General features: G+C 48.7%; 3 protein-coding genes across 3 annotated transcripts; 1 reads left to right on the top strand and 2 right to left on the bottom strand.

The window, feature by feature from the left end:
• Positions 1-14,220: 14,220 nt before the first annotated feature.
• Positions 14,221-18,768, top strand: LOC125545829 (aspartokinase 2, chloroplastic). Its single transcript, XM_048709867.2, has 13 exons — positions 14,221-14,711; positions 15,080-15,162; positions 15,245-15,285; positions 15,375-15,529; positions 15,971-16,120; positions 16,195-16,290; positions 16,461-16,577; positions 17,225-17,344; positions 17,435-17,527; positions 17,613-17,729; positions 17,970-18,086; positions 18,172-18,234; positions 18,352-18,768. The coding sequence occupies exons 1-13, from the start codon at positions 14,316-14,318 to the stop codon at positions 18,505-18,507; spliced, it is 1,704 nt and encodes a 567-aa protein (XP_048565824.2). The 5' UTR covers positions 14,221-14,315; the 3' UTR covers positions 18,508-18,768.
• A 2,492-nt stretch (positions 18,769-21,260) lies between these two features.
• On the bottom strand, positions 21,261-26,167 carry LOC125545828 (auxin response factor 4). The gene is made up of 15 exons (XM_087513875.1): positions 25,976-26,167; positions 25,774-25,880; positions 25,545-25,640; positions 25,351-25,407; positions 25,090-25,251; positions 24,919-25,003; positions 24,591-24,681; positions 24,353-24,517; positions 24,129-24,248; positions 23,952-24,024; positions 23,704-23,872; positions 22,744-23,615; positions 22,251-22,441; positions 21,989-22,159; positions 21,261-21,787 (listed from the first exon to the last, which is right to left on the bottom strand). Exons 1-14 carry the CDS (start codon positions 26,016-26,018, stop codon positions 21,997-21,999), a joined length of 2,394 nt encoding a protein of 797 aa, XP_087370001.1. The 5' UTR covers positions 26,019-26,167; the 3' UTR covers positions 21,261-21,787; positions 21,989-21,996.
• Positions 26,168-51,649: 25,482 nt separating this feature from the next.
• Positions 51,650-54,358, bottom strand: LOC147981183 (uncharacterized). Its single transcript, XM_087515888.1, has 2 exons — positions 53,273-54,358; positions 51,650-51,721 (listed from the first exon to the last, which is right to left on the bottom strand). The coding sequence occupies exons 1-2, from the start codon at positions 54,356-54,358 to the stop codon at positions 51,650-51,652; spliced, it is 1,158 nt and encodes a 385-aa protein (XP_087372014.1).
• Between the last annotated feature and the right edge of the window lie 17,118 nt (positions 54,359-71,476).

Below are 71,476 nucleotides of genomic sequence, written 5' to 3'. Positions count from 1 at the left end.
AGTTGCATAATCTCATAGTCATAGGAACATGTATAAGTCATGAAGAAAGCAATAGCAACAAACTAAACGATTATCGTGCTAAGCTAACGGATGGGTCAAGTCAATCACATCATTCTTTAATGATGTGATCCCATCAATCAAATGACAACTCATGCATATGGTTAGGAAACATAACCATCATTGATTCAACGACCTAGTCAAGTAGAGGCAAACTAGTGACACTCTGTTTGTCTATGTATTCACACATGTACTAAGTTTCCGATTAATACAATTCTAGCATGAATAATAAACATTTATCATGATATAAGGAAATATAAATAACAGCTTTATTATTGCCTCTAGGGCATATTTCCTTCAGTCTCCCACTTGCACTAGAGTCAATAATCTAGATTACACAGTAGTGATTCTAACACCCATGGAGTCTTGGTGTTGATCATGTTTTGCTCATGAGAGAGGCTTAGTCAACGGGTCTGCAACATTCAGATCCGTATGTATATTGCAAATCTCTATGTCTCCCTCCTTGACTTGATCGCGGATGGAATTGAAGCGTCTCTTGATGTGCTTGGTTCTTTTGTGAAATCTGGATTCCTTCGCCAAGGCAATTGCACCAGTATTGTCACAAAAGATTTTCATTGGACCCGATGCACTAGGTATGACACCTAGATCGGATATGAACTGCTTCATCCAGACTCCTTCATTTGCTGCTTCCGAAGCAGCTATGTACTCCGCTTCACACGTAGATCCCGCCACGACACTTTTCTTAGAACTGCACCAACTGACAGCTCCACCGTTCAATAAAAACATGTATCCGGTTTGTGACTTAGAGTCGTCTGGATCAGTTTCTAAGCTTGCATCGACGTAACCATTTATGACGAGCTCTTTGTCACCTCCATAAATAAGAAACATATCCTTAGTCCTTTTCAGGTATTTCAGGATGTTCTTGACCGCTGTCCAATGACCCACTCCTGGATTACTTTGGTACCTCCCTGCTAAACTAATAGCAAGGCACACATTAAGTCTGGTACACAACATTGCATACATGATAGAGCCTATGGCTGAAGCATAGGGAACACCTTTCATTTTCTCTCTATCTTCTGCAGTGGTCGGGCATTGAATCTGACTCAATTTCACACCTTGTAACACAGGCAAGAACCCTTTCTTTGCTTGATCCATTTTGAACTTCTTCAAAACTTTATCAAGGTATGTGCTTTGTGAAAGTCCAATTAGGCGTCTTGATCTATCTCTATAGATCTTGATGCCCAATATATAAGCAACTTCACCAAGGTCTTTCATTGAAAAACTCTTATTCAAGTATCCTTTTATGCTATCCAGAAATTATATGTCGTTTCCAATCAACAATATGTCATCCACATATAATATTAGAAATTCTACATAGCTCCCACTCACTTTCTTGTAAATACAGGCTTCTCCTAAAGTATGTATAAAACCATATGCTTTGATCACACTATCAAAGCGTTTATTCCAACTCCGAGATGCTTGCACCAGTCCATAGATGGATCGCTGGAGTTTGCACACTTTTTTAGCACCCTTTGGATCGATAAAACCTTTAGGTTGTATCATATACACCTCTTCTTCCAGAAATCCATTCAGGAATGCAGTCTTTACATCCATTGCCAAATTTCATAATCATAAAATGCGGCAATTGCTAACATGATTCGGAGGGACTTAAGCATCGCTACGGGTGAGAAGGTCTCATCGTAGTCAACTCCTTGAACTTATCTAAAACCTTTCGCAACAAGTCGAGCTTTATAGACAGTAACATTACCGTCAGCGTCAGTCTTCTTCTTGAAGATCCATTTATTCTCGATGGCTTGTCGATCATCGGGCAAGTCAACCAAAGTCCATACTTTGTTCTCATACATGGATCCCATCTCAGATTTCATGGCCTCGAGCCATTTTGCAGAATCTGGGCTCATCATCGCTTCCTCATAGTTCGTAGGTTCGTCATGGTCAAGTACAATGACTTCCAGAACAGGATTACCGTACCACTCTGGTGCGGATCTTACTCTGGTTGACCTACGAGGTTCGGTAGTAACTTGATCTGAAGTTACATGATCTTCATCATTAGCTTCCTCACTAATTGGTGTAGGAGTCACGGGAACAGATTTCTGTGATGAACTAATTTCCAATAAGGGAGCAGGTACAGTTACCTCATCAAGTTCTACTTTCCTCCCACTCACTTCTTTTGAGAGAAACTCCTTCTCTAGAAAGGATCCATTCTTAGTAACGAATGTCTTGCCTTCGGATCTGTGATAGAAGGTGTACCCAAAAGTCTCCTTTGGGTATCCTATGAAGACACATTTCTCTGATTTGGGTTCGATCTTATCAGGTTGAAGCTTTTTCACATAGCCATCGCAGCCCCAAACTTAAGAAATGACAATTTTTGTTTCTTGCCAAACCACAGTTCATAAGGTGTCGTCTCAATGGATTTAGATGGTGCCCTATTTAACGTGAATGCAGCCGTCTCTAAAGCATAACCCCAAAATGATAGCGGTAAATCAGTAAGAGACATCATAGATCGCACCATATCTAGTAAAGTACAATTATGACGTTCGGACACACCATTACGCTGTGGTGTTCCGGGTGGCGTGAGTTGCGAAACTATTCCGCATTGTTTCAAATGAAGACCAAACTCGTAACTCAAATATTCTCCTCCACAATCAGATCGTAGAAACTTTATTTTCTTGTTACGATGATTTTCCGCTTCACTCTGAAATTCTTTGAACTTTTCAAATGTTTCAGACTTATGTTTCATCAAGTAGATATACCCATATCTTCTCAAATCATCTGTGAAGGTGAGAAAATAACGATACCCGCCGCAAGCCTCAACATTCATCGGACCACACACATCAGTATGTATGATTTCCAACAAATCTGTTGCTCGCTCCATAGTTCCGGAGAACGACGTTTTAGTCATCTTGCCCATGAGGCATGGTTCGCAAGTACCAAGTGATTCATAATCAAGTGATTCCAAAAGTCCATAAGAATGGAGTTTCTTCATGCACTTCACACCAATATGACCTAAACGACAGTGCCACAAATAAGTTGCACTATCATTATCAACTCTGCATCTTTTAGCTTTAGTATTATGAATATGTGTATCACTACTATCGAGATTCATCAAAAATAGACCACTCTTCAAGGGTGCATGACCATAAAAGATATTACTCATATAAGTAGAACAACCATTATTCTCAGATTTAAATGAATAACCGTCTCACATCAAATAAGATCCATATATAATGTCCATGCTCAACGCTGGCACCAAATAACAATTATTCAGGTCTAAAATTAATCCAGAAGGTAAATGTAGAGGTAGCGTACCGACCGCGATCACATCGACTTTGGAACCATTTCCCATGCGCATCGTCACCTCGTCCTTAGCCAATCTTCGCTTAATTCGTAGCCCCTGTTTCGAGTTGCAAATATTAGCAACAGAACTAGTATCAAATACCCAGGTGCTACTGCGAGCATTAGTAAGGTACACATCAATAACATGTATATCACATATACCTTTGTTCACCTTGCCATCCTTCTTATCCGCCAAATACTTGGAGCAGTTCCACTTCCAGTGACCAGTCCCTTTGCAGTAGAAGCACTCAGTTTCAGGCTTAGGTTCAGACTTGGGCTTCTTCACTTGAGCAGCAACTGGCTTGTTGTTCTTCTTGAAGTTCCCCTTCTTCCCTTTACCCTTTTTCTTGAAACTGGTGGTCTTGTTGACCATCAACACTTGATGCTCTTTCTTGATTTCTACCTCGCAACCATTAGCATTGCGAAGAGCTCGGGAATCGTCTTATCCATCCCTTGCATATTATAGTTCATCACAAAGCTCTTGTAGCTTGGTGGCAGTGATTGAAGAACTCTGTCAATGACACTATCATCAGGAAGATTAACTCTCAGTTGAGTCAAGTGGTTGTGGTACCCAGACATTCTAAGTATATGTTCACTGACAGAACTATTCTCCTCCATCTTGGAGCTGTAGAACTTATTGGAGACTTCATATCTCTCAATCCGGGCATTTGCTTGAAATATTAACTTCAACTCCTGGAACATCTCATATGCTCCATGACGTTCAAAACGTCATTGAAGTCCCGGTTCTAAGCTGTAAAGCATGGCACACTGAACTATCGAGTAGTCATCAACACGCGACTGCCAGGCATTCACAATGTCTGCAGTTGCTGGCACGGGTGGTACACCTAGCGGTGCTTCCAGGACGTAATTCTTTTGTGTAGCAATGAGGATAATCCTCAAGTTACGGACCCGGTCCGTGTAATTGCTACCATCATCTTTCAACTTTGCTTTCTCAAGGAACGCATTAAAATTCAACGGAACAACAGCACGGGCCATCTATCTACAACAACATAGACATGCAAAATACTATCAGGTACTAAGTTCATGATAAATTAAAGTTCAATTAATCATATTACTTAAGAACTCCCACTTAGACAGATAGCCCTCTAATCATCTAAGTGATCACGTGATCCATATCAACTAAACCATGTCCAATCATCACATGAGATGGAGTAGCTTTCAATGGTGAACATCACTATGTTGATCATATCTACTATATGATTCACGCTCGACCTTTCGGTCTCAGTGTTCCGAGGCCATATCTTCATATGCTAGGCTCGTCAAGTTTAACCCGAGTATTCTGCGTGTGCAAAACCACACCCGATCATCACGTGGTGTCTCGGCACGACTAACTTTCGCAACGGTGCATACTCCGGGAGAACACTTATACCTTGAAATTTAGTGAGAGATCATCTTATAATGCTACTGTCGATCTAAGCAAAATAAGATGCATAAAAGATAAACATCACATGCAATCACTATAAGTGATATGATATGGTCATCATCATCTTGTGCCTGTGATCTCCATCTCCAAAGCACCGTCATGATCACCATCGTCACCGGCTTGACACCTTGATCTCCATCGAAACATCGTTGTCATCATGCCAACTATTGCCTCCACGACTATCGCTACCGCTTAGTGATAAAGTAAAGCAATTACATGGCGATTGCATTTCATACAATAAAGCGACAACCATATGGCTCCTGCCAGTTGCCGATAACTGTGTTACAAAACATGATCATCTCATACAATAAAATTTAGCATCATGTCTTGACCATATCACATCACAACATGCCTTGCAAAAACAAGTTAGACGTCCTCTACTTTGTTGTTGCAAGTTTTACGTGGCTGCTACGGGTTGAGCAAGAACCGTTCTTACCTACGCATCAAAAACCACAACGCGGTATAGTGATTGCTTTTTTATCTTCAAAAACAACCCTTTTCATTGAATTCGATTCAACTAAAGCTGGAGAAACAGACACCCACTAGCCACCTGTGTGCAAAGCACGTCGGTAGAACCAGTCTCACGTAAGCGTACGCGTAATGTCGGTCTAGACCGCTTCATCCAACAATGCCACTGAATCAAGAATCAACTAGTGACGGCAAGCAATATGTATATACCCACACCCACAACTCCTTTGTGTTCTACTCATGCATATAACATCTACGCATAAACCTAGCTCGGATGCCACTATTAGGGAACGTAGTAATTTCAAAAAAAATCTACGCACACGCAAGATCATGGTGATGCATAGCAACGAGAGGGGAGGGTGTCATCCACGTACCCTCGTAGATCGTAAGTGGAAGCGTTATGAGAACGCGGTTAATGTAGTCGTACGTATTCACGATCCAACCGATCTAAGTACCGAACGTACGGCACATCCGAGTTCAGCACACGTACAGCTCAGTGATGTCCCACGAACTCCGATCCAGCAGAGCTTAGAGGGAGAGTTCCGTAAGCACGATGGCGTGATGACGATGATGATGATGCTACCGACGCAGGGCTTCGCCTAAGCACAACTATGATAAGACCGAGGTGGATTATGGTGGAGGGGGCACCGCACACGACTAAAAGATCAACTGATCAATTTGTGTCTCTTGGGGTGCCCCCTGCCCCCGTATATAAAGGAGCAAGGGGGAGACCGGCCGGCCCTAGCAGGGCGCACCAGGAGGAGTCCTGCTCCCATCGGGAGTAGGATCCCCCCTTTCCTAGTTGAACTAGGAGAGAAGGAAGGGGGAGGGACGAAGGAAAGGGGGGCGCCGCCCCCCTCCTAGTCCAATTCGGACCAAAGGGAGAGGGGGCGTGTGGCCTGCCCTGGTCTCCTCTCTCTCTCTCCACTTGGCTCAATAAGGCCCATACATTTACCGAGGGGTTCCGGTAACCTCCCGATACTCCGGTAAAATCCCGATTTCATCCGAAACTATTCTGATGTCCAAATATAGGCTTCCAATATATCGATTTTTATGTCTCGGACATTTCGAGACTCCTCGTCATGTCGGTGATCATATCCGGGACTCTGAACTACCTTCGGTACATCAAAACACATAAACTCATATTACCAATCGTCACCGAACTTTAAGCGTGCGGGTCCTACGGGTTCGAGAATTATGTAGACATGACCGAGACTCATCTCCGGTCAATAACCAATAGCGTAACCTGGATGCTCATATTGGTTCCTACATATTCTATAAAGATATTTATCGGTCAAACCACATAACAACATACGTTCCCTTTGTCATCGGTATGTTACTTGCCCGAGATTCGATCGTCGGTATCCTTATACCTAGTGCAATCTCGTTACCGGCAAGTCTCTTTACTCATTCTGTAATGCATCATCCTGCAACTAACTCATTAGTCACAATGCTTGCAGGGCTTATAGTGATATGCATTACCGAGAGGGCCCAGAGATACCTCTCCGACAATCGGAGTGACAAATCCTAATCTCGATCTATGCCAACTCAACAAGCACCATCGGAGACACCTGTAGAGCACCTTTATAATCACCCAGTTACGTTGTGACGTTTGGTAGCACACAAAGTGTTCCTTCGGTACTCGCGAGTTGCATAATCTCATAGTCATAGGAACATGTATAAGTCATGAAGAAAGCAATAGCAACAAACTAAACGATCATCGTGCTAAGCTAATGGATGGGTCAAGTCAATCACATCATTCTCTAATGATGTGATCCCGTTAAGAAAATGACAACTCATGTCTATGGTTAGGAAACATAACCATCATTGATTCAACGAGCTAGTCAAGTAGAGGCAAACTAGTGACACTCTGTTTGTCTATGTATTCTCACATGTACTAAGTTTCCGGTTAATACAATTCTAGCATGAATAATAAACATTTATCATGATATAAGGAAATATAAATAACAGCTTTATTATTGCCTCTAGGGCATATTTCCTTCATCATGATGCTCCCTTCGTGTTTCAATTGCTATCTTTCATGTGAGCATCATTAAAATTATAGATGCCTAGCTAGGGGCGTTAAATGATAGCGCTTGTTGGGAGGCAAACCAATTTTATTTTTCTTCTTTGCTTTTTGTTACTGTTTAGCAATAAATAATTCATCTAGCTTATGTTATGATTGTGTTTTATGTTCTAATTAGTGTTTGTGCCAAGTAAAGCCTTTAGGATCTTCTTGGGTGATTGTTGTTTGATCTTGCTGATCAAAATAGAAAGTATGCGCTCACAAAAATAATTATCATTTTTTTACCAGAGAGCGATAAAATACCAATTCCAACTGCAATAGATCAATATGCTTTTTATCCTGGTCATCCTAATTTTTCAGAATTTTTGGTGTTATAAAAGTATTCGAAACCTGCAGATTGCTACAGACTGTTCTGTTTTTGACATATTCTATTTTTCGCGTGTTGTTTGCTTATTTTGATGAATCTATGAGTAGTATCAGGGGGTATGAACCATAGAGAAGTTGGAATACAGTAGGTTTAACACCAATATAAATAAAGAATGAGTTCATGGCAGTACCTTAAAGTGGTGGTTTATTTTCTTATACTAACGAGCTCATGAGATTTTCTGTTGAAGTTTTGTGTTGTGAAGTTTTCAAGTTTTTGGGTAAAGATTTGATGGATTTTGGAATAAGGAGTGGCAAGAGCCTAAGCTTGGGGATTCCCAAGGCACCCCAAGGTAAAGTTCAAGGACAACCAAAAGCCTAAGCTTGGGGATGCCTCGGAAGGCATCCCCTCTTTCGTCTTCGTCTATCGGTAACTTGTAGATTTTTGCAATAAGTATGTGAGTTCTTTATGACTAATGTTGAGTCCATGGATTATATGCACTCTCACCCTTCCACCGTTGCTAGCCTCTCTAGTACCGCGCAAATTTCATTTGTACCATAAACCCACCATTTACCTTCCTCAAAACAGCCACCATACCTACCTATTATGGCATTTCCATAGCCACTCCGAGATATATTGCCATGCAACTTTCCACCGTTCCATTTATTATGACACGCTCCATCATTGTCATATTGCTTTGCATGATCATGTAGTTGACATCGTATTTGTGGCAAATCCACCATTCATAATTTTTTTCATACATGTCACTCTTGATTCATTACACATCCCGGTACATCGCCGGAGGCATTCATATGGAGTCATATTTTGTTCTAAGTATCGAGCTGTAATCCTTGAGTTGTAAATAAATAGAAGTGTGATGATCATCATTATTAGAGCATTGTCCCGTGTGAGGAAATAAAGAAGAGAGGTCAAAGAAGCCAAACAAAAAAAGAGAAAAGGAGATAAGGGACAATGCTACTATCCTTTTTCCACACTTGTGCTTCAAAGTAGCACCATGATCTTCATGATAGAGAGTCTCTTATTTTGTCACTTTCATATACTAGTGGGAATTTTCGTTATAGAACTTGGCTTGTATATTCCAATAATGGGCTTCCTCAAAATGCCCTAGGTCTTCGTGAGCAAGCAAGTTGGATGCACACCCACTTAGCTTCTTTTGTTGAGCTTTCGTACATTTATAGCTCTAGTGCACCTGTTGCATGGCAATCCCTATTCACTCACATTGATATCTATTGATGGGCATCTCCATAGCCCATTAATACGCCTAGTTGATGTGAGACCATCTTCCTCCTTTTTGTCTTCTCCACAACCACCACTCTATTCCACCTATAGTGCTATGTCCATGGCTCACGCTCATGTATTGCGTGAAAGTTGAAAAAGTTTGAGAATACTAAAGTATGAAACAATTGCATGGCTTGTCATCGGGGTTGTGCATGAGCTGAATATTTTGTGTGACGAATATGGAACATAGCCAAACTATATGATTCTGAAGGGATGAACTTTCTTTGGCCATGTTATTTTGAGAAGATGTGATTACTTTGTTAGTATGCTCGAAGTATTATTATTTTTATGTCAATATTAATTTTTTGTCTTGAATCTTTCGGATCTGAACGTTCATGCCACAATAAAGATAATTATGTTAGGTAGCATTCCACATCAAAAATTCTGTTTTTATCATTTAACTACTCGAGGACGAGCAGGAATTAAGCTTGGGGTTGCTTGATACGTCTCCAACATATCTATAATTTTGATTGGTCCATGCTATTAGATTATCTGTTTTGTATGTTTAATGGGCTTTAATATGCTCTTTTATATTATTTTTGGGACTAACCTATTAACCGGAGGCCCAGTGCCAGTTTCTGTTTTTTTTCCTATTTTAGAGTTTCGCAGAAAAGAAATACCAAATGGAGTCCAAACGGAATGAAACCTTTGCGATGATCTTTCTTGGACCAAAAGCAATCCAGAAGACTTGGAGTTGAAGTCTGGAACTCCGTGAGGCGGCCACGCGGTAGGAGGGCGCGCCCCCCACCCTCGTGGGCCCCTCGTAGCTCCACCGACGTACTTCTTTCGCCTATATATACTCTTATACCCTAGATCGATCGCACAGAGCCACGAAACCACTTTTCCACCGCCGCAACCTTCTGTACTCGTGAGATCCCATCTTGGGGCCTCTTCCGGCGATCTGCCGTAGGGGGAATCGATCACGGAGGGCTTCTACATCAACACCATAGCCTCTCCGATAAAGCGTGACTAGTTTACCACAGACCTTCGGGTCCATAGTTATTAGCTAGATGACTTATTCTCTCTCTTTTCTCAATACAAAGTTCTCCTCGATGTTCTTGGAGATCTATTCGATGTAATACTCTTTTGCGGTGTGTTTTCCGAGATCCGATGGATTGTGGGTTTATGAACAAGATTATCTATGGATATTATTTGGTTCTTCTTTGAATTCTTATATGCATGATTTGATATCTTTGCAAGTCTCTTCGAATTATCGGTTTAGTTTGGCCTACTAGATTGATCTTTATTGCAATGGGAGAAGTTCTTAGCTTTGGGTTCAATCTTGCGGTGTCCTTTCCCAGTGACAGTAGGGGCAGCAAGGCATGTATTGTATTGTTGCCATCAAGGATAAAAAAGATGGGGTTTATATCATATTGTTTGAGTTCATCCCTCTACATCATGTCATCTTGCTTAAAGCGTTACTCTGTTCTTATGAACTTAATACTCTAGATGCATGCTGGATAGCGGTCGATGTGTGGAGTAATAGTAGTAGATGCAGAATCGTTTCGATCTACTTGACACGGACGTGATGCCTATATTCATGATCATTGCCTTAGATATCTTCATAACTATGCGCTTTTCTATCAATTGCTCGGCATTAATTTGTTCACCCACCGTAATACATGCTATCTTGAGAGAAGCCACTAGTGAAACCTATAGCCCCCGGGTCTCTTTCTTATTATATTGCATTTCTTTTATTTACATCGCATCTCGTTTACTATTTTACAATCTTTACTTTCCAATCTATACAACAAAAATACCAAAAATATTTACTTTACTATCTTTATCAGATCTCACTTTTGCGAGTGGCCGTGAAGGGATTGACAACCCCCTTATCGCATTGGTTGCGAGGTTCTTGATTGTTTGTGCAGGTACTAGGTGACTTTAGCGTTGTCTCCTACTGGATTGATACCTTGGTTCTCAAAATTGAGGAAAATGCTTACGCTACTTTGCTGCATCACCCTTTCCTCTTCAAGGGAAAACCAACGCATGCTCAAGAGGTAGCAGGCAGGCGCGCCCAGGTGGGTTGTGGCCACCTCGATGGCCTCCCGCACTGCCTCTTTGAAGGAAATATGCCCTAGAGGTAATAATAAAGTTGTTATTTAGATTTCCTTATATCATGATAAATGTTTATTATTCAATTCACGCTAGAATTGTATTAACCGGAAACTTGATACATGTGTGGATACATAGACAAAACAGAGTGTCCCTAGTATGCCTCTACTAGACTAGCTCGTTAATCAAAGATGGTTAAGTTTCCTAACCATAGACATGTGTTGTCATTTGATGAACGGGATCACATCATTAGAAGAATGATGTGATGGACAAGACCCATCTGTTAACTTAACATAATGATCTTTAAGTTTTATTGCTATTGCTTTCTTCATGACTTATACATATTCCTTTGACTATGAGATTATGCAACTCCTGAATACCGGGGGGATACCTTGTGTGCTATAAAACATCACAACGTAATTGGGTGATTATAAAGATGCTCTACAGGTATCTCTGAAGGTGTTTGTTGGGTTGGCATAGATCGAGATTAGGATTTGTCACTCCGAGTATCGGAGAGATATCTCTGGGCCCTCTCGGTAATGCACATCGTGATAAGCCTTGCAAGCAATGTGACTAATGAGTTAGTTGTGGGATGATGCATTACAGAACGAGTAAAGAGACTTGCCGGTAACAAGATTGAACTAGGTATGAAGATACCGACGATCGAATCTCGGGCAAGTAACATACCGGTGACAAAGGGAATGACGTATGTTGTCATTACAGTTTGACCAATAAAGATCTTTGTAGAATATGTGGGAACCAATATGAGCATCCAGGTTCCACTATTGGTTATTGACCGGAGAGGTGTCTCGGTCATGTCTACATAGTTCTCGAACCCGTAGGGCCCTAGGTCAAGTCCAAGACGTCTGCTCCTTGACCCTACCCGTAATAGGCAACCCCATCGCTTGTGATGATTTCAAATGGCTTTCTACTCCAACCATCTAATCAAACCCTTTGATATCTAATCCCCTCTTTCTTTCCACTTGATCATACTTATCCAAGTCCATAGCCAAATCTTGAGAGAGTTTGAGTGTTGAGGAGATTATCTTTTGAACACAAGAGCAAGGACTCATTGTTAATCAACTTCTATCGTGTTACTTTTGGAGGGTGTGTGCGCCTCTTAGATCGACTAGGTGTGCTTGGAAATCTTCAAGTTTGTGAAGAAGACATGAAATTTGTACGGGCTCAGAGATCGCCTACTTCATGAAGATCTACCCTAGTGAGGCTAGTTCTTTGTGGGAGTAAGCAATTGTGGAATAGGTTGGGTTGCTCCTTCGTGGACCATTCATGGGTGAGTGTCCTTTTATGGAGCGTTCCTCCGTGGAATCTCGCAACCAAGATCCTTATGATCTTAGATCCTTCATGGATTGAAACCTTCATCAACATGGATGTAAGATAGCTCCAAGTAACTGAACGACAGGAAAAATCTTCACTGGGCCAATTGTGGTTGTGATTATCTCAACTCCACCTACTTACTTTGCACTTGCATGTCTTTTCTTTCCACTTCCTATTACTTTAGACTTGCATGTGTAGGTGTGCTCTATAGATTGCTAGAAAATCTTAAAATATGCCAAAAATTGAAATGGTGGAAAAGAGTACATTATTGTGTTTAGTAGTCTATATATGCATCCCCTCCCACCTTTAGACATACTTATCAATCCTACAGTTGTACACGGGCTGACTTCAAATGGAGCTGATTTTTCTCGATCATCTGTCTGAGGCAATTAAGGTGCAGGGTCAAGAGCAGGAACTTCAACAGCTGGCAAATACTTCACATGCTCCATAGTAGAACAAAGACACCTCTTAGCATTCTTCATGATGAACTTCATCAACCAAGGAGTATAAGGCTTTTGCTCAATGAGTTGTTGGGAAACTATGAGCAATCTCCTAAAATATAAATCCTCCACATCAAAGCGTATGCAACTCATGATGGACACAAGAAAGTTTCTCATAACACCTTCAACTTCTCTGTGAGGACCTTTCTTGGGAGCCAATGTCTTCACCGTGATTCGCATGATGTGGTACATTGTCTTCACTTACAAAGATTGATCAAATTCTCAAGGATTGTTCGCTGGCTTCCAGAGCATATTCAATGGTTCAGACTTGACTAGGTCTTGAATATGATGCCTTCGCACTTCATTGCTTGCACACCTAATTGGCCAGAAAGGGTTGAATGACATAAGTTCTTCAACACTAGCTTGACAAAGAGTATGTTGAGTCATACATTGTAGTTTTCAGGTGCTAGTGTGTTCTACTTTCCCTAATATAAACAATGTAGAGCAGAACTAAAGACTATTTCTTCATTTATGTCTTGATGGAATGTTGCGAAGTTCTTAAGCCCAATCGGCTGAAGTGACTCAAGCCCCGCCTTAAATCATGCAAGCTATTACATCTCAATCATATCCAGATATTTGTGAGGAACCTACTCCTTGTGACACAGAGCACCGGCATAAAAATTCTGTTGTCCCATAGTCCATAACCTTGTAGCAGTTGAAGTTCTCTCACCAAGGTAAGGGTTTCGGCCCGTGAAGAATTCCTTGTCAATTTTGAACGCAATGGGATCAAAAGGTGGAATTTCATTAGTCTCACCAAATCGAGGGAGAAATGGCTTCGAGGACAAGTCAACAACTTCATCATCAGGGGTTTCATGTGATTCTGCTCTAATGGCTGCAAGTCTTCAATGAGCAGCGCTTCTGTTCCCTGAAGTGCGGTCGAGATATTCTTTGGAAACAGTGTCTTGAGCAACATCAAAGTTGCCCCACAAGATCCACCAACTGCTTCTCTTGATTGACACACTAGTTGTCAAGATCTGAAAAGATCCAACAAATCTGGCAACACCTACCCTCAAGGTCATCGTCAATGCCAAATCGAACGCCGTAGAGGTAGGACATGCTGAAAAGACCTTTATCCAACATGTAATCACGTCACCGCCTCGTCAATGTCGCTTGAGAAACAAAAACCTAAGAGAAACAAGAACCAAGAAAAAACGAAAGGACGAGTCTCCACTCCTTTGGTCATTAACGAATCACCGGACGAAAGAGAGGAGGGGGTGAGGCGGCTGCATGGAGGAGACTTTGTGGCGGCTAGGACCTAGGGTTAGAGAAAGGTAGGTTGAGAGGAAATGCTTCTTTACACCATGCATGTCCACAGCACTAGTTTCGTGTGTTTGAATGCTGTAAAATTACAATTACGCCTGAAGTGTCTCTATAGCGTAATATAGCAAAGCCGCCTTCGCTCGCCGTACAGTGAAGGAGTCCGCAGTCCAGTCCCCCCTGCTGCCGGAAGATATGGCGATCGCGCTCAGATTCGCCGCCACCCCGCCCCGCCTCGCCGCGCCGATACCTCCGACGAGTGCCCCTCGCGCACATGGAGGAGTTGCGCGCGTCGGCGCCCAGGGCGGGACTCGCCGTGGTAGGGGACTGGCAATGGCGGCCGCGGATTCCGCTCGCTGTCGGGCCAAGAGAGAGGGCGACGGCGACGGCGTCCTCGCGGGAGTCGCCGTCCACGGAGGAACCGGAGCGGAAGGGGAAGATCAGCTGAGCGTGGTGATGAAGTTCGGGGGTTCGTCCGTGTCGTCGGCGGCGAGGATGACGGAGGTGGCGGGGCTCATCCAAGCTTTCCCCGAGGAGCGCCCCGTCGTCGTCCTCTCCGCCATGGGGAAGACCACCAATCTACTCCTCCTCGTACGACTGCTCTCTGGTCATTCTTTAGACTTACAGCCAAAAAAGAGTTGTAAGGCTCACTGTTTCAGTACATCAAGAATCTTCAGTCACCGGAGTGTTAGCTAAAGTGAAGTTTGCATCTTTTGTCATAATTCAGCTGAAAATCATCAAGAATCTGTCAAGATTCAGCCAATGCTATAAACTATAGCTTTGTACATAATTGCAGAATTGCAGTAGGTCAACAATGGCTGTAAACAATACAAAGAGAATGTAACTGAAGACTAAACCTTGCCTTGGGATTCACTATATCATTATAGCCAACATGTTTGAGTCTCTGAGCACATGTGAACTTCTGCTAAAATGCATGGTGTGTTTGCTCTTATTTTTAGGCTGGAGAGAAGGCAGTGGGATGTGGAGTGACCCGCGTTTCCGAAATAGAAGAGTGGAACATGCTCAGAGATCTCCATATCAAGTACGTGTGCTTTTCAGTCAGTTTACTAGGGGAACGCGTTTCATACTTTCGGTTTACAGTGACTGCTTTACTGTCAATCCAGGACAGTTGATGAACTTGGACTGCCAAGATCTGTTATACATGGTAACCCCGCTAACTGACCTCTTGTGGATCTGCTTTCCAGTTTTCTTTTAAATTATAAGCTTACTGTTCCTAGTGAACAAAATTTGCAGCTAAGCTAGATGAACTGGAGCAGCTCTTGAAAGGTGTTGCCATGATGAAAGAGCTGACACTTCGCAGCACTGATTACCTTGTGTCATTTGGAGAATGCATGTCCACACGGGTTTTTGCGGCTTATTTAAACCAGATTGGCGTCAAAGCACGTCAGGTACTTCTTGATGTTGTTCTTGATTTTCACTGTGAACCACTATGCTTCACAGTTTATGACTTATAACAAGTTAGCAACATAAATGAATACACAGGAGTATAGTTACATCTATAATTTTGTTACAATAGCATATAAGTGTCCCTCCGCCATGGAAGATAGTCTCAAAAGTTTGATATCTTGTCCCTGAATTTCATATCATGATTCACTCCATGTTCTCAACACATGTGGTGTTAGTAGTATCACACCACTTCTCAGCATCATGCATTTCCATTTAGTTTCCACATTAGGTATGTGCTTCCTTCCCCTAAGGTCTCAGCCTGGCGCAAGGGCCCATGAAGTTAGCTAGTCTCTAAATTCCCAGCAGATTAAATTTCTGCTGCATTTTGTTTCATTATTCGATATCTTGTTGGTTCTAAATTGTCTTCATTAACGCCTTTGCAGTGTGACGCGTTTGATATTGGTTTCATAACGACAGACGATTTCGGTAATGCTGAGATATTGGAAGCAACTTATCCTGCTGTTGCAAAGAGATTACATGGGGACTGGATTCGGGATCCAGCGATACCTATTGTTACTGGGTTCCTTGGGAAGGTATTCTCACAGATGAATGAGCTTTTCGTTTGTGGAGCAACCTTTTAGTTCATTGCGGTTGCCATCATTTGCAGGGCTGGAAATCAGGTGCCGTTACTACTTTAGGCAGAGGTGGCAGTGACTTGACTGCTACAACCATTGGTAAAGCCTTGGGATTGAGAGAAATTCAGGTCCATGTGAAATCTGAAATAGATAATTAGCAAACCATACTATTGATTTCTGGAAAAAAAATACAGCCTAAAATTGACTGTTCCAGTTTGTTATCATGCCAATTTGTTTAGTAGCTGTATCCCTTGTTATTAGAAGTTTTGTCTCAAAGTTTACCTCTGCTTCACGATAGGTGTGGAAGGATGTTGATGGTGTACTTACTTGTGATCCAAATATCTACCCAAATGCAAGGACAGTCCCGTACTTAACATTTGATGAGGCTGCTGAACTTGCTTATTTTGGTGCCCAGGTATGCTGTTTTGTGTATATAAGAAGTTAAGAACAATATGTTCAAGAAGAAGATTATATACTGAACTGAATTTCTTTAGAACACACACACATGTGTGTGCCATTTGTATCAAGAGACAGCGTCGACATGATGCTGGAAAAACTGCACTGCAATGATATCTCAAAATGGAGATAATTCATGTTTCTTCGTTGCAGTTTCGTATCACTCAGAAAGTTAGAAAATGAATTGTGTGGTTTAAATCCTTGCATAAGGAATACATGTTTGATTATCTTTATTTTTCTAGGAGAACATTTGGTGTGCTAGTCAAAGATCAGAAGATCTTATGGGTTTCAGCTCTTGCCTACCCCAACTTGTTTGTGACTAAAGGCTTAGTTGTTGTTATTGTTGAAGTCAAAGATCAGAAGATATATTGTTCTTCAGAAATTAGAGTTTTATTGGAAATATTCGTTATTTAGAATTAAAGGTGTACAGGCGTACTTGCATCTATCCATATGCATTATCTCAGTTTCGGTTACCCTTCCTGGAGTGGTTATCAGGCTATGAGCCTTTCATGCAAGGATTTGCGTATTCTGAAAAAAGTTACTTCTACTGTTAAAAAGTTGTTTTTCTTTGGCTCATAGTCATTCATTGTTGTGCTTCTGCAACAGGTTTTACATCCACAATCGATGCGACCTGCTAGAGAAGGTGATATACCAGTTAGGGTTAAGAATTCATACAATCCTAAAGCTCCAGGCACCCTTATTGCCAAAGGAAGAGATATGGATAAGGTTTGTACGTAGTATATTAATTAGGTATGTTCTCACATCAGAACCGTTTACCTCTCAAGCAGCCATCAACTTTGTCTCCCCGCTACATAGGTCGTGCTTACAAGTATAGTTCTGAAGTCAAATGTCACTATGCTGGATATAGTGAGCACTCGGATGCTTGGTCAATTTGGTTTCCTGGCAAAGGTATGTTAAGCTGCCAAAACATTCAGTTTGGTTCGCGTTTGTTGATTCTGATCATTATCCACTATTTGTATACGCGCTTGAGCAGGTGTTTTCTATATTCGAAGATCTAGGCATATCTGTAGACTGTGTGGCGACTAGTGAGGTCAGCATTTCTGTGTCGCTCGACCCATCGAAGATCTGGAGCAGGGAACTTATTCAACAGGCAAGTTCATCCAGGTTCATGCTAAGTGTCAAGTAACTGTACCTGTGATTGATCTGTGTTCCTAATTCATTTGGAAAACTAGCACCATGGCTCTGTAAAATGAGCTGATGGTTTGTTTCTTGACCATTGTTTCGGAAAATGTAGTATGCTAGCTTTCTAATGGCTTGGTAGCATGAAGTAAGCTTCCTCCCTTACATACACCCTCGATTTCCTCTTCACTGGCCTTTGTAAATTTCGTAGGAGCTTGACCATGTGGTGGAAGAGCTGGAGAAAATCGCATTCGTCCATCTTCTGCAGCAAAGAGCGATAGTCTCGCTCATCGGGAATGTGCGAAAATCCTCTCTCATACTAGAGAAGGTACGGTAACCAACTTTACAGAAACATTTCCTGGGGGACGACAGTCGCAAACAAACATCAGACTAACCCATATTCTCATCTTAAGGCCTTCCATGTGCTGAGGAGAATTGGGGTCAATGTCCAGATGATCTCGCAAGGCGCATCAAAGGTAACCAACCAACACCCATTGCATCAAACTACTGCGTTATAAAGAGTACAAGAACATCTATCCACGGTGTCTGTTGAGTTAAAACATTTTCGGCATGGAATTTGCCACCATTGCCAGGTGAACATGTCCCTGATCGTGCACGACAGCGAGGCTAAGCTGTGCGTGGAAGCCCTCCACCAGGCCTTCTTCGAGGGAGAGGGCGATGGCGATGGCGATGGCGATGATCGCCTGATGGCAGAATTCGACGAGGAGAACCTGCGGCTTGAGCTGTGATGAGTATTCAGTAGTAGTAGTACTGTAGTAGTGTGTGTTTTCAGTCATGACGCCTGGAAAAACCGCTGCTGCAAAAGCAAAACAACGGCTAGGTGTGGACTTGTAGACTGTGATGTATCTCTACACGTGGAGTCGCGGACAATGCGTACGTGCGTGCACACACACATGTGCTGTACATGTGATGAATACTGAATAATCGAGTCAGATGACCGCCTGTGGTCGTCGTCTCGACCGCCTCGTACATGTAGACGTTGCACAACACCTGTACATGTGATTGAATAACCGAAGTCCCATGGCCGGGCCTGTGGTCGTCGTCTCGACCGCCTGCTCGCCCGCCGGCCGGTCGGTCGGTCGCCGGTGACAATGTGTCAACGATAACATGGTCTCGGGAGCTCGTGTAAACATACGGACGAGGTTTGTCAAAAAGGACGCTGCTGGTCTCCGATCTCGGTGCAGAACTGCAGACCACTGTGCATGCTGCCATGATCAGTCTCTCACGAGCCTCCCTCCCTCCGTTACGGCACGGCATGGATGATGGTTGATGGATGCATGCACCACACTGCTAACGGAGACGACCAACCCACCGAGCACCACGACGCGGCGGCCGGCCATGGACAGTGCATGCACGCACGCGAAGGCCCATGCCATTGCCATGCTACTGCGACCACACACGTATACGTGCTACTACAGTACTCAGCATGAGGAAAAGGAGGTCATGATGAGTGCCGACCAAGCCGACGGGCCGGCCGGCCGCCACGCCGGCGAACCAAACTGCGGCAGACGGGACGAGAGATCCGAGGCGAGCCGCAGGGCGGGCCCCCTTCCTTCCCCTTGGCGCCAGCGGCCCACGGGCACGCACGCGGCAGGGAGTGAGGGGTAGCGACCAGCGTAGCGAGCGAGTAGTAAAAGCGAGGCTTGTCGCGGCGCGCTTGGCATGGCTCGGATTCGATTCGCGGTGTCAGCCCGCGTCCGGCGCGGCGAGAGGAGTGGGCGTACGAGGGCCGGCCGGCCGGCCGCCCGGGAATCGACCGATCGATCTCCGGTGGCGGGCCCGCCCGCCCCGCCCCGTGCCTGCCTGCCTGCGCCACCCCACGCGCTCGCCTCTGCGCCTGCGACCACCCACGACCGCCACGGCGACCGGCTGCCGTGGAGCCGGGGTCATGTCACGTGCCCGCCCGCGCGCGCCAACAGTGCCGGCCCCGGGGCCCGCCTGTCGGTGCCGCGCCTGCCGGTCACGCAGGATTCCCCGTCCTCCTTCCCGGCCACGAGACGGACGGGCGGCGTTCGTCACCGCCGTCGTGGTCGGCGTCACGCTCCTCCGGTCGATTCATTCAGTCAAAGCCGGTCGCTGGTTAAGCGTGTAGTCAGTCAGATAAACTTACCGGTCGTGGTAACATGTTTTTTTCGAGTAATAATAACCCTGGTCGTGGCACTTGGGGGGCGCCCGTGGTCAAAGCTTTGCTCACTCGGTCCTGGCGGACCAGTATGCATGTACTCCTACGTGCGCGATCCCCGGCGGGTTGGTTGGTTGCACCCGCCGTGCCGCTCACTCCCTCCCCACTCCCGGTCACTCGTGACCACGGACGGCATCATCCATCCCCATCAGTCAACAGTCAACGCCCTCTCCCAGGCATGATTACCAGTGGTATATGCTAAACAGTGGATGGAATCACAGAAGAATCCACGCGCTTGATTAAAGAAAAACTTCCCACGAGGGCGGGCCGTTCATCGCAAAAAAAAAAAAGAGCGCTGATCTCTTGGCCCTTCTGTTGTTGTTTGCATGGTCCATACGATACGAACCTGTGGGCTGTGGCGCGTTGGTATCGACGCCCGTGCCGAGCCTATCGCCACCCCTCCGGCCGCCGGCGCTGGGACGAAACGAACGGGACTTGCTTGCACACAAGAGAGACCTAGCGCACGCCCCCCACGGCCGTTGCGGTTGCTTTACCAGCATTGCACTCCCACCCCTCTCTCTCTCTCTCTTTTCCCAGCGGCGTGGACCAGCAGCACGCGCGCCACAAGTCCGCCCACAAGTCCGCCCAGCCAGCCGAGACAGACACACACACACGCGCAGTAACACAGACAGGCATACAATACAGAGCACGAGGCCAAACCGGACACGTCCACCGTCGACCTCATCTCGGTCTCGCCGGCGGAGATGGCACGGCACCTAGTGGCAAAGAGATTGGCGCTTTCTCCCCGCGGAGAGGGACGGGCGAGCCAAGCTGGTTGGCCCGTGTTTGTTTTCCACGGGAACGGAAACAGGGCCGAGACAAGGGAGGCACGCGACGGCCACCCCCACCAAGTCCGCGGCGCCTTTCTTTGCCCCCTTCCTACCACTTTCACCTCCCTCGTACCAACCAACCCGGCGCCAACACCGCCACTGCGCCGTTCCTTTCGTGGACCGAACAGCAGCCCGATGCGTCCACACCAGCGGCCACCATTTGGCGCCGGCCAGTAGTCTAGTCTCCCACTCGGCCAACGACAGATGAGGCCAGGCAAGGGACCCACCGGAGCCTGCACTCAACCGGACGGGTGGATGGACGGACGGACACGCTTGCCTTCCACTGCTCCGTGGCATGTATCCATCCGACTGATAAATCAATCATGCCGCCTGCAGCGGATCAGTTGTGCGTGCGTGCGGGATTGCATTGCGCATACGGTGCCGGGCGCCCATCATGCGTCCCGGGATCGACACAGACAGCGACGCGCCACCGGACACCACCACCGGGTCTCGTCCCACTCACACTCTATAGCCATTAATAGTACATTAAACAGGATCAGACGTACATATACCATCGTCTTTGCCAGTGTTTCTTACTCCGGAACAGCTACTGCAGGTCGGTCGGTTAAATAATACAGGGTGCTTGCTTACTTACTCACTAACACTAGCTAGAGCAAGGTAGATAAATATTTACATCAGGGTGGCTGGGGGGAAAGAGGAGGGAGGGCTAAGGATCAAGCATGCATTCAAGCAGGGGGGCAACGATAATCATAAATCTTGGCCCTAAAAATCTTAACTGCCAAGAGCAAGCAAGCAAACCAGCGGATAAACAATCGCGCAGCGCAGCAAAGTCTCTCTCTACATTACCTAGCAAGTAAATAGCTAAATCCAAAGGGTTGGGTTGGGTTGTCGTTGCTGCATCACAAGGGGGAGGGGGCGATCACCAAAAGACATCAGGAGTTACTTCATTGGCTGGCTGGCTGGGACCCGAGCGAGGGCAGGACAAAGCTCCCCGTGCGATACCTCACCTCATGCCTCAAATCGGCTTAACGCAACCTGCACAAGCACCAAGGCCAACAACGACCCAAAGGTTAGTCGCTTTCGGTGATGCGAATCATATCATGGCGCAAACAATAATATCCTGTGACCATGCTTGCACGATCAGGAATCCACCGAGGGAGTTAAGGTCAAGGAGAACTTGATGCACTGGAACGACATCGGCTTAACCAATAGAAAGGATTCGGGAGGCACACATACCTAGTTGGCTAGTTATCTAAATGGCTTGACGTGGCGGGATGGGCCTTCTCGTTTGCGCCATCGGCATCCGCGGAACCTTCCTCCTTTCTCGGGGTAGATGACTTCGAGTTCATCTTCTGGACCTCCTCCTTGGTGTAGATGAAGATCTTGCGCACTATGTTGCAGAACTCCCTGCTCGCAACACAATGCAGTAAGTAACGGGAGGCGGATTTCTGCGGCATACGTATATCAAAGCAAGCACCAGGCTAGATAGAGGGCTTACTCCCATGGATCATCTCCCACCAGCATCATGTCACCCTCCGGATCAGTATACACAATCTGCCAATCCTTGTTTGAAGACATCAGTTCACCATCAAATTCAAACATCCTGTCTAGCTCAGCTGTGAGTTCGTCGTAGTCGCCAAACTTTGACAGATCCACTGATCTACCAAGTGCAACACCTTGCTTATGAACCTGCAAGAACATGGTGAGTGACATATAAGTAAGTGGTAAGACCAAACAAATAACGAAAGAATACATGATTAAGCAGACAGGACAGTGCAATTGAATTCAGCAACCATGTATACAGTATTTAAGAATGTGCGCAGACATAGTATCCTGCTGTATCTTGCTCATAACAACATAAACTAACAAAGAGATTCACACACAGTCAACAAATTTATGACAAAGTGCTCAAGTCTTGCTCAACTCAGGTTGTAAAATTGCAAGTATATTGACCAGCATATGGCATGAACATGAAGAAAGCACAACAATACCTTTGTGCAACTCCTTGTGGAAGCACCATGGGACTTGCTTTGGACGTCTTTCGAACTGTGAGGAGCTTGTTGAATGCTTTTCTCATTCTCAGTAGTCCCAGCAGTGCTTACGGACAGCTCAGGAATACAATCAGCGTGTGCATGCTGCAATTGAGTTAATGATGCGGATGCTTGGGTTTGTAGCACAGGCTCGTGGATTGCAGCCATTGTGGAGCTCAAATGGTTAGAAGGGGCGCTGGTAGTATCAACCTTAAACCCAAAAATCTTGAAACCACTGCCTTCTCTTGTTTTCTCCAAGTCAACAGGAGCTATTGATGCATGAGGCCGGATCACTCGGGGTTGTTCAACCGGGGAGAACTGCTGCTGCTGCCTTAACCAATTTGATGGGTGCTCTTCAAATCTGAAACCTTGTGACTGATCTCTTGGATTACCGTATACGGTGCTTTGGCTATTCCAGAAATGAAACTCATTGGCCTCTGTCTGCATCTTTGTGTACGGGTCTGAGAAGTGACGAGCAGAACTGTGATCCTGGAACTGGTTCTTGAATGAGCCATGACGGTTAGGAGCCTCATCAAAGGTCTGCATGAAGAAGCCTTGGGAATCACCAAAAGATTGAGCACCAGAACTAGCATCACATCTTCCCAGCTGCATCCAATTATCCATAGAGGGCCTCTGCTGAAACGCGGATGCATGGTTTTTTCCGATGTTGGGGGATGGAGACCACATCATAGGCTTCTGAACGGTAGCATCAGATTCATTGCTGGCAGTCAGGTTGTTGGTCCTCAAGGTCATGTGCTCTTGACCTTGCAAGACCATGTTATTTTGATTTCTTTGTTGTGCTTGAGCAGAATCCATATCAATCTTAGCTGCAACTGCAAATGGCAGCGACATTTCAAGAGCGTCACATTTGGAACTTATTTCATCAATCTTCTAGTAAGAGTAATGAGCTTATATTGTTACCTTCTTTTGTAAGAACAGATGATTCAGGAGAAACTGGAGGAACATTTGGTCTAGGTCTTTTGACCCGAGAAAGAGGAAGTGGGTTAACAGGAGGTGATGAAGCTGGCTCTATTTTCCAAGGAGAGACTCTATCCGGCCGCGGAATAGTTGACGGCTCATCCCAACGCACCTAAGTTTCAGAAGCAAACCTCCATGAACATGACATTCTTCAAGTTGTAACAAAATAAAAATTGCGATCAAACAGTTACCTTAAGAGATCTCCAGTTCGATTCAGGCCACAATTGGTCAAGATTTTCACTGCCAACTATAGTACCAGTAAACCTACATGACAAAGGAAACAACAGATTAGGAATGATCTACTGGGTGCTGTTGGGGGATCATGCACACAAAACTACACTTGTAGGGAAAGCAAATACAACAGTCACCTCTGCTCTGGCGCCTCTTCACCTTCAAACCTCATCCTGAATCTCATCCCGATTGAATAATTGTTTTTCACAGACTCCATATATTGATCATATGGTATAATGAACTCTGAAGGGCTCGTTCTAGAATCGACCAAAGATTGGACACAAGTGTAAGTACACAGAATGAGCCAATGGGAACGAATTACATATAGATAAGTATGATTCCCATAGACATGTTCATATACCTAGGTTTGTAGTAGACAGTGAACATGCTTTTCGTGTTGATGGCATGCCATGCAGTTGCAAGGACTCCAAGGTGCATGCTATGACTAGATATGACTGAAGAAGGCACGTTGGACAGCTGTCTCATAGCCCGCCTAACACCAACACGAAGCTCACCACTCTCTCCTCTGCATGGAGCAGAAACGCATTTAGCACCGGGTAAGAATTGTTATGCTGGTGAGTAAGGAAACAGCAACAAACCTGAGGAAAATGAAGGCATCCCCAGCTACAAGCCTTTTGGAACTGACAAACACACTCCAACCGCTCTGAAGGAGATGCCTCCTAGGTTGCCCTGTTGATTTGCACTCGGTTAACACAATTATCATCGCTGACATCAACATCATCAAGTACAATATAAACCCTTGCAATTTATAGACAGATTGGATGTTTTGATGTGTTGGGGTGTCACTGATTGCTAAGCTACAACCAAATGGTCTACTGAATTTATCAGCTTCAGATCACACACACTGGCATGCATGGCGATGTAAAAGAGCCACAGATCAGAGCAAGGCAAGGAACAAAAACTTACCACGGAAGATGTGGCGGAAGCGCCAGTCCATGCCATGCAGATCCTTTGCCACAAGCTCTTGTGTTGGAGGCGACTGGGTCATGTCCTGCCAAATAGATCAGGTCAGCAAATGCCGCAAAACCGAAGGCAACAAGCCCCATACGCATGATCCGGTGTAGAATCGACACATACCAGGGGAGGGAGGCACTCGTCAGCGTGGCGGCGCAGCACGGAGAAACCGCCATGCGTGCTGGTGTCGGATGCCGTCAGGGTCTTGCAGAAGGACCGTACTGCCGGCCTCGGAGGCGTGGCGCCCGTCGTTGAGGTCGACTTGTCCACCGCCATCTCGTTTTGCTGAGAAATTGCAGAGAGCGGAGGGAAATTAGCACCTCAGGCGGAAGAGGAAGAAAATCTCCCAAGTGTGAACCCAGCGAAATTCACGGTAGAGCTTACCTCCGGCTCCGGCATGAGCATGACTTGCGCGTAGACCTCGTCGGTGTCCGCCTCCGCCTGCCAAAACCCCCCAGACAAATCAGCTGACCGAATCGAATTTCCCAGCAAACGAACAAGTAGGAGACAATTTTCCGAAGGCGGAGCGGAATTGAGGACGAGAAACGGGCAAAACGGGGGAGGGGGTAAGCAGGCACCTTGAGCTCGACGTTGATGACCCGGCAGAGCAGCTTGGAGGGCAGATCGTAGAGGCGCATCTGGTTGCCGGCGACCTGGTTCATGGAGGCCTCCACCTGGAAAACCAAAAAAACGCCGCGAGAGCAAGCAAATTCAGCGCGCGAACCGAAGCAGAAGAGCCTCCCCGCGCCAAACCGCGAGGCGGGGGCAGAATTAAGCGAGGAAGGGAGGGAGGCGGGCTTGGCCGACCTGCTCGATGTGCCCCTGCGGGAAGTAGAAGACGAGGTCCCCGACGCGCGGGACGGTGACGAGCGGGCCGGCGCAGGCGTGCCAGAGCTCGTCGTAGAGCGGATCCCCTGCTCGGAAAACCAGCGCCAAAACGTCAGTAGCTAACGAGGAGGCAGAGGAGGAGGATTGCGGCCCTGCTGGCCAGATCCGGAAGGTGGCGTACCTGCGGAGGGGGCCTGCGGCGGCGCCATGGCGGCGGGCGGCATCTGCTGCTGCTGCTGGCCGGCGGCGTGGCGGGGGGAACCCTAGCGGCTGCGCGAGGCGGGGGGAGGGGGCGAGGGTGGGGTGGGAGATGGAGGAAAGGGGAAGCGAGACGAGTAGTAGCTGCAGTGGTAGAAAGAGGGGAGGGGATGGGAAGGAAATGTTTTGTGGGGAGGACGGGCGAGGGGAGGGAGGGGATATGGGGTAGGCGGATTTGGTGGTGGTCTCTTTGTAGGGGGTAGAGAGAGAAACACACTCACCCACGCACAAACACAAAGCGGAGGAGAGAGAGAGACGGACAGACGGGCGCCCGAGCCGGGTACACGGGTCGCGGGGGCGGACGCGAGCTGACCCGCCAAGCCGAGCCGATGGTGGTGGTGCTGGCGGTGCTGGACCGGTGGCGGTGACCGGACCGCGTGGACGGGGGGTCGGGTCGGGGTCCGGCGGGCTCGGTGGCGCGCGGTGGGGCCGGGGTCGCGGTCTGCGCTGCGCTGCGTTGCGTGTGCGGGGGCGGCCTGTCTGGTCCGGTCTGACCGGGGTGCAGCGAACGGGGTGGGTGGCCGCAGCACTGCCGCTGCCGCACCTACGGGACAGCTTTTTACGACCGAGCCCCATTCATTTCCCGCTGGGACGCGCCAGCCAGCCAGTCAGTGCCGCCCGCCCGGCCTCCACACGCGCGCCACGCTCCCTCTCCCCTCCCCTCCTCTCTCTCAAAATATTTTTTTTTGAACCATCGCCATTTTTTCCTAATAAATGAAATGAACGTGCTTCGGTTTCGTAGAGCGAAGTGAGTAAATTCCCGCCAGTTTCATGCAAGCGCCGGGCGTTGGCGATCCACTTAATTAAATTAACCACAAGCAAATTGAAAAGGATATAAATTAACAGCACATACTACTACTCCTACTTGTGTTCTACTCAATTATTCCTCTTCTTATTTTTGCGGGCTTTGATTTGTCAGGGGTTGGGGGGTTTGTATTCGCGTGTGTACGCGGGGTGGTAACAAACTCGCTGTTGGAGCAAAACGATGGATATTTCCTGGTGGGTTGATGTGGACGTGCGAGGTGCTTTGCGTTGCTTCCTTTCGCCCACTTGTTTGCATCGCCCGGTTTTCTGCGCAAACTCATCGATCCTACGGGCGACAAGGCCTTTCTTTCTTGGGCTCGGGCGGTAACGCGATAAGCACACATGACGGCAGCACATGCTTTTCCGTTTCCTCTTTTGCGGGTGGTACACACCGCGGTGTTGCAAACGGCTCAACGAGATGGGGTTACTGATTTTATCGCGGGGTAAACTCGACTGACCCAAACGAAAATCAGTGTGGAGCGATGTGGATGTCGGGGGTGTTATCCTTCTTCTTTTTTCGAGAGATGGGGAAATGGACGGTGATGATCAATGAGGCCATCCGCCCCTTCTTCTTCTTTTTCGGACCGAATTTAGGAGAATGATCCACTTAATTAAAGTAAGGCTTTGCGGTGTTTATTCGTTTGTGGCCAATTTTCGTTCTCGTGCCTGAGAAATTAGGAGAATGATCTGGAATTGTTATGTACTCTATCCATCCCTGGATAAGTGGCGTGATTTTGAATGATGAATCCTACGGCATGTGTCGTTGTCTTCTAAAACAATTTACGTTTCCAATTATACCCGCGTGCATCCGAGCGGTTTTAATTCGTGGTGTTATATGCGAGGGCACACATTTACTACCGCAAGACGGTAGAGCCGTGATCCCCGCGGCCTACAATCTCTCGTAGCCGTTGTCATCCACCCTCGCCCCCTTCGCCCAGTTGTTGAGACAAGTGGATGTAACAAGTATATATGAAGATAGAACTACACGGGGACACGCGCTTTGTTGCGCCATTTTTCATCGCTCCGGGACATTTTTTGTTTATCAATTTGTTGTTCTCATTTGTACATCTTCTGTGGGGGAAAGCAATTTATGCATGTGACATATGAATGCAATTTCCTTGCTTAATAATGAACTGAAATATTAGCTAATCAAAAAATTATCTGTCTACTTTGAATCTCTTATCTAGTATCAAACTTGTTTTATTTCATCACTGGTGTAGACCATATTTTGCATATTGCCCATTTTTCATCTTATAGGAATTCAGTTCTAATCATACTTGAGTTCATCTATATCCCCAAGAACTAGTACAGCTACTCAAACACGAAAAGAGAAACACATAGAAGGGAGGAATAAGAAATAAGCTGACACCGAGTCGGGGAAGGAGAAGGGCATGGAAATGGCACCGGCCCAAAGGCCGGTGCAAAGCGTCGACGGAGCCTCCTCTTCAATCCTCTTTTCTTGGCCCTTCTTCTATGCTAGAGATGAACTTGGTGCGGCAGGGGAGATGACGGAGATTGATAATCAATGATGGTCGGTGGCTAGTGTTGGAGGTGTTCATATAGGTGACCTCCTAAAGCCTCCTCCGTAGATATATCTTCTCTCGTTGATCCAGGGGCTTTAGATGTGACAAATCCTCACCCAGATCATCCCTTGATGGCCAAGAAAATTGTGGGAACAAAGGGGGACGAAATTTATGAAGAATCATGAAGTTTGGAGTTGTTTTCGCAAACAGCTCAACGAGATGAGGTTACTGATTAATGCAGGGTAACTCGACTGAAAGAAAAATTAGTGTGGAGCGATGTGGATGTCTGGGTCTTATCCTTCTTTTTGGGAGAGAGAAAAACGGACGATGGTCAATGAGGCCATGTGCCCCTTCTTCTTTTTTCAGACCGAATTATATTATGCTCTGCGGTGTCTATTTGTTTGTGGCCAATTTTTGTTGCCCGGCCTAAGAAATTAAGAGAATGATCTTGAACCATTGTGCACTCCCTCCATCCCTGGATAATTGGCATAATTCTGAACGACAATATCCTGCAATATGTGTTGTTGCCTTTTAAAACAATTTACATTTTCCAATTTTACTTGTGTGCGTCCGAGCGGTTTTAGTTCGTGGCGTTGTATGCGAGGACACATATTTACTATAGCAAGATAGTAGAGGTGATCCCCTCGGCCTACAATCTCTCGTGGCTGTTGTCATCCATCTCCACCCCCGTCGCCCAGTTACTGAGACAAGTGGATGTAACGAGTATATACGAAGATAGAACTACACGGGGACACGCGCTTTGTTGCGCCATTTTTCATCGTTGTGAAACATTTATTATCTCTCAATTTGTTGTTCTCATTTGTACATCTACGGTTGGGGAAAGCAATTATGCATGTGACATGAAGGCAACTTTCCTTGCATGATAATGAACTGGAATATCAGCTAATCAAAATAATCTGTCTAATTTGAACCTCTGATCTGGTATCAAACTTGTTTCATTTCATCACTAATGTAGATCATACTCTACATATTGCCCATTTTGCTTCTTATGGGAATTAAGTTCTAATCATACTAGAGTTCATCTATATCCCCAAGAATTAGTACAACTACCCAAACACGAAAAAAATCATAGAAGAGAAGAACAAGATACAAGACGAGGTCGAGTCGGGAAGGAGAAAGGTATGGAGATATCAGCGGAGATAGCACCGAACCAAAAACCAGTGCGGAGTATTGGCAGAGCCTCCTCTTCCTTCCTCTTTTCTTGGCCCTTCTTCTATGGTGGAGATGGTCATGGTGTAGCAGGGGAGATAGCGGAGATTGATAATCGATGATGGCCAGCGGCTAGGGTTGGAGGTGTTTATATAGGTAACCTCTCAAAGCCTCCTCCATAGATGTGTCTTCTCTACTTTGATCAAAGGGCTCTAGATGATATAAATACTCTCCTAGACCATCCCTTGATGGCCAAGAAAGTTGTGCAAACAAACAGGGACGAAATCCATGAAGAATCATGACGTATGGAGCCATTTTCACATCTTCCGACACCTGGTACGAGCAGTGTGGTCGTATGACATGTTGTCTTCTCCTCTTGACTGCATGTGACTAGTTTCGTATTTTGGTCGCCATTTCTTCATATGAGCCCAAATTTAGGCGTCACTGGGCTCATTGGATACCCCCTAGCTAGGAAAGCCTGATACACCACCATGGTTTTGGATCTTCAATTTATGCACATTGAAAAATGAAGAATTATCCAACTCTCCAATAGGCTCGAATTTGGTGCCTAGAAATCCTATGTATTGACCCCCAACCTAGATCCTTTCATCGTGCCAAGTCCACAGTTGCTTGAAAACACCTAAAAACAAAAACAAAGAAAACTAATAAAAATGAACAAAACTAAAATCATGCAATGTTCGCAATGAAAAGAATGCAAACCGGAAAACATGCATAATTGGCATGCAATTCGCCCAATGGAGCATTATATACGAAGTTAATATGCAACAAACGAATTCTTAAAATGGATCTAAAATGGAGCCATCAACCTATTGGAAGTATGCCCTAGAGGAAATAATTTTTGTATTATTATATTTCCATATTCATAATTATGAAGTTTATATTCTATGCTATAACTGTTATGATCCTGGAATATGCGATTTAGTGGAAAACTCATATGCACGTGTGGAATGATAAACGATTCCTAGTCTTGCCTCTGGGGCTAACTCAAGTGTTGTTGGTGATCACGTTTTCCGGATCTTAGGATATCGTTATGTGTAACGGTAGTCCTAAAATAACATTGAGATTATGACGTTAGAAGAACGATCATATTGAATCAACCCAATCATATCTGTTATGAATTAAGTTAATATCGTCTGTAATTAATTGTAACAACACGAAGTATCCTAGATACAGATCAACCAACTCTAATGTCACCTAGATACTCCAATGTCACCATGAGTATCCATGAGTTGACTACATGATATGTATCAAACAATCTCAGATTTATAATACTCAATCCAACAGAAAGAACCTCAGAGAATGTCCCAACATTTCTACCGGAGAAACAAGGACGAAAACGTGCACCAACACTGCAAAAAAATGCACTTCCGTGATGATACGTGTTTGTCACAGTAGGTCACGTTTTCTGTCATGCATGTATATCCATGACGACTTTATGACAGAATCAAGATAGTCATACCTGTGCTGTCGTAGAAGTGTTCCATGACATTACCAAAATTATCATCATGGAAGTGTCCACTTCCATGACGATAAATGACGCGTCATGGAAGTGTTTTCGTTAAGGGTAACCGACACATGACATCCACCATAACGGGTCGCCGTTAAGCTATCGGGTCCGGTTTTGGATCTGATAACCCGTTAACAGCCCGGACCAATGAGGATTTTCCACGTCTAAAATTCTCATTGGCCGGAGGAAACACATGTTGTCTCACCGTTGGGACAGATGTCATCGATTCATTGGACAGGAGGTGCCTATGGTACGTCGACACGTGGCACGACCCAACAGAGGCCCATTCCGGTGAAAAGGTCGGCCCGTTGGACTTGGTCAAAAGGTAACGGGCTGGCCCACAGAAAGCCTGTTAACGACCTGTTCGTATATAGCCCATTTACGACCCGCTAACTCACGACCCGTTACGGCCTATCGGAATTAAGCCCAGTAGCTTCATCTGGGCCGTCCAATATGATTCCAACCCGTTGTAACTTCCGGCCCATGTATGGCCCATGATGTCTTTCGGTCCATACGAGGCCGTTTGTAACTCTTGGCCCATTAACTGCCGGTGGTGAATCTGGCCCGCAATGAACATCATACCGTTTTATACCCATAAACGACCCATTATTCCATTGGGCCGTTTCCAGCCCATGTTATCTTTCGGCCTTCTCAGGGCCCATTTATTATTGGGCTCATTTCCAGCATTCGATTACTTACGACCCGTTACTAGCCTTTTATGCTTGTGGGCCAAATTCAGCTCGTGGTTACAATTGGCCCGTTTGCGGCCCGTTAATCCGTTGGGTCGTTTTCATAGCGTCATTAAATACGGCCGATTAACGACGGCCCGTTATGGTCGGCCCATGAACGAATGATTCCAAATGTAGCCCATTTACGACCCATAATGTGGTCTGTTATTGGCCCATGTTTGGCCGATCAATCATACGGCCCGTAGAAGGCCCATTGATGCTACGACCCATAGAAGGCCCATTGTTTCTACGGCCCTTAGAAGGCCGATTGTTTCTACGGCCCGTAGGAGGCCCATGGTAACTACAGTAAATATGTAGCACATGGTTATTGTGGCCTAGTTTTAATAAATAGGTTATTGCGGTCACTAGCAAACTGCGAAAAAAGAACTGCACTGACTACAATCAAACAAATAAACAAGACAACAAGGAAATAAATAAGCAAGCAACTTACGCTAGGCTATCACGGCTATTACACATATTACATCCACTGGGCATCAAAGTTTGCCACCAGTGCAAATATAGGGAACAAAGCAGCATATCATATACACTGGTTGTCAAAGTTGGCGACCAGTGCAAATAAACGCCGCAACAAAACAAGTCCAGAACTGAAACCACTTCAGAAGAGCTCAAGACACAATATCCTGGGTACCCATAATGCTGGCAAGATGCTTAGCAAGCTTATTAGCTTTCTCTTGTTTGGCGCTTAAATCCTCCAGCACTTGTTGTTGCACCAGAAAGTATGCATCTGAATTCTGCAGGGACTTCCTCAGTCCTTCGGCTTCCTGTCGCATAACATGTGATCAATGTCTTTCAACTAGAAGTTGAGACTCAAGAAGCCGAACTGATTCAGGTAGCGAGTTCGAAGAGTTGGTGCCAGCAGTAGTAGCCAGTAACTCGAACACTACATCAAGACAGGACTTTGGGGTTGTCTTAGTGTCTTCAATATAGTTTTTATCAGCATTCTTGGAGATCAATAGGGATGTCTCACTATCTTGAACATTATCTGCATTACTTCCTTTACCATTGCATAACGGGGTACTCTTCTCCAATATTTTATCCGCATTCTAAAAGAGAAACAAACAAACACATCACATGTTTACCATGTTGTATATGAAACTCATTTTGGTAAACTAGTTTAGTAGTACGGTGGACAGGGTAACAGCATGAAACAAACATATATCTATGTAGTACGGTCACTATATGGTCTATAACATTCTAGTTTATGTTGCCAAATCAAGATAGAGACAGTTAGAATCATATCTATTTAAGACAAAGCAGCATAGGCAGAATATAAGTGTGGGAAACTACACAACAATAACAACACTTGTAATGTGCATGGCATGAGAACATAATTTTTTATTCAATTGAAACTGAAATCAACATAAAGCAAGTTACAACAGCAAACATGTTAAAAAAACAGGTTTAAAACATATCTGTTGCGCCATTTAAGTTTCAATTGCATCCTTCAAATTTGAAATTAGTTGGTATGAGTAAATACAATGATGCAAGAGAAAAGTAGTATGAACCATAGCTACGGAACTTGACCTGAGAACAATTCTTCTTCTACTTTAAGCGTTGACTTGGGGTTTGGAGTGGTGGTCCTCGTGCTTTGGGCACTGTAGTTGCCTTACTAACTGCTCGTGTTTGGGTGCTCTATGGTGGAGACGGTGTTGTGTCAACTGGAACTGGGTTACTATCTGCTGGGGTTGGGGTTAGAAGGGGTGTAGCTGGTTCTCAACTGGGTAGGTGTACAATCTGCGTGAGTTTGGGTTATGTGTGGTGGGGCTGGTTCTTGGGCAAGTACAATCGTGGTTCTATCCGCATCGACAAGTAGCACGATCTTTTCTAAAGGCCGTGTTTTTACTCCCACAAATACTGCCATCACCCCCTCTAATTGAAATGGCTGATAAACAAGAAAATTAATTGAATATACAGACATTTGAAGATAGACAGGTGCAATGGATAGTAGGGAAGAAAAATGGCATGAAATAATTCACATTTATGTTGTGTAACGAAACAGAATAGCAGGACATAATTTCACATATATGATGGCTAATTAAACAGGATAGCATGACACAATTTCACATGTGTTATGGCTAACTAAACAGGATAGAATCACATACTTCAAAATATGATGACTATGTAAACATGATGACATGATATAACTATACGATGTGTCTATTAAATTGGTTGGCATGCCATAAATCACAAACATGCCGTCGATGGAAACACGACGGCATGATATAATTCACGGATAGAATGACATAATTCCAAATATGATGACTATGTAAACAAGATGAGATGATATAACTATATTATGTCTTTAAAAAATGGGTTGGCATGCCATAATTCAGATACATGATGTCTATGTAAACATCATGTCATGATATAATTTAAATATATGATTTATATACTAAGCAAGTGAGCAGAGGGCAATCGCATACATGATGTGTCAACTAAGGAGATGGCATTCAATATTGTGTATATGATGTAAAAACTAAGCATTGCAATACACCATATGCATGATATGAGTAATATAATACTGCCAAGTTTGAGCATACACCTCAGGGGGATAATAGGACTGGTCATCTGCCTCTGAATCCTCCTCTGAAGAGCTATCTGTAACCAACAAGATATCTGCTTCAGCAGGTAGCATTGTCTGCTTTGAAGACCTTGTTTCCACTCCAGATTTCTCCATCACCAATTCAAATGGCTGCTGCACAGGAAGAGCAGTTGAATATACAAACATTATCGACAAATGCAATGAGAAATACAAAAAAAGGATGACATGATATAATTCACATATATGACGCTTGGCTAAACACCATGGCATTGCATAATTCACATATATAATGCCTTGCAACAAGATAGCATTGCATAATTCACATATATAATGTCTTGCAACAAGATGGCATTGCATAATTCACATATATGGTAATTAGACACTAAACAGGTGGCATTCACACAAAGCATGTCTAAACAAAGCAAATGACATAGCAATGCAAGATACCATACGCACGATATGAGCAACATAACCCTGCCAAGTTAGAGCATGCACCTCGGGGGGGGGGGGGAATAAGGACTGGTCATCTGTCCCTGAATCATCCTCTCAGGAGCTATCCATAACCAGCAAGACATGTGCTTCGTCAGATAGCATTGTCTGCTCTGAAGACCTTATTTCCAGTCCAGATTTTTCCATGACCGTGCTGAATGGCTGATGCACAAAAAGAGTAATTGAATGTACTAAAATTGTTGACAAATTTAATATGTAATAAAAAATGATGGCATGATATAATTCACATATAAGATGACTGGCTAACCAGGGTCGCATTGCAAAATTCACATATATGATGCCTGGCTAAACAAGATGGCATTGCATGATTCACATATGCGATAAAGAAACTAAATAGATGGCATTCACACAAAGCATGTCTAAACTAAGCAGATGATACATTTGATGTATAAAGTAAGTAATGCAAGGCACCATATGCATGATATTACCAACATCAGCATGCCAAGTTAGAGCGAAGATCTCATGGGGTAAATAGGAGTGGTCTTCTCCTTCTGAATCCCCCTCAGAACAGTTATCTTCCTCTTGATTACAATCCAAAATGGGTGGAGGGGGGTTGCCTTTGCGCCCACCATGAAGCAACGTCTGCATGAAATTTTATTGACACGCAAGGCTCGTCTCTTTTGCTCTACATGTTCAGTTCCATTGTGTACAATAACTGACATGCATAGGAATAAAACATAGTGAGATTTTGTAAGGAGGGCACGCACAAATCCAGAGTGATGGTAGCAAACTGTGGACAGACCCAAAACCAATGATAGTAGGCAGATAATAGCTTTAGTTAAAAAATATAGATAATGGCTCCTTTAATGTTTGTTTACACTCTACATGAAACTCATAGTAGACACCTGAGATTAGCCAGATAGTAGACAGATAGTACTGATTGCTACCCCAATATGTACCCCACAACCATTTAAAAACTCAAGTTTCAACATTAGTTTGGACCTGACTCGGAGTCTAATAGGTGAACACGACGATAAAGTAGCATGTCATCATATAAAGCGATGCATAACGTAAGCAGACACGGAAGAGTGCGACCTCTCTTGCGGACCCGTGTAGTCATCAGGTCATCTGCTCAGTTGATGATGGTAATGCAGTTGTCGTGGCCGCCGACGGCGGGGAAGAAGATCTAAGGTGGCGAAAGACAGTCTGGAGAGCGGATCCCTGCTGTGGTGAACCCTTCCATCGTTGGAGCAGCTGATCTGGGGTGGAACACAATGCAGCAGGAGCGGGACAAACCACACAAGGTTTTCTTTGACACATATCTGTAACAGAAGTAATTGTGTAAGGGCTTGTTTGAATTTGAGGATTCTAACAATGCAGGGATAGGAAATACAAAGGAATAGCATAGGAATGCACATGCAAAACAGAGAATTTAAAAACATAGGATTTCTGCCAATCTGGGTGTTTGGTTCACACGAAATGGAAGATCATAGGATGCAAAGAAGCATGGTGAGATTAAGTCAAACCATGAGAAAATGTACGGTTATAATGCTATTATGCTACTATCTCTTAGTCTTGTGCTTCATGAATAGGAATATTAAAAGGAGGACAAGTGGGTATTAAAATTCCTACGGTTTTTCTTTCAAGGAGACACTAAAGGAACAAATCCTACAGTTTTCCTTTGCTCCATTCCTTTGAACCAAATGCATGAATAGTAGTACCATTGGAAACTTTCCAATTCCTATGTTTTTCCTTCACTTTCCTTTCAAGCACTGGCGATTCTAGTATGCAGGCTTGAGCAAGGAAAATCCTACACTCAAAAAATGTTTTTGTGCTACTTTTACTACTTTGGATCCAGGCCACTGCCCTACTAGCTCAACTCCCAGGCCCATCGACAAATGCACAACTCAAAGGCGTAGAGATAAATAATGATGGTGTTCAAGAGAGTCCAACACGGATAGCTAAGTTGCCTGGTACCTCACTGCTTGTCATATAGTAGGATAAAACAATCGTATTTCACGTTACTACGTGTGCTTAGTGGACAATATATATAACATGTAGAGTAAAAAAGAGATGCAACAAGTGTACAACCTCTTTGGCGAAGCCATGTCGATCTCAGCGTGATTGGGTTGGTCGGTGAGGATGCTCCGGCTGACTTGGATGTCGGAGGAGGGGAAGAAGATCTTAGGCGTCTGAAGATGGAGCCCGGGGTACTGCTCTGCTGTGATGGAGGGTTTCGTTGTTGGAGCAGCTCCGGTGAGTTGTACGACGCCAAGGCTGAAGCAGGACAAGAGAGACAACGTTAACCTGAGTGGAATTCTAATAACATCTCCAATAGATGATGTAAAATACATAACCACAAAGTGCTAGATGTAAAATACACCAGCCACTCATCTCTGAACTTAACTGTTGAAACTGAACTTAACTGTCAAAACTGAATTTTGCTGTCGAAACTGGATTTTAGTGTCGAAACTGAGCGCACTAGTAGCAGAAAAGCAGTAGCAGTAGCAGCACCGCCGAGAGCAGCTGGTCGTGTAGCAACATCAGGGTGAGGCTGCATGTCTGTGGACTGACTTTTTCATCTTTGGTCAGTCGATTTTCTAGTCGTTGGATACGAAATCAAGGGTCTGCAGTTCATCTTCTACCTCCACCCCCGAGCCGCCAGCCACCACCGGCCAAACCGCCGCCCCCGCCGCCCGTGGCCGGCGGTGCGCTGCCCCGCCCGCCCTGAAACCACTCCCCGCTGTCGGTCCGCCGCCGCCCCGGCCATCCCTCTAGCCCCCCACCCCGTGCCGAGCTTTTTCTCGAGTGATCCCCACGCCACCGCCCCACCACCGCCGGCGACCACCGCCCCCACCCTGAACCCTAAGATAGATAGTGGGGTACCTTTTCGGCGAGCCCCCCTCCCTGCTGCGGCTGGTTCTTCCTTAACTCCGGGGAGCCCCCCACCCCCTGAAAATCGACTGACCTAAAAGTAGATTCATTCGACTGAAGTGTCACTAAATCAGAGCAGCATTGCAAGCAAGAGAAAGAGAGAGAGCAGCAGTGCGAGCACGAGCAGACCAGGCAGGGGACCGAGAGCAAGAGCAGAGTAGCAATGCTAGTGAGAGCTAAACTAGCAGTAGCTCCTACTGATGTGGACGTCACCGCCGAGGGAGCGACGCCATGGAGGAAGTGTCCGGCGATGCCGCCGTGAATGGAGCCGTGCCATGCCGGCTCGGGACCAAGCATCGGCAGCACCGTGAGATTGAATCAAGAAGAAAATGCAGTGATTAGTGTACAACCTTTTTGGTGGCGCTGATTAGGCCTCAGCTTCATCCGAGGAAACGGTGATGATGCCGCTCTTCAGGTGGTGCAGGTGAAGACGGCAGTGTGGGAATGGAGGTGACGCGAAAGACGAGGGGAACATCGGGGCAGCTCCTTGGAGGTGGAGGAAGGGGTGGCTGAACCGGCGGGATGACGAGATCGACGGCGGATCCTCATCCGATATGGTGGATGAGGGACGCCGAGGTGTTGCTGTGGAGGACGTCATCGGGGAAGAGGCTCCGGCCGGGTGGCAGACGGAAGAGGGTGTGGGGCTTCACGGGTTTTCGTGGCCTCGGTGTATGAATGGGTGGGTGGATGGGATGGGAGTGGGGAACCATGGCTTAGGGACACGCTTGTTCGAAATGTGGGGTAAGTTACGAAAGTACCCCCACCGATTTGAGCTAGGTGGTTCTTTCGGTTCAGGAGTATCACGGACATTTTGCGTGTCGGGATTTCGCAGGAGGTGGGAGTTTTCGCGCGCGTTGGTATTTTGAGATAGCAAGGCGGGGGTTTAGATGGAGGGAGTTTTCGGAGCACAACGAGACAAAGATATATATTAAATATTTTGGGGTAATAAGGCACGGGTTGAAGAGGCGGGAGTTTCGCAGCACGATAGACAGATATGCTAGCTTGAAATTTCGGCATAACAAGGCATGGCTTGAAATTTCGGGAGAACATGCTTAACGTGTACCAAAAAAAGACAATTCACACCTGATCACTAGAGAGAGCCATGTCCCGTTTTACTATATTACTAGAAATGCATTCAAATACAACAACAAAATTTAAAAAATCGGGACAACAAACTTAGCGTGTACAGTACCAAAACAATTTGCACTTCCCTCAACAATAAAAAACAATGTGTGTTGTCTAGCATATGGACTAAATTTGAGCACATTTTCCCTGTTTGAATGGGATTGTACTCGGGTTGGTTATACAACCATCTAAATATTATCTTCACAACACATGACATGAATATAGGAGAAGTAAATTCCTATATAAATATGAACTACATGTACATATGATCTCAAATTCAAATATATGTATCCATTTTATGTTGGATTCAAATCATAGTACATGTATGCTCTAGCTAGATGTTCGGAATCTAAACCATGTATGATACCACGTACAATGTGTTTAACACGCACAACACACACACAAACACCATTTAGACTAGTAAGGTACACGTGCATTGCACGCATGAGATTTGGCAACCAAATTATGAATAAATACCACATTATAGCATGTAAGCTTTGAGTCATCACTACAAAAAAAGACACTTCTGTGATGATACGTGTTTGTCACAGTAGGTCATGTTTTCTGTCATGCATGTACATCCATGACGATTTTATGACATAATCTGTCAGATTTCGGGTTCTGGCAAAACCCTTGAGGTTCGAACACTGGGGTGGGCACAAAGATCTCTCCCCCTCTCTAGCTCGCACACTCTACGATCTCACGGCCTAGCTCGACGAACCCAAAGAACATGAGACACAAGATTTATACTGGTTTGGGCCACCGTTGTGGTGTAATACCCTACTCCAGTGTAGTGTGGTGGATTGCCTCTTGGGCTGATGATGAACAACTACAAGGGAAGAACAACCTCGCGAGGAGAGGTGTTCTTGTGCTTGGTGAACTTGCGTGGTTAGGGTGGAATGGACCTAGTCCAAGATGAGATGCCTCCCTATGGTGGTGGCTAGTCCTATTTATAGAGGCCCTGGTCCTCTTCCCAAATATTGAGCGGGAAGGGTTCCCACAACGGCCAAATTCGAAGGGAGACAACTAGTACAAGCTATCCTGACAAAAGTAGTCTTCGCCTGCCAAAGGCTTTGGTGGTGACGTCGTCCCGGGCTCCACGGTGACCTCCATCCTGCCGTCCTGCCGGTCTTGGTCTTGTTGCACTGATATGGAAACCTTTGCCTGATGCCTCGGGACGCCTCGCCTGCGCTTGCCCCTTTAGCACCAAAGAGGAAACCAGGACACTGCGCACGCTGGCGCCCGCCTGGCTCCAGTCGTCATGGCTTGCGTCACGGAAACCTCGCGAGGTGCCCCTCGCCTTGATCTCTCCGCCTCTCGTGAGCCAGCCTGGTGAGGCCGCCCCTGAGGAGGTCTTGCGTCGTTCGCCTCGCGAGGCTTGGCCCCTTGCGAGGGTCTTGAATGTTTGCTGGTGAAGATGGGCCGTGCAGGGCCGCTGGGGGAGCCACGCTGCGGGCCACATGCAGGCAAGTCTGGGGACCCCCATTCCCAGAACGCCGACAGTAGCCCCCGGGACCAAGGCGCGCTCGGGCTTGCCTTCGAGGCGAAGCCAAAGGGCAAGCGCGGAGCGCCGCAGGCCCCATCACCCTGCAGCCACGGTTGGCGCGTGGCGACTGATTGGACGTGGGCGTCTCCGCTTCCCCACGCTGCCTCGTAACTGCCTGACTTGACGGATCCTTGTTGCATGCAGAAAAAGGTCATTATTAACTTAGATCATGGAGGCCGGCGGTTGGCCTCCACTTGGCTATAAATGGGAAGTGGGGGGCGGAGCCCTCGTCACCCGTCTCTTCCTTGTTCCTCCCGCTTCTTCTTCTTCATTGCTCCACTACTCGCTGGTGCTGTCATGGCGCCGATACGGAGGTTCTCGGCCGCGGAGAAGGGCAAGACTCCCCTCAACGAGCCCGAGCTACTCCCGCCGAAGAAGAGGTGGTCCCATCGCCGCGATATGGTTGTGAGGCCGGTAGTGTCGCGGCCGTGGTACGAGAGGCCACCTCCTGGGTACCCGTTTCCCTTGTACGCTCACGCCGAGTGTTCCGGAGGGAGGAGCGATGAGCACCGCCGCCCGCGCCAGGGCTGTGGCCGCCGTGCCACAGAGACGCACGCCGTCGCCCCAGGGGTCCATGCCGCAGACTCCATGCGCGAGTTCGTGCTGTGGGTAGTGATGCTTCCGAGCACTTGGATTCGCCTCCTGCAGTTCTTCACCGCTGAGATGCCGCCGAGGGGCCCTCTCGAGCTTTGGCTGCAACACGCTGACTGCGACGCCCCGGCGACTAGAGCGGAGGTTGAAGATGTCGCCTCCGGGAGGATCTTCATGACCCGAGGCTGGGGTGAGGTCGCCCGAGTCTGCCGCGCGTACGGCGCCCTCGCCATCCACTTCGAGTATGATGGTGATACGTCTCCAACGTATCTATAATTTTTGATTGCTCCATGCTATATTATCTACAATTTTGGACATTATTGGGCTTTATTATCCACTTTTATATTATTTTTGGGACTAACCTATTAACCCTAGGCCCAGCCCAGAATTGTTGTTTTTGCCTATTTTAGGGTTTCGAAGAAAAGGAATATCAAACGGAGTCCAAACGGAATGAAACCTTCGGGGACGTGATTTTCTCACCGAACATGATCCATGAGACTTGGACCCTACATCAAGAAATAAAGGAGGAGGAAACGATGTAGGGGGCGCGCCTACCCCCCCAGGCGCGCCCTCCACCCTCGTGGGCCCCCTGTTGCTCCACCGACATACTCCTTCCTCCTATATATACCTACGTACCCCCAAACGATCAGATACGAAGCCAAAACCCTAATTCCACCGCCGTAACTTTCTGTATCCACGAGATCCCATCTTGGGGCCTGTTCCGGAGCTCCGCCGGAGGGGGCATCTATCACGGAGGGATTCTACATCAACACCATAGCCTCTCCGATGAAGTGTGAGTAGTTTACCTCAGACCTTCGGGTCCATAGTTATTAGCTAGATGACTTCTTCTCTCTTTTTGGATCTCAATACAATGTCCCCCCCTCTCTTGTGGAGATCTATTCAATGTAATCTTCTTTTTGCGGTGTGTTTATTGAGACTGATGAATTGTGGGTTTATGATCAAGATTATCTATGAACAATATTTGAATCTTCTCTGAATTCTTTTATGTATGATTGGTTATCTTTGCAAGTCTCTTCGAATTATCAGTTTGGTTTGGCCTACTAGATTGATCTTTCTTGCAATGGGAGAAGTGCTTAGCTTTGGGTTCAATCTTGCTGTGTCCTTTCCCAGTGACAGTAGGGGCAGCAAGGCACGTATTGTATTGTTGTCATCGAGGATAACAAGATGGTTTTTTTTTATCATATTGCATGAATTTATCCCTCTACATCATGTCATCTTGCTTAAGGCGTTACTCCGTTTTCATGAACTTAATACTCTAGATGCATGCTGGATAGTGGTCGATGAGTGGAGTAATAGTAGTAGATGCAGGCAGGAGTCGGTCTACTTGTCTCAGACGTGATGCATATATACATGAGCATACCTAGATATTCTCATAGCTATGCTCAATTCTGTCAATTGCTCAACAGTAATTCGTTCACCCATCGTAAAATACTTATGCTCTTGAGAGAAGCCACTAGTGAAACCTATGGCCCCCGGGTCTATCTTCATCATATTAATCTTCCAATACTTAGTTATTTCCTTTGCTTTTATTTTACTTTGCATCTTTATCATAAAAATACCAAAAATATTATCTTATCATATCTATCAGATCTCACTCTCGTAAGGGACCGTGAAGGGATTGACAACCCCTTATCGCATTGGTTGCGAGGAGTTATTTGCTTTGTGCAGGTACGAGGGACTCACGCGTAGCCTCCTACTGGACTGATACCTTGGTTCTCAAAAACTGAGGGAAATACTTACGCTACTTTGCTGCATCATCCTTTCCTTTTCAAGGAAATCCAACGCAGTGCTAAAGAGGTAGCAGATGGCGCCTCCACGCTGTTCTTCAAGGTCTTCGACGAGGAAGGCCACCGCTTGGAATGCTGCCCTGAAGGGGGTCGCCAGGACTGCCGTTGGCCTCGCCTGCAGCTCCTCCAGCGACAGCGGTGACTCCTGGTGGTCTAGCGACTCTCCTGAGCTCGCTGAGTCTCCGAAGACGAGCGACGACAGCTACGTGCCCCCAAGCTCTCGCCGAGCCCGGAGCAAGGCCGCCGCGTCCGGCCGCCGCCGTCGCTGATCTGGATGGGGCTGGCGCTGGCCTCCCGTGGCCCACTTTTGATGATGGCGTCGGCGACGTCCAGTGCGTGTAGATAGAGCTCCTAGGAATTCCCTTCCTTTTGTTCCCTGCGAGGAATCGAAACGGACCCCGCGGGTGTGTGTAAAGCGTCTGCAATGTCTTTTGTTGATATTATCCTTATTGTGAAAATTTGCGAGCACATGTCCTGCCGAGGCTCGATCTCCCCTTTCCAATCCCGCGGTAGCTTTGTGCTCTACGCTGATGTCTACTACACAACCTTCTTCTCGTAGACGTTGTTGGGCCTCCAAGTGCAGAGGTTTGTAGGACAGTAGCAAATTTCCCTCAAGTGGATGACCTAAGGTTTATCAATCCGTGGGAGGCATGGGATGAAGATGGTCTCTCTCAAGCAACCCTGCAACCAAATAACAAAGAGTCTCTTGTGTCCCCAACACACCCAATACAATGGTAAATTGTATATGTGCACTAGTTTGGCGAAGAGATGGTGATACAAGTGCAATATGGATAGTAGATAATGGTTTTTGTAATCTGGAAATATAAAAACAGCAAGGTAGCAAGTGGTAAAAGTGAGCACAAACGGTATTGCAATGCTGGGAAACAAGGCCTAGGGTTCATACTTTCACTAGTGCAAGTTCTCTCAACAATAATAACATAATTGGATCATATAACTATCCCTCAACATGCAACAAAGAGTCACTCCAAAGTCACTAATAGCGGAGAACAAACGAAGAGATTATTGTAGGGTACGAAACCACCTCAAAGTTATTCTTTCCGATCAATCCGTTGGGCTATTCCTATAAGTGTCACAAACAGCCCTAGAGTTCGTACTAAAATAACACCTTACGATGCAAATCAACCAAAACCCTAATGTCACCTAGATACTCCAATGTTACCTCAAGTATCCGTGGGTATGATTATACGATATGCATCACACAATCTCAGATTCATCTATTCAACCAACACAAAGAATTTCAAAGAGTGCCCCAAAGTTTCTACCGGAGAGTCAAGACGAAAACGTGGGCCAACCCCTATGCATAAGTTCACGAGGTCATGGAACTCGCAAGTTTATCACCAAAACATAGATCAAGTGGATCACGTGATATCCCACTGTCACCACAGATAAGCACATGCAAGACATACATCAAGTGTTCTCAAATCCTTAAAGACTCAGTCCGATAAGATAACTTCAAAGGGAAAACTCAATTCATCACAAGAGAGTAGAGGGGGAGAAACATCATAAGATCCAAATATAATAGCAAAGCTCGCGATACATCAAGATCGTGCCGACTCAAGAACACGAGAGAGAGAGAGAAAGATCAAACACATAGCTACTGGTACATACCCTCAGCCCCGAGGGCGAACTACTCCCTCCTCATCATGGAGAGTGCCGGAATGATGGAGATGGACACCAGAGAGGGATGCCCCCCTCCGGCAGGGTGCCGGAACGGGTCTAGATTGGTTTTTGGTGGCTACAGAGGCTTGCGGCGGCGGAACTCCCGATCTAGGTTTCTTTCTGGAAGTTTCTGTATATATAAGAGGTTTTGGTGTCGAGAACAAGTCAGGGGGGGTCTCCGGGCTGTCCACGAGGCAAGGAGGCGCGCCCAGGGGGGTGGTCCCGCCCCCACCCTCGTGGGCAGCCCATGACTCTTCTGGCCCAACTCTTTTACTCCATGTCCTTCTTATGGTCCAAAAATAAGCTCCGTCAAGTTTCAGGTCAATTGGACTCTGTTTGGTTTTCTCTTCTGCGATACTCAAAAACAAGGACAAATACAGAAACTGGCACTGGGCTCTAGGTTAATAGGTTAGTCCCAAAAATCATATAAAATAACATATAAATGCATATAAAACATCCTAGATGGATAATATAATAGCATGGAACAATAAAAAATTATAGGTACGTTGGAGACGTATCATACACTGACAGGTCCCAGTCCCCAGGCAGGCTGCAGCCGTCGCTGGTATGCGAGGTCGCGATGCCGTGGTCAAGGCCAGGAGGTGAGCGGCCCGAGGTCCAGTAAGAGCTCCTGAGGCGCGATGCTCAAGAGGTCCACTTTAGCGCGCAAGCAGCTACGTGAGGATGGGAAAGGGAGGAGACATTGCCGTAGTAGGGCAGCGACAAGGCGAGAATCTTATGCCGTAGCTCTAGGTCGATCCAGGTACAAGACTTATCTTTGGAGTTCCAGAGTCGGTTTCTTGTGCCGCCCCAGACTTGGGCGTCGGCCGCTGCTGGGTAGCTAGGTTAGGCCCATGCGGGCCTCCCCCTCTTCTCCATGCTCTTCCTGGTGCTCTACGTCCTCACGTCCCGGCCCTCGAGCGAGCTTAGTCATCGCTGGTATGCCAGGTCGCGAGGCCGTGGTCAAGGGTAGGGGGTGAGGGCTGGAGAGCCAGTAAGAGCTCCTGAGTCGCGATGCTCAGGAGCCCCCCTTTTAACGCGCAAGCGAATTGCATGGGAGAAGAGAGAGAGTCCACGGTACCGCCTGCTGTAGTCCTCAGGAAGTTCCTGCAGGTTAGCACGAGGAGGGGCGTAGATTGCCATGGTGATTGCTGGTCCATCACTGGCATGTGGGTGGGGACTCCCTACTGCGGAGAGTTCTACCTTTTGAGCACTGGTTGGTTTTCCCTTGAAGAGGAAAGGGTGATGCAGCAGAGTAGCGTAAGTATTTCCCTCAGTTTTTGAGAACCAAGGTATCAATCCAGTAGGAGGCCACGCAGGAGTCCCTCACACCTACACAAACAAATAAACTCCTCGCAACCAACGCGATAAAAGGGGTTGTCAATCCCTTCACGGTCACCTACGAGAGTGAGATCTGATAGATATGATAAGATAATATTTTTGGTATTTTTATGATAAGGAGAAATAAAGATGCAAGTAAAATAAATGGCAAAGGAAATAACTAAGTATTGGAAGATTAATATGATGGAAAATTGACCCGGGGGCCATAGGTTTCACTAGAGGCTTCTCTCGAGAGCATAAGTATTACAGTGGGTGAACAAATTACTGTTGAGAAATTTATAGAATTGAGCATAGTTATGAGAATATCTAGGTATGATCATGTATATAGGCATCACGTCCGAGACAAGTAGACCGACTCCTGCTTGCATCTACTACTATTACTCCACACATCGACCGCTATCCAGCATGCATCTAGAGTATTAAGTTCGAGAGAACAGAGTAACGCTTTAAGCAAGATGACATGATGTAGAGGGATAAAATCATGCAATATGATATAAACCCCATCTTGTTATCCTCGATGGCAACAATACAAGACGTGCCTTGCTGCCCCTACTGTCACTAGGAAAGGACACCGCAAGATTGAACCCAAAGCTAAGCACTTCTCCCATTGCAAGAAAGATCAATCTAGTAGGCCAAACCAAACTGATAATTCGAAGAGACTTGCAAAGATAACCAATCATACATAAAAGAATTCAGAAAAGATTCAAATATTGTTCATAGATAAACTTGATCATAAACCCACAATTCATTGGTCTCAACAAACACACCGCAAAAGAAGATTACATCGAATAGATCTCCACAAGAGAGGGGGAGAACTTTGTATTGAGATCCAAAAAGAGAAGAAACCATCTAGCTAATAACTATGGACCCATAGGTCTGAAGTAAACTACTCACACTTCATCGGAGAGGCTATGGTGTTGATGTAGAAGCCCTCCGTGATCGATACCCCCTCCGGCGGAGCTCCGGAAAAGGCCCCAAGATGGGATCTCGTGGATACAGAAAGTTACGGCGGTGGAATTAGGGTTTTGGCTCCGTATTTGGTAGTTTGGGGGTACGTAGGTATATATAGGAGGAGGGAGTACATCGGTGGAGCAACATGGCCCCCACGAGGGTGGAGGGCATGCTTGGGGGGTAGGCGCGCCCCCCTACCTCGTGCCTTCCTGGTTGATTGCTTGATGTAGGGTCCAAGTCCTCTGAATCATGTTCTCTCCGAAAATCACGTTCCCGAAGGTTTCATTCCGTTTGGACTCCGTTTGATATTCTTTTTCCGCGAAACTCTGAAATAGGCAAAAAACATCAATTCTGGTCTGGGCCTCCGGTTAATAGGTTAGTCCCAAAAATAATATAAAAGTGTATAATAAAGCCCAATAATGTCCAAAACAGGATATAATATAGCATGGAACAATGAAAAATTATAGATACGTTGGAGATGTATCAGAGAGCCCCCCGGGACGTGTATAGCCCCGCCCTGACACGTGGCTTGCACGGTAGGGCTAGGCGAGGTGTATCTGGGCACTCGTGAGCCAGCGCGGGACTCACGAGGCCCTACTGTCAGATGTGGGGTTCCAGCAAAACCCTCAAGGTTCGTACACTGGGGTGCGCGCGAAGATCTCCCCCTACGGATCCACGTCCTAACTTTGCTAAGATCTCAAGGGCTAACTCGACGAACTCGCAACACAAAGGACACAAGATTTATACTGGTTCGGGCCACCGTTGTGGTGTAATACCCTATTCCAGTGTGGTGCTTGGGCTCAGGATGAATAGTACAATGGAAAGAACAGCCTCCTGAGGCGAGGTGTTCTTGTGCTTGGTGGGTGTGAGGATGGGCTAGCTCCAATCCAAGATGAGGTCCGTTTCTATGGTGGTGGCTAGTCCTATTTATAGAGGCCCTGGTCCTCTCCCCAAATATTAAGCGGGAAGGGATCGAACAACGGCCAATTCGAATGGGGACAACTAGTACAGCTTGTCCTAACAAAAGCAGTCTTCGCCTGCAAAAGGCTCTGGTGGTGACGCCGCCTTGGGCTCCATGTTGACCTCCATCTGGCCATCCTGCTGTTCTTGATCTCGTTGCACCGATATGGAAACCTTTGCTTGACGCATCGGTACTCCGCGCCTGCGCTTGCTTCCTTAGCACCAAAGAGGAAACAAGGACACTGTGCGCGCTGGCGCCCACCTGGCCTTGGTCATCACGGCTCACGTCATTGGAACCTCGTGAGGTTTGCCTTGCCTTGAAATCCCCGCCCCTCGCGAGCCAGCCTGGTGAGACCGCTCCTGAGGAGGTCTTGTGTCGCCCGCCTCGCGAGACTTGGCCCGTCGTGAGGGTCTTGAATGCTTGTTGGTGAAGATGGGCCGTACGGGCCCGCTCGTAGAGCCACGCCGTGGGCCACAGGCAGGCATGTCTGGGGATCCCCGTTCCCAGAACGCCGACAGTAGCCCCCGGGCCCAAGGCGCGCTCGGGCTTGGCTTCGAGGCGAAGCCAAAGGGCAAGTGCGCAGCACTGCGGGCCCTAATAGCCTGCGGCCTTGGTTGACGCGTGACGGTTGATTGGACGTGGGCGTCTCCGTTTCCCCACGCTGCCTCGGCAACTACCCGACTTGACAAGTCCTTGCTGCATGTAGGAAAAAGATCATTATTACCTTAGATCGTGGAGGCCGGTGGTGTCGCGGCCGTGGTACGAAAGGCCGCCTCCTGGGTATCCGTTGCCCTCGTACTCTCATGCCGATGATTCCGGAGGGAGGAGCGGTGAGCGCCACCGCCCATGCCAGGACCGCGGCCGTCGTGCCGCGGAGGCGCACGCTGTCGCCCCAGGGGTCCATGCGACGGACTCCTCGCGCGAGTTCGTGTTGTGGGCGGTGATTCCCCTGAGCACTTGGATTTGCTTCCCTTCCTTCTTTTCTGTAGAAATGCTGCCAAGGGGACCCCTCGAGCTTTGGCTGCAACACGCCGAGTGCGACGCCCCGGCGACTGGAGCGGAAATTGAAGCCGTCGCCTCCGGGAGGGTCTTCATGACCCGAGGCTGGGGCGAGATTGGCCGAGTCTGCCGTGTGGATGGCACCCTCGCGATCCACTTCGAGTACGACAGCGCCTCCATGCTGCTCTTCAAGGTCTTCGACGAGGAAGGCCGCCGCCTGGAGTGCTGCCCTGAAGGAGGTCGTCAGGACGGTGCAGCGACGTGTGCAGGGCTTGCCGCAGGCCTCGCCTGCAGTTCCCTCAGCGACAACGACGACTCCTGGTGGTCCAGCGATTCTCCCGAGCTCGTGGAGTCTCCGGAGAAAAGCGACAACAGCTACGTGCCCCCGAGCTCCCGTCGTGCCCGGAGCAAGGCTGCGACGTCTGGTTGCCGTCGACGCTGATCTGGATGAGGTTGGCGCCGGCCTCTGGTGGCCCACTATTGATGATGGCGTCATCCACATGGGTACGTGTAGTTAGGATTCCCTAAGTTCCTGTCTTTTGTTCCCTGAGAGGAATCAAGAAATGCCCCGAGGGGGTGTGTAAAGGTTTAGTAATGTCTCTTGTCAATACTGTCCTTATTATGAACTTGCGCAAGCGCGGGTCCTGCTTTAGCTCGATCTCCCTTTCCAACCTCGCGATGACTTGGCGCTCTACGCTGACAGGTCCCGGTCCCCAGGCAGGCTGCAGCCGTCGCTGGTATGCCAGTTCGCATGCTGTGGTCAAGGCCAGGAGGTGAGCGGCCCGAGGTCCAGTAAGAGTTCCTGAGGTGCGATGCATAGGAGGTCCCCTTTAGCGCTCAAGCAGCTATTGAGAGGTAGGAGAGGGGGGTGAGGTTGCTGCAGCAGGGCTGCGGATAGTATGGTTCTTAGTCCTTAGTGGTTTAGTCAACCCGGGCTCGAGACTTATCTTGACGGTCTGGGGTCGATTCCTCATGATGTGCCAGATTCGCGCACAGGCGTCCGAAGCATAACTAGGCCGGGCCCATGCGAGCCTCTCCCCTTCTCCACGCTCTCCTTCAGGCTCTGGGTCCTCAGGTCTCGGCCCTCGAGCGAGCTCAGCCGCCGTTGGTATGCCAGGTCGCGTGCCGTGGTCAAGGCCATAGGGTGAGGGCTGGAGAGCCAATAGGAGCCCCTGAGTCGTGATGCTCAGGAGCCCCCCTTTTAACGCGCAAGCGGATTGCATGGGAGAAGAGGGAGCTCACGGTTCCGCATGCCGTCGTCTTCAAGAGATTCCTGCAAGCCAACACAAGGAGAGACACAGTTTGCCATTACGGTTGCCGGTTCGCCGCTAGTTGCTCCGTGAGGAGATGAAGGCACTGAGGGCCTGGTGAGGTGACATGCGCAGGGCATGCCGTGAGCCAGAGCTCGACCGCTCAGGTTTGTCGACGTTGCAGGGACGGACCCGAGCACAAGCGTCGTGCCAGCATGAGTAGCCCCCGTGGTGGGTGAGAATCAAGCAGGTGATGGTCATAGATAGATTAAGTGTGGAAGGCAAATTAGCTCAGGTAAGCTAAAGACATAAAAAGGGACACATGCCACAGGGACGGACCCACACGGCCTGGGAATGATGCAGCGCTGAGGGCGCTCCCAGCTAAATAAACTTGGAAAATGTCACCTGATTATGTTGATGAAGGAGAGTTGAGGCAGCTGAAGGCACGCGGTGAAGGGGTTGTCCCTCACGAGCCACCGGGGCCCTGAGCATCAGGAGGCTCTGGGGGTCCAGGCAGTTCCTTGAGGACCGTCACCATCTCCGCCAGGACTGCGTGGTGCCTGGCCTCCTGACCCACCATGACGCTCCGTAGGTTGCAATGGAAGGCAGCAATCACGCTCGGCAGGCCAAATGGCATACGAACGTAGCTGTGAGGTGGAACTTCGCAGCGCCCAACACGCGAAGGCCAGAAGTGCTCCTGAGATGCGGCCTAGTTGAGCCCTGGTATGTCGATGCAGACGCGCAGGTCACCACCCTCGCCTGGGTGGGGAGCAGCGCCAGGTGGGCGGCGGTCACCGCGTATTGCTCTTGCTTCCGTAAGCTCCTGAGATACCTCGGTGATGAACTCCTAAGCGCCGGGCGCTCCTTTGCCAATGTCCTCCTGAGGGAGACGTGCCGCGAAGCACGCCTCCAAGTGGCCCACTTTTGATGATGGCGTCATCCACATGGGTACGTGTAGTTAGGATTCGCTAAGTTCCTGTCTTTTGTTCCTTGTGAGGAATCAAGAAATGCCCCGAGGGGGTGTGTAAAGGTTTAGTAATGTCTCTTGTCAATACTGTCCTTATTATGAACTTGCGCGAGCGCGGGTCCTGCTTCAGCTCGATCTCCCTTTCCGACCTCGTGATGACTTGGCGCTCTACGCTGACAGGTCCCAGTCCCCAGGCAGGCTGCAGCAGTCGCTGGTATGCCAGGTCACGTGCTGTGGTCAAGGCTAGGAGGTGAGCGGCCCGAGGTCCAGTAAGAGTTCCTGAGGCACGATGCTTAGGAGGTCCCCTTTAGCGCTCAAGCAGCCATCGAGAGGTAGGAGAGGGGGGTGACGTTGCTGCAGTAGGGCTGCGGATAGTATGGTTCTTAGTCCTTCGTGGTTTAGTCAACCCGGTCTCGGGACTTATCTTGACGGTCTGGGGTCGATTCCTCATGATGCGCCAGATTCGCGCACAGGCGTCCGAAGCATAACTAGGCCGGGCCCATGCGAGCCTCTCCCCTTCTCTATGCTCTCCTTCGGGCTCTGGGCCCTCAGGTCCCGGCCCTCGAGCGAGCTCAGCCGCCGCTGGTATGCCAGGTCGCGTGCCGTGGTCAAGGCCAGGGGGTGAGGGCTGGAGAGCCAGTAGGAGACCCTGAGTCGCGATGCTCAGGAGCCCCCCTTTTAACGCGCAAGCGGATTGCGTGGGAGAAGAGGGAGCTCGCGGTTCTGCCTACCGTCGTCTTCAGGAGATTCCTGCAAGCCAACACAAGGAGAGACACAGTTTGCTATTATGGTTGCCGGTTCGCCGCTAGTTGCTTTGTGAGGAGATGAAGGCACTGAGGGCCTGGTGAGCTGACGTGCGTAGGGCATGCTGCGAGCCAGAGCTCGACCGCTCAGGCTTGTCGACGTTGCAGGGACGGACCCGAGCACAAGCGTCGTGCCAGCGTGAGTAGCCCCCGTGGCGGGTGAGAATCAAGCAGGTGATGGTCATAGATAGATTAAGCATGGAAGGCAAATTAGCTCAGGTAAATGCATGAACGATACGCGCCATTGGGTCCGGCCCGAGCGGCTTGGGGATGATGCAGCCCGAGGGGTGCCCCCAGCAAGGTAAGCTAAAGACATAAAAAGGGATACATGCCACAGTGACGGACCCATGCAACCTGGGAATGATGCAGCCCTGAGGGTGCTCCCAGCTAAATAAACTTGGAAAATGTCACATGATTCTGTTGATGAAGGAGAGTTGAGGCAACTGAAGGCACGCGGTGAAGGGGTTGCCCCTCACGGGCCACCGGGCCCCTGAGCCTCAGGAGGCTCTGGGGGTCCAGGCAGTTCCTTGAGGACCATCACCATCTCTGCCAGGACTGCGTGGTGCCTGGCCTCTTGACCCGCCATGACGCTCCGCAGGCTACGCTGGAAGGCAGCAGCCACGCTCGGCAGGCCGAACGGCATACGAACGTAGCTGTGAGGTGGACCTTCGCAGCGCCCAACACACGAAGGCCAGAAGCGCTCCTGAGATACAACCCGGTTGAGCCCTGGTATGTCGATGCAGACGCACAGCTCACCACCCTCGCCTGGGTGGGGAGCAGCGCCAGGTGGGTGGCGGTCTCCGCGTATTGCTCTTGCTTCCTGAAGCTCCTGAGATACCTCGGTGATGAACTCCTGAGCGCCGGGCGCTCCTTGCCCAGTGTCCTCCTGAGGGAGACGTGCCGCGAAACACGCCTCCAAGTGGTGCCCGAGCGCCTCCCTCGGGATGTTGGCAAGGTCCGAGGCCCTCTAGAAGAGAGCCCCCGAGCCCTGCCCGAGGAGGGAGCCGGGTGCGCCTTCCTATGTGATAGAGGGAGGCGCCCCAGGTGCGGGCGCTGATCCTGACGAGGTGCCACTTGTGGCGCTGCCCTCCTGAGGTTTGGCATGGAGTAGCTGCTTCTTCTTCTTGGGGATGACCTCAGGAGGGTACCGAGCTGCATTGTTGCCGGGGTCTTCGATTGATGCTGCTTGGAAGGAGTGCTCGAGGGAGCACACCACATCTCTTTCTTCGCAGGGGACTGTGATGATCCCGCCGCTTCCTGGTATCTTGAGGGCGTTGTAGCCGTGGTGCATCACTGCCATGAACTTGGCCAGGGCCAGATACCCGAGGATGGTATTGTATGGCAGACGGATGTGGGCGACGTCAAAGTCGATGAGCTCGGTGCGGTAGTTGTTGCGCTGTCCGAAGGTGACTGGGAGGCGGACCTGACCGATCGGAGTGGTGGAGCCGTCGGTCACGCCTGAGAAAGGCTTGGTGGGCTGAAACTGATCATATGGCACTTGGAGGTTGTCGAACGTGTCGATGGACATGATGTTGAGCCCTGTGCCGCCATCGATGAGAGTCTTGGTAACTGGCACATTGCTAATGACTGGTGAAAAGAGCATCGGGAGGACGCCGGCAGTAGCCGCGCACTTAAGCTGATCTGCCGAGCTGAACGTGATGGCGCACTGGGACCACCTGAGCGGGCACGTGGCCTCGAGGTTGGGGAGGACTACATTCACTTCGCGAGCAAACTGTTTGAAGATACGCTGTGAGGCTGGGGCTTGAGCTCCGCCCAAGATGCAGGCAATAGCACGCGGCAACTGAAAGCCCCCAACCCCACCGTCTTGGTGGTGGTCGTCATTCCTTCTTGGTGGTGGCGGTAGTGGAGGAAGATTGGCGTTGCCCTGAGGACGATCCTCACGAGGCTGATCCCTCCAGACGCCCTCGCAAGGCCGATCCTGCCAGCGGTCCTCACGAGGCCGGTCACGCCATTCCTGTCGCGGGCCACGGTCATCCCAATGTCCACCACCACGTCCTCCTCCTCGGCTGTAGCCCCGGTCGTTGCGCTCGGGGCGTCGACCGAAGCGTCCTTCTCGAATGGCTCTGAGCTCTTGACAGTCGTTGGTGTTGTGGCTATGCAGGTTATGGAAGGCCCAGAACGGTCGGCTGCTCTTGGATGACTCAGGCAGGTCCCTGCCGCGCTTTGTGTCCGGCTTCGCCACGAGCACGGCTGCTCCCTTGTGCTTCACGTCTTTGGCCTTGGCTTTCTTCTCCTCCGGGTCCGTAGCCGGGAGCTCGAGGAGGAAGAGGCGCCCCTCCTCAGCTCTTGCACACTTGGTCGCCAGGTTGAACAGCTCCAGAGTAGTGCACAACTCCTCGTGGATGGCGAGCTCCTCCTTCATCTTGATGCCGCGGACTCCATCGGAGAACGCAGAGATGATGGCCTCATCCGTCACCTTGGGGATCTTGAGGCGAACGTTGTTGAAGCGCTGGATGTACTTCTGGAGGGTCTCTCCTGGTTGTTGCTTGACACGGCGTAGGTCACCCGCAGCCGGTGGGCGGTCGCGAGTGCCCTGGAAGTTGGCAACGAAACGGTCGCGCATCTCGTTCCAGGAGGAGATCGAGCCTGGAGGCAGATTCAGGAGCCAGGAGTGGGCACCATCCTTGAGAGCCATGGGGAACTAGTTCGCGATAACTTTCTCGTCGCCATTGGCCGCCTCGATGCTCAACTCGTAGAGCTGCAGGAACTCCGCTGGGTCAGGGGTGCCGTCGTAGTGAGGAGGCAGATCCGGCTTGAACTTGCCCGACCAAGAGACGCTACGCAGCTCAGGGGTGAAGGCGCGGCAGCCTGCCGTGGTCACCGGGACTCTGCGCTGGTGGAGAACATGTCCTTGATGGGGTCCGTGCACCGCCGCCGCAGGCGGCCCGCGGTCTTTCCGTGGTGGCGCAGGGAGCGCAGGGGCATTTTCTCATGGCTGAGGGACTTTTTGGCAGCTTCTTTCTTCTTGTGCGGGCGCTGGACGCGGCAGGTCGCGCCGTGGGGCCGCGTGCCTGGGCACCAAGACTCCGTCTTGGGGCAGAGGTGGTGGAGGCACTCCATGGGCCACGCCGCCTGCGGCTGGCGGAGGGCGAAGCAGCGAGAGGGGCGGCGCAGGGGAGCCCCCTGCGGTGCTGTCGAGCTCGGCGATGCGATCGAGCCGGTCCTCGTAGAGGTTGTCGACGGGGCGGTAGTGCAGGAACTCACGCGCCATGCACAGAGGGGCATGCGCGTCCACGGGAGCGCGACGAGCGTGGGATGACGAATCAGCCAGGGTCAGTGATGGAGTGGCGGTGCGACTGCCCCGCCGCACTGAGGGGTGCAGTGAGGATGCTTGCTGCTCGTTCCCCACCGGGCCGGTGGTGGCGTTGGCGGCAGGCAACGAAGAACGACAGGGTGGCCTGTCGACGGGAGCCATCTGAGCGATGCAGGCGGCGAGGGCAGCCCGGCGCTCAGCGCGACCACGGCGAGCGTCTGCCATGGAGACGATGGAGCAGCGGGACACGGAGCGACGGAAGGTTAGCTTCGGCGCACCCTTACCGGACGTGCCAAATGTCAGATGTGGGGTTCCGGCAAAACCCTCAAGGTTCGAACACTGGGGTGCGTGTGAAGATCTCCCGCTACCGATCCACGTCCTAGCTTTGCTAAGATCTCAAGGGCTAACTCGACGAACTCGCAACACAAAGGACACAAAATTTATACTGGTTCGGGCCACTGTTGTGGTGTAATACCCTACTCCAGTGTGGTGTGGTGGATTGCCTCTTGGGCTCAGGATGAACAATACAATGGAAAGAACAGCCTCCTGAGGCGAGGTGTTCTTGTGCTTGGTGGGTGTGAGGATGGGCTAGCTCCAATCCAAGATGAGGCCCCTTTCTATGGTGGTGGCTAGTCCTATTTATAGAGGCCCTGGTCCTCTCCCCAAATATTGAGCGGGAAGGGAGCCAACAACGGCCAATTCGAAAGGGGACAACTAATACAGGTTATCCTGACAAAAGCAGTATTCACCTGCAGAAGGCTCTGGTGGTGACGCCGCCTTGGGTTCCATGGTGACCTCCGTATTGCTGTCCTGCTGGTCTTGGTCTCGTTGCACTTATATGGAAACCTTTGCTTGACGCCTCGGTACTCTCCGCCTGCACTGGCTTCCTTAGAACCAAAGAGGAAACAAGGACAGTGTGCGCGCTGGCGCACGCCTGGCCTTTGTCGTCATGGCTCACGTCATTGGAACCTCGCGAGGTTTGCCTTGCTTTGAACTCTCTGCCCCTCAGGAGCCAGCCTAGTGAGACCGCTCCTGAGGAGGTCTTGTGTCGTCCGCCTCGCGAGGCTTGGCCCCTCGCGAGGGTCTTGAATGCTTGTTCGTGAAGATGGGCCGTATGGGCCCGCTCGCAGAGCCACGCCGTGGGCCGCAGGCAGGCAAGTCTGGGGACCCTCGTTCCCAGAACGCCGACACCTACCTCAAGGCGGGTTATGCCTAGCCTTGGTTCTTGATGGCTGCGGCGTTCCTGCGAGATGTTTAGACAGCGTGCGCCGAATGGATTTCCTGAGCCTATCGCACGAGAAGGCCAAGCACCAACGACCCTAGGAGGTGACGTGAACGGGGCCGGCCCGCCAGACAAAGCTCAGCCATTGGATTTATCGATGCTGCAGGGACGGGCCCGAGCACGGACACCGTGCCTAGCCTTCTTATGCGAAGGATCCTGAAGAAAGACAATCGGCGCGCAGCTCCCTTGGTGGGTGACGATCAGGCAAGTGATATCCATGGATAGATTACGCATGAAAAGCAACTAGCTTAGGTAAATGCGAGAACGATACATGCCACTGGGTTGGACCCGAGCGGGCTGGGGTCGATGCAGCCCGAGGGGCGCTCCCAGTAGAGTGAACTAAAGATGCAAGCGGATACATGTTGCAGGGATGGGCCCATACGGCCAGGGGATGATGCGGCCCAAGGGGCACTCCCAGCTGAATGAACTTGGAAAAATGTCACCTGGTTTTGTTGCCAAACTAGTGTCGGGGTAGCTGAAGACACGTAGCGAAGAAGTCGCTTGTCATGAGCCGGCGAGACCATGAGCCCCAGGAGCCTCTAGAGGCTCAGGAGGCCTCTGGAGGACCGTCTCCGTCTCCGCTACGACCGCGTGGTGCCTGGCCTCCTGACCTGCGAGGATGCTCTGCAGATTGCGCTGGAAGGCGGCAACCACATTCGGCAGGCCGAACACTGGGAGCTAGCCCCCCTACCTGGCGCACCAAATGTCGGATTTCGGGTTCCGGCAAAACCCTTGAGGTTCGAACACTGGGGTGCGCACAAAGATCTCTCCCCCTGTCTAGCTCGCACACTCTACGATCTCACGGCCTAGCTCGACGAACCCAAAGAACATGAGACATAAGATTTATACTGGTTCAGGCCACTGTTGTGGTGTAATACCCTACTCCAGTGTGGTGTGGTGGATTGCCTCTTGGGCCGAGGATGAACAGCTACAAGGGAAGAACAACCTCGCGAGGAGAGGTGTTCTTGTGCTTGGTGAACTTGCGTGGTTAGGGTGGAATGGATCTAGTCCAAGATGAGATGCCTCCCTATGGTGGTGGCTAGTCCTATTTATAGAGGCCCTGGTCCTCTTCCCAAATATTGAGTAGGAAGGGTTCCCACAACGGCCAAATTTGAAGGGAGACAACTAGTACAAGCTATCCTGAGAAAAGTAGTCTTCGCCCGCCAAAGGCTCTGGTGGTGACGCCGTCTCGGGCTCCACGGTGACCCCCGTTCCCAGAACGACAATAGAATCAAGATAGTCACACTTGTGCTGTCATAGAAGTGTTCCATGACATTACCAAAATTATCATCACGGAAGTGTCCACTTCCATGACGATAAATGGCGTGTGATGGAAGTGATTTTGTCAAGGGTGGCCGACACGTGGATTCCACCGTAACGGGTCGTTGTTAAGCTATCGGGTCCAGTTTTGGATCCGATAACCCGCTAACAGCCTAGACAAATGAGTATTTTCCACGTGTAAAATTCTCATTGGCCGGAGGAAATACGTGTTGGCTCACCGTTGGGACAGATGTCATCCATTAATTGGACAGGAGGCGCCTATGATACGTCGACACGTGGCACGGCCCAACTGAGGCCCATTCCGGTGAAAAGTCCGGCCCGTTTGATTTGGTCAAAAGGTAACGGGCCGACCCACGGAAAGCCTATTAACGGCCTGTTTGTATATAGGCCATTTACGACCCGCTAACTCATGGACCGTAACGCCCTATAGGAATTAAGCCCAGTAGCTTCATCTGGGCCGTCCAATATGATTCCAGCCCGTTGTAACTTCGGGCCCATGTATGGCCCATGATGTCTTTCGGCCCATACGAGGCCGTTTGTAACACTTGGCCCATTAACGGCCCGTGGTGAATCTGGCCCGCAATGAACAGTGTACCGCTTTATACCCATCAATGGCCCATTATTCCATTGGGCCGTTTCCAACCCGTGTTATCTTTCGGCCTTCTCAGGGCCCATTTATTCTTGGGCTCATTTCCAGCATTCGGTTACTTATGGCCCGTTACTAGCCTTTTCTTATTGTGGGCCAAATTCAGCCCGTGGTTACAATCGGCCCATTTGCGGCTCGTTAATCTGTTGGGCCGTTTTCATAGCGTCATAAAAAACAGTCGATTAACGACGACCCCTTATTGTCGGCCCATGAACGGATGATTCCAAATCTAGCCCGTTTATGACCCATAATGCGGTATGTTATCAGCCCATGTTTGGCCTATCGATCATACGGCCCGTAGAAGGCCCATTGATGCTACGGCCCATAGAAGGCCCATTGTTTCTACGGCCCTTAGAAGGCCCATTGTTTCTACGGCCCATAGGAGGCCCATGGTAACTACAGTAAATATGTAGCCCATGGTTAATGTGGCCTAGTTTTCAAAAAATAGGTTATTGCGGCCACTAGCAAACCGCGGACAAAGAAATGCACTGACACAAGCAAACAAATAAACAAGACAACAAGGAAATAAATAAGCAAGCAACTACGCTAGGCTATCACGGCTATTACATATATTACATCCACTGGGCATCAAAATTCGCCACCAGTGCAAATATAGGGAACAAAGCAGCATATCATATACACTGGTTGTCCAAGTTGACGACCAGTGCAAATAAGCGCCGCAGCAAAACAAGTCCAGAACTGAAACCACTTCAGAAGAGCTCAAGAAACAATATCCTGGGTACCCATAATGCTGGCAAGATGCTTAGCAAGCTTATTAACTTTCTCTTGTTTGGCGATTAAATCCTCCAGCGCTTGCTGTTCCACTAGAAAGTATGCATCTGAATTCTGCAGGGACTTCCTCAGTCCTTCAGCTTCCTATCGCAGCACATCTGATCGATGTCTTTCAACTTGAAGTTGAGACTCAAGAAGACAAACTGATTCAGGCAGCGAGTTCGAAGAGCTTGTGCCAACAGTAGTGTCCAGTAACTTGAACACTACAGCAAGACACGACTTTTGGGTTCTGTCACTGTTGTCAAGTTAGTTTTTATCAGCTTTCTTGGAGACCGACAGGGATGTCTCACTATCTTGAACCTTATCTGCATTACTTCCTTTACCATTACATAACAGGGTTCTGTTCTCCAATATTTTGTCCGCATTCTAAAAGAGAAACAAGCAGACACATCACAGGTTTACCATGTTGTATATGAAACTCATTTTGGTAAATCAGTTCAGTAGTAAAGTGGACAGGATAACAACATGAAACAAACATATATCTATGTACCATGGTCACTTTATGGCCTATATCATTCTAGTTTTTGTTGCCAAATCAAGATAGACACACAGTTCAAATAATATTTGTTCAAGACAAAGCAGAATAGACAGAATATAAGTGTGGGAGACTATAGAGCAATAACAACACTTGTAATGTGCATGACATGAGAACATAACTGTTTATTCAACTGAAACTGAAATCAACATAGAGCAAGTTACAACAGCAAACCAGTTAAAGAAACAGGTTTAAAACATACCTGTTGCGCCATTGGAGTTTCAATTCCATCCTTCAAATTTGAAAATAGTTGGTATGAGTAAATACTGTGATGCAAGAGCAAAGGAGTATGAACCATAGCTACGGAACCTGACCTGAGAACAATTCTTCTTCTCCTTTAAGCGTTGAGTTGGGATTTGGAGTGGTGGTCCTCGTGCTTTGGGCACTGCAGTTCCCTTATTAACTGCTCATGTTTGGGTGCTCTATGGTGGAGACAGTGTTGTGTCAACTGGAACTGGGTTACTATCTGCTGGGGTTGGGGTTAGAAGGGGTGTAGCTGGTTCTCTGTCCAACTGGGTAGGGGTACAATCTGCGAGAGTCTGGGTTATGTGTGGTGGGGCTCGTTCTTGGGCAAGTACAACCGTGGTTCTATCTGCATCAACTGGTAGCACTATCTTTTTTGAAGACCGTGTTGTTACTCCCTTAGATACTGCCATCACCCTCTCCAAATCAAATGGTTGATAAACAAGAAAAGTAATTTAATGTACAGACATTGTATGACAGACAGGTGTAATGGATTATGGGGAATAAAAGAGGGCATGACTACAAAAAAATACACTTCCGTGATGATACATGTTTGTCACAGTAGGTCGCTTTTTTTGTCATGCATGTACACCCATGATAAATTTATGACAGAATCAAGATAGTCATACCTGTGCTGTCGTAGAAGTGTTCCATGACATTACCAAAATTATCATCACGGAAGTGTCCACTTCCATGACGATAAATCGCGCGTCACAGAAGTGCTTTCGTCAAGGGTGACCGACACGTGGCATCCACCGTAACAGAACGCCGTTAAGCTATCGGGTCGGGTTTTGGATCCGATAACCCGTTAACAGCCCCGACCAATGGGAAATTTCCACGTGTAAAATTCTTATTGGCCGGACAAAACACGTGTCAGCTCGTCAGTGGGTTAGATAGGCGCCTATGATATGTCGACACGTGGCACGGCCCAACAGAGGCCCATTCCTGTGAAAAGGTCGGTCCGTTTGACTTGGTCAAAAGGTGGCGGGCCGGCCCATGGAAAGCCTGTTAACGGCATGTTCGCATATAGCCCATTTACATCCCGCTAACCCAAGGCTCATTACGCCCTATCCGAATTAGGCCCAGTAGCGTCATCTGGGCCATCCAATATGATTCCAGCCCGTTTTCACTTCTGGCCCATGTATGGCCCATGACGTCTTTCGGCCCATATGAGGCCCTATGTAACTCTTGGCCTATTAACGGCCCGTGGTGAAACTGGCTCGTAATGAACAGTGTATCACTTTATACCCATTAACGACCCGTTATTCCGTTGGGCCGTTTCCAACCATGTTATCTTTCGGCCTTCTCAGAGCCCATTTATTCTTGGGCTCATTTCCAGCATTCATTTACTTACGGCCCGTTACTGTCATTTTCTGCTTGTGGGCCAAATTCAGCCCGTGGTTACAGTCGGCCCGTTAATACGTTGGGTCGTTTTCATAGCGTCATCAAATACGGCCTATTAACGATGGCCCATTACGGTCGGCCCATGAACGGACGATTCCAACTCTAGCCCGTTTACGGCAATAATGTGGCCTGTTATTGGCCCATGTTTGGCCAATCGATCATACGGCCCGTATAAGGCCCATTGATGATACAACCCGTAGAAGGCCCATTGTTTCTATGGTCCGTAGAAGGCCTACTGTTTCTACGGCCCATAGAAGGCCCACTGTTTCTACGGCCCGTAGGAGGCCCAGTGTCACTACAGTAAATATTAGCCCATGGTTATTGTGGCCTAGTTTTAAAAAATAGGTTATTGCAGCCACTAGTTAACTACGGAAAAAGAACTGCAATGACTACAAGAAAACAAATAAACAAGACAACAAGGAAATAAATAAGCAAGCAACTAACGCTAGGCTATCACGGCTATTACACATATTACATCCACTACGCATCAAAGTTCGCCACCAGTGCAAATATAGGGAACAAAGCAGCATATCATATACACTGGCCGTCAAAATTGGCCACTAGTGCAAATAAACGTGGCAACAAAACAAGAGCATAACTAAAACAACTTCAGAAGAGCTCAAGAAACGTTATCCTGGGTATCCACCATGCTGGCAATAAGCTTAGCAAGCCGATTAGCTTTGTCCTGTTTGGCGCTAAAATCCTCCAACACTTGCTGTTGCACCAAAAAGTATGCATCTGAATGCTCCAGGGACTTCCGCAGTCCTTCCGCTTCTTATCGCAGCACAGCTGAACGATGTCTTTCAGCTTGTAGTTGAGACTCAAGAAACCAAACTGATTCAGATAGTGAGTTTGAATAACTTGTGCAAGCGGTAGTGGCCAGTAACTCCAACACTAAACCAAGACAGGATGTGTTACTATACTGAACCTTATCTGCATTACTTCCTTTACCATTGCTTAATAAGGCACTCTTCCCCAATATTCTATCAACATTCTAAAAGAAGAAACAAGCAGACACATAACAAGGCATATACTAGTATATGAAACTCATTTCGGTGAACCAGTTCATTAGTAAGGTGGACAGGATTAAACTACCAAGTCTTCTATTGCCAAGTACTAGTACATAATAAAAGCATCAAACAAACATATATCTATGTCCTATGGTAGCAATGGAATCTTAAATTAGAACAACTGTTCTTCAGGTTTAGGCACTTGTTCTACATGAACAGAGTACAGTAAGACGCAAGAATATAATACTTAAAAATAGAAAATGAGCTCATAGACCTTACCACATTCTTGGTTTGGGACCAGTACAGAACAAGGCGTTCCTAGTCATTGTCTAGTAAATGTGTCTCAGGAGAACGCAGGGGAATTTGATGAGTTTCTTTGCCGGTGAAGTACGTTTTCTTCAGGTAATTCCGATACTATCACCAAGCATTCTTGAAGATAGCATAGGTATTAGCACAGGTTACCTCATCCTGAGTTTCCAAATCGGTCCTTCTCTATAGAGAAAAATGGGAAAATTTGCTGTATTATAACCATCATGGAGGTAGGATGTATGGGACGAAGCAAAGTAATTGCCATGAATAACATTACTTACACATAACTCCTGGACAAACACCTGCAATTGGCATTTTCCTTCATCTTCAACATAATATTTCCAAGATGGGAAGATACGCACATACGATTTAACAACATCAAATGCGATAGATGCTAAACTACGACTAGCTGGTTGTGCTTCCTCCACAGGAATAAGCGTACTAACTGGTGGAGTTGGGGTTCGCCGTGATAGTACTGGCCCTTTGGGCACTGGAGCTGCCTTACTAACTGCTCTTGTTCGGGAGCTCTGTGGTGGAGATGGTGCTGTGTCAACAGGAACTGGGTTACTATCGGCTGGGGTTGAGGTTAGATTGGGTGAAGCTGGTTCTCTGTCCATCATAGTAGGGGTACAACCTGCGAGAGTTTGGGTTATGTGTGGTAGGGCTAGTTCTTGTGCATGTACAACCGGGGTGCTATCTCCACCAAGAGGTAGCACTGTTTTATTTGAAGACCGTGTTTTTAGTCCGCTAGATACTGGCATCACCCGCTCCAATTCAAATGGTTGATAAACAGGAAACATAGTTGAATGTACAGACATTGCATGAGAGACAGATGTAATAGATAGTGTGGAAAAAAGAGGGCATGAAATAGTTGACATGTATATTGTTTAACTAAAACAGATAGCATGACATAATTTCACATATATGATGTCTATCTAAACTGGATAGCATAGCATGACATAATTCAAAGATATGATGAATAACTAAACAGGATCGCATGACATAATTCACCTACATGTTATCTAAGTAATCAGGATTGCATCATTTAATTCACATATGTGATTTATATGCTAAATAGAGGGCATTCGATATGATGTCTGAACTAAGAACATGGTGTTGAATATTGTGTATATGATGTCTAAACTATGCAATGCAAGACACCGTATGCATGATATGAGCAGTATAACCGTGCCAAGTTAGAGCATACACCTCAGTGGGGGAATAGGACTGGTCATCTGTCTCTGAATCAATCTCTGAGGAGCTATCGGGACCCAACAAGAGATCTGCTTCGACAGGTAGCACTGTCTGCTCTGAAGGCCTTGTTTTCACTCCAGATTTTTCCATCTCCCACCCAAATGGCTGATTCACAGGATGAGTAGTATAATGTACAAACATTGTCGACAAATGGAAATGTAATGAAGAAAAGGATGGGCAAGATATCATTCAAATATATGATGCCTGGTTAAACAGGATGGCATTGCACATTTCACATATATTATGGCTGGCTAAAAGACATGAGACTGCATAATTCCATATATGATATAGAAACTAAACAGGTGGCATTACAGAACATGTCTAAACTAAGCAGATGACATATATGATGTCAAAAGTAGGCACTGCAAGGCAACATATGCATGGTATGACTAACATCATCATGCCAAGGTAGAGCAAACACCTTGGGGGGTAAATAGGAGTGGTCAGCGACGTCCGAATCCGCCTTAGAACAGATATCTTCCTCTGGATTACAATCTGGAGAGGGGTGGGGAGGGTTTGCCATTGAACCCACCATGGAGCGATGTCTGCATGACATTGTATTGCCGCGCAAAACTCTTCTCTTTTTCTCTACATGTTCAGCATGACTATGTACAATATCTGACATGCATATGAAAAAAATATGGTGAGATTATGTAAGGAGAGCATGCAGAAATTTAGAGTGATGGTAACAACCAGTGGATCGATGTTTTTCCGTTGAACCAAAATAGCCCTAATGGATCGACGTGAATGTATAGTAATAAGTGATGCAACAAGTGCACAACCTCTTTGCCATAGCCGTGTCGACCTCAACATCATTGGGTTGGTCGCTAAAGCAGTTGAGGCAGAGGTGGCTGTCGAAGTGTGGAGGAAGATCTGAGGAATCTGTAGACGGCGTCCAGGGCACTGCTCTGTTGTGATGGATCGTTCTGTCGTTGGAGCAGCTCCGGTGAGTCGTAAGACGTCAAGGCTGAAGCAGCACAAGACAGACATCGTCAATCTCAAGTGGGATTCTAATAGCATCTCCAATAGATGATGTAAAATGGATATAAAATTAACATCACCAAAAACCACCTGACTACAACAGATGAGGTAAAAACTGTTGACTCTGAACTTAACTATCAAAACTGAAATTTACTGTGGAATCTGAATGCTACTGTCGAAACTGAACGCAATGGTAGCAGAGAGGCACTTGACATGTAGTTTAGGGAGGGCCTGCAGTTCATCTTCAACCTGCACCCCCTGAGCCGCCAGCCACCACCGGCCGAACCGCCAGCCCCAGCGCCGCCTTGCCGCCCTGAAACAACTCGCCACCGCTGCCCCGGCCAGCCCTCTAGGCCCCCGCCCCCACCCTGAACCCTAAGATAGATAGTAGGGTACCTCTCCGGCGAGCCCCCGTCCCCGCTGCGGGTGGTTCTTCCTTAACTCCGGCGAGCCCCCCCAACCCTTGAAAATCGACTGACCCAAAAGTCGATTCAGTCGACTGAAGTGTGGCTTAATCGGAGCAGAGTAGCAGCACGAGCGAGGGGGAGAGCAGCAGCTGTAGCTGGGCGAGCGAGCGATCGAGCGAGAGCCGGAGCAGCAACAACAGATCCGGCTGGTATGGACGCTGCCGCCGAAGGGGCCTCACACGGGGGGAGAGCCGCCGTGGAGATGTCGCCCGCGGCGCCGGCTTCAAGGTAGCCGCTCCATGGGGGTGCGGGATGGAGCACCGTCGGCGCCGGGAGGTCGAGTTAAGGAGAAGGTGCGATGCGATGAGTGTACAACCTCTTTGGTGGTGCCGAGTAGGCCTCGGCTTCGTCCGAGGAGTCGGTGAGGATGCTGTGGTTCTGGTGGAGCAGGTTAAGGCGGCGCTGTGGGGATGGAGTAGTCGCGATAGACGAGGCGATCGTCGGAGCAGCTCCTTGGAGGTGGAGGACGGGGCGGCTGAACTGGCGGAACGACGAGATGGACGACGGATCCTCATCCGGGGAGGTGGACGAGGGACGTCGAGCTGTTGCGGTGGATGACGTCGTCGGGGAAGAGGCTCCGGCTGGGCAGCGGTGACGTGGTGGACGGAGGAGGGTGGGGTTTCGCGGCTGGAGCGGAGAGGTTATGGCGGCCTGGGATTCCGAATGGCGAAAAGGGGGCGATGGGAGGGGGTGAAGCATGACTTAGGAACGCGCTTGTCCAAAATGTAGGGTGTGTTACAAAAGTACCCCCACCAATTTGAACTAGCAGCCCTTTCGGCTTAGGGTTAGAAGGGGGATTTCGCGTGTCGGGATTTGGCAGTTGGAGGGAGTTTTCGCGCGCGTTGTAATTTCAGGATAGCACGACGCGGGTTGTGAAGGCGCCAGTTTTGCGAGCACGATATCTGAATTTTTGGGATATAACAAGTCGCGGGTTGAATTTTAGGGACAAGCCTAACATGTAGTAGTATTGTACTTGTACGTACCAAATCAATTCGCACTTCCCTCAACCAAAAAGAAAACGAAAAAAATGAAACTATTCACACCACACAAAGAGAGAGTCTTGCCCCGTTTTACTATACAAATGCTGTTCAAAGCTACTCCCTCCTTCCATCTATATAGGGCCTAATGCGTTTTTCGATGCTAACTTTGACCAAATATTAGAGCAATGATATATGACATGCAACTTACACAAAGCACACTGTTAAATTCGTCTATGAAAGGTTCTTTCAATGATATAATTTTCACATTGTGCATGTCATGTACTATTAATCTTGTCAATAGTCAAAGGCGGTCTTAAAAATCTCATTACGCCCTATATAGATGGAAGGAGGGAGTATGAATCCATGTTATGTCCGATTAAATTTTTTCGCTTGCTGTATAATGCATGTAACCTACTCATACCAACATTTTAGTGCATTCCAAATGTCTATACTACCGCGGCAATTCGAACTAAATTTGAATTCGTTTCTCTATTTCAATAAGAATCTACAATCACGATTGTTGCCAACTTCAACCATCATAGTTTCCTTGCTATCCGCCAGATATAAATCAGACGGCCTATAATGCAGGATGGCAGGCACACCATCATCAACAACTCCGTTTTTATAAGAGTAGAGATAAAATATATTAAATGTAGTATACCAAGTTCATAACCACACCATGTGTATCACCGTTATATATATTCACACATCCGTCGGTTTGAAACACTATGATAAATTCCTCAAATATCCGGATTCGCTTTTTATAATGAAGTATATATGATCTCTATTCGTCTTTTACACCCACACAACCCTCTTATCTTTGTAGCTAGCGCTAACTTTCTCTTGTGCATGCACACACCCGCATCCCTCTCGCCCTCCCTCAGCATTCTCTAGCTCCATCGCGCAAATTCGTCTTTTCACTTTAGGTCGTTCACCCATGGTGTGTAGGCCCCCCAGCTCCTTCTTTACGGCACACATCGATCGATATGCCTCTCTAGCCCGGTGTGCCTAGCACAAACACAAGCTTCCCCTCTTCTCTTGTCACCGTCCATGCCTCACTCCCACCACTCTTTTCATCGTTCTCGTACTCGCACACTCCCCCCCTCGATATAGTATGCCTCTCGTACCACCTCCTACATGCATCCCTCTCTCTCTATCCTTCTCCTCGTGCCTCATTTGCTTCTAACACACACATGCATGTATACCGATCGATCTCCCAACATATACCTAGATCGACTTTGTTGGATTTCGGGTTTTGGCAGACCCTTAAGGTTCAAACACTGGGGTGCGCGCGGAGATTACGCCTTCTACCTCCCTGCCTTGCAAAGATCTAAACTACTAAAAGAACTTCACAAGGGACACAAGATATATACTGGTTCGGGCCACCGATGTGGTGTAATACCCTACTCCAGTGTGTGGTTGGTGGATTGCCTCCTGGGGCTGATGATGATGAACAATACAAGGAAGAACAGCCTCGCGAGGGTCTGTTCTTGGCTGGGGCGATGAACTGTTAGGAGGAGTTCAGCCACCCTTCTCTCTCTCTCACTCACTCTCTCTGCTTTGCTCTCACTTGTCGACCGTTCCGAACAACTAAAGCTCCTCCACCAAACCGAACCCCCTTGCTATGCGGGTGGCTGGTCCTATTTATAGAGGCCCTGGTCCTCTTCCCAAATATCGAGCGGGAAGGGAGCCAACAATGGCGGGCTAATTTGAAGGGGGACAACAAGTATCAACTATCCTGACAAAAGCAGTCTTCGCCTGCGCAAAGCTCTGGTGATGACGCCGTGTTGGGCTCCACGGTGACCTCCATCTCGTAGTCCTCCTAGTCTTGGTCTCGTTGCACCGAAACGGCAACCTTTGCCTGATGCCTCGGTACTCCGCGGCTGCGCTTGCCCCCTTTGCACCAAAGAGGAAAGAAGGACGTTGCGCACGTTGGCACCCGCCTGGCGCCCTGAGTCGTCATGGTTTGCGTCACGGGCACCTCGTGAGGTACCCCGCCTTGATCTTTCCACCTCCTCGCGAGCCAGCCTGACAAGGCCGTGCCTGAGGAAGCTCCGTGTCGTCCGCCTCGCGAGGCTTGGCCCCTCGCGAGGGTCTTGAGTCTTGCGTTGATGAAGATGGGCCATGCTGGGCCTCCTTTGAGCCACGCTGCAGGCCGCAGGCAGGCAAGTCTGGGGACCCCCGTTCCCAGAACGCCGACAGTAGCCCCCGGGCCCAAGGCGCACCCGGACTTGGCCGTGCCGAGAGGCGAAAGGGCAAGGGCGAAGCGCCACGGGCCCTAACAGCCTGCGGCCTTGGGCGCCGCGTGGCGGTTGATGGGACGTGGGCGTCTCCACTTCCCCATGACGCCTTGGTGACTGCGTGAGTTGGACAAGTCCCTGCATGCAGATCGTGTCATGATTACCTGTGATCGTGGAGGCCGGCGGTTGGTCTTCGCCGGCTATAAGTACGGAACTGTGCGTGCCCTTCCAGTCCATCCCTCCTTGCTTCTCCTTCTTCCCGATCCTTGCTCCGTCTTGCTGCGATGGCTCCGATCCACTGGTTCTCTACAGCGGAGAAGGGAAAGGCTCCTCGAGAGGGGCCAGACCCGCTCCCGCCGAAGAAACGGCTCGCCCTTTGCAACCGGGGCGAGGAGGACCGCCAGGTGGTGGCGAGGCCATGGTGCGAGTGGGCTCTGCCGGGGTTCCCACTTCCCTTGTATGCCCACGCCGAGGGCCCCGAAGGTGTCGATGCCGATCCCCGCGGTCAGCGCCGTCGTCGGCGCCGTCGGGTCACGAAGGCGTGGGTTGTTCCTCCTGGAGTTCACGCCGAGGGCTCCTCCCAAGAGTTCGTGCTCCACGTCGCCATTCCTCTCCAATCTTGGATCCGTCTGCCTCCCTTCTTCACCTCCGTCATCCCTCCGGGGGAGCCCCTGGAGCTCTGGCTGCAGCACCCTCACGACCGGGGCAGTGGTCGTGGTCGCTGCCCCGGGCGAGGTCTACATGACCCGTGGCTGGAGAAAGATCGCCCGGGTTTGTAGGGAAAGGGGCGTCTTCGTGGTCCACTTGGAGTACGATGGCGCTGCGGCGATGTTCTTCAAGGTCTTCGACGTGAACGGGCGCCGGCTGGAGTGTTGCCCCGAGAGAGGTGGCCAGGACCTTGCCCTGGTGAGGGCTAGGCCCGTCGACCGCTCCCTTGGTGGAGGTGCCGGAGGGCCCAATGACTCCAGCGAGATCTTCACGACTCCGGAGACGAGCGACGATAGCTACGAGCCCCCGAGTCGGCGCCGCTCCCGGAGCAGGGCGGGCTCGTCTGGCCGTCGCCGACTCTGATCTGGATGGGGTTGGCGCCGGCGCTTGACGGCCCACTGTTGATGATGGCTTCTTTTGCAAGAGCACGTGTAGTTAGCATCCCTTAGGTTCCGTTCCCTGCGAGGGATCAGAATGCGCCCCGTGGGGGCTTGTAAGGTGTCTGTAGTCCCGTTTGTTAATACATACCCTTTGCTGCAGAGCTATCTGAGTTGCTGATTCCGTCTTAGCTCAGTTCTCCCTTTCGAACCTCGCGAGGGCTTGGTGCTCTGCGCCGACAGGTCCCAGTCCCAAGGCGGCGTCAGCCGTCGCTGGTATGCCAGGTCGCGATGCCGTGGTCAAGGCCAGGAGGTGAGCGACCCGGGGTCCAGTAAGAGCCCCTGAGTCACGATGCTCAGGAGGTCCCCTTTGGCGCCCAAGCAGCCGTCGTTCGGCGAGAAAGGAGAGCAGCGTCGCTGACACAGAATTGCATTAGGTGCGGGGGTAGTGCTGTGATAGCTGGTGCTTTCGGGCGGTGACTTATCTCGAGAGTCGGGGATTATTCCTGGTGTGCCGACGGGTCCGTGCGTCGGCAGGAGCGGAATCGCTCGGCAAGGTCCTCGCGAGCCCCTTCTCCCCCGCCTTTGCTCCCCTTTCTGCTCTACGTCCTCGGGTCCCGGCCCTCGAGCTAGTCTCAGCCGTCGCTGGTATGTCAGGTCGCGATGCCGTGGTCAAGGCCAGAGGGTGAGGGCTGGAGAGCCAGTAGGAGCCCTGAGTCGCGATGCTCAGGCACCCCCCTTTAACGTGCAAGCGGTTCACGCGGGCGAGAGTGAAAAGAACGCTGCGAGGGCCGTGCCTGGTGCGACTCCCTTAGGGGATCCTGTAAACTCATCATAGAAGGAAGAAAAGGTTGTCATGACAACTGTCAGTCTGCCATTAGTTGCTTCCGAGGGGGGATGAGGCACTAGAGGCTTGACGAGGTGGCGCTATGCGGGGCTACCGCGGCCAGAGCTCAGCGATTCAGGTTTGTCGGCGTTGCAGGGACGGACCCATGCGCAAGCGTCGTGCCGTTGTGGGAGCAATTCCGTTAGTTGGCGCCAGTTGAGCAGGCAACTAGATCAAACACGTTAGCTATGAAGTAGGGGATTCATTCAAACAGATGCTGGGAAGGTAAACGTCGCTGGGTCAGGCCCGAGCAACTTGGGGATGATGCAGCCCGAGGGGCGCCCCCAACAAAGCAAGCTAACGACATGAAGTAAAGGGATACATACCGCAGGGATGGACCCAAGCGGCCTGGGAACGATGCGGCCCTGGGAGGGCGCTCCCAGCTGGAAATGAAACTTGTAGGATGTCACCTGAGGGTGCCGAGGGCGAAGGGGTGTCGGTGCAGCAGACTCGGTAGGCTGCGGAAGCCGATCCTCACGAGCCCCCCAGGCCCAGGGGCCTCGGGAGGCTCCGGAGGCACTGGTAGCTCTTCACGAATCATCTCCATCTTCGCCAGGGCTGCAGAACGCCTGTCTTCTTGAGCCTCCATGATGCCCCTCATGAGGCGCTGGCGTGCAGCAACCACGCTCGGCAGGCCGTTAGGCATGCGAATGTAGCTGTGGGGCGGACCCCAGCAGTGCCCCACTCGCGAGGGCCAGAGGCGCTCCATCGTAGCTGCTTGGTTCAGCCCTGGTACATCGACGCAGACGCGCAGCCCACCATCCTCGCCTGGATGGGGAGCCGCAGCCGGCAGACGGAGGCAACCTCTCACGATCCGTGATTCCTGTAGTTCTTGAATGGCTTTGTCGACGAACTCCTGCGGGTCTGACCTTCCTTGCCTTGCTCCTTCTTGAGGGAAACGTGCTCCGAAGCACGCCTCCACGTGGTGCCCAAGCGCCTCCCTCGTGACCCTGGCCAAGTCGGTGGCCCTCCAGGGGAGAGCCCCCGAGCCCTGCCTGAGGAGGGCGCCGGGCGTGCTTTCCTATGCGATGGA

This window comes from Triticum urartu, chromosome 3A, assembly GCF_056163025.1.
Source record: "Triticum urartu cultivar PI428250 chromosome 3A, HENAU_Tu73, whole genome shotgun sequence".
Classification (NCBI taxonomy): Eukaryota; Viridiplantae; Streptophyta; class Magnoliopsida; order Poales; family Poaceae; genus Triticum; species Triticum urartu.
This window is presented reverse-complemented; position numbering and strand designations above follow the sequence as displayed.

Excerpts from the sequence above, each read along its gene's own strand:
- LOC125545829 (XM_048709867.2), top strand. The coding sequence starts at position 14,316 with ATGGCGATCGCGCTCAGATTCGCCGCCACCCCGCCCCGCCTCGCCGCG. Across the intron at positions 14,712-15,079 it reads CCACCAATCTACTCCTCCTC|GCTGGAGAGAAGGCAGTGGG; the intron begins GTACGACTGCTC and ends TCTTATTTTTAG. Across the intron at positions 15,530-15,970 it reads TTGGCGTCAAAGCACGTCAG|TGTGACGCGTTTGATATTGG; the intron begins GTACTTCTTGAT and ends ACGCCTTTGCAG.
- LOC125545828 (XM_087513875.1), bottom strand. The coding sequence starts at position 26,018 with ATGCCGCCCGCCGCCATGGCGCCGCCGCAGGCCCCCTCCGCAG. Across the intron at positions 25,408-25,544 it reads TCATCAACGTCGAGCTCAAG|GCGGAGGCGGACACCGACGA; the intron begins GTGCCTGCTTAC and ends GGGTTTTGGCAG. Across the intron at positions 22,160-22,250 it reads GTGGGAGATGATCCATGGGA|GGAGTTCTGCAACATAGTGC; the intron begins GTAAGCCCTCTA and ends TGTTGCGAGCAG.
- LOC147981183 (XM_087515888.1), bottom strand. The coding sequence starts at position 54,358 with ATGCGCGACCGTTTCGTTGCCAACTTCCAGGGCACTCGCGACCGCCCA. Across the intron at positions 51,722-53,272 it reads ACACGTTCGACAACCTCCAA|GAATCTCCTGAAGACGACGG; the intron begins GTGCCATATGAT and ends GTTGGCTTGCAG.